At 39.3% G+C, this 72089-nt stretch overlaps 3 protein-coding genes across 3 annotated transcripts in view; all 3 read right to left on the reverse strand.

Moving 5' to 3' along the window:
• Positions 1-2830: 2830 nt before the first annotated feature.
• On the reverse strand, positions 2831-20962 carry cavin1a (caveolae associated protein 1a). The gene is made up of 2 exons (XM_062984838.1): positions 20057-20962; positions 2831-3816 (listed from the first exon to the last, which is right to left on the reverse strand). Exons 1-2 carry the CDS (start codon positions 20609-20611, stop codon positions 3088-3090), a joined length of 1284 nt encoding a protein of 427 aa, XP_062840908.1. The 5' UTR covers positions 20612-20962; the 3' UTR covers positions 2831-3087.
• A 1231-nt stretch (positions 20963-22193) lies between these two features.
• On the reverse strand, positions 22194-48225 carry atp6v0a1a (ATPase H+ transporting V0 subunit a1a). The gene is made up of 21 exons (XM_062984839.1): positions 48146-48225; positions 44380-44536; positions 44013-44091; positions 43808-43905; positions 42713-42841; positions 41760-41839; positions 41489-41615; positions 41315-41397; positions 41129-41222; positions 38471-38683; positions 32600-32750; positions 31622-31761; positions 31258-31415; positions 30957-31047; positions 30718-30836; positions 29825-30041; positions 29510-29617; positions 29305-29412; positions 24557-24674; positions 24275-24446; positions 22194-24165 (listed from the first exon to the last, which is right to left on the reverse strand). The coding sequence occupies exons 2-21, from the start codon at positions 44494-44496 to the stop codon at positions 24072-24074; spliced, it is 2496 nt and encodes an 831-aa protein (XP_062840909.1). The 5' UTR covers positions 44497-44536; positions 48146-48225; the 3' UTR covers positions 22194-24071.
• Positions 48226-63671: 15446 nt separating this feature from the next.
• The window catches only part of stk17al (serine/threonine kinase 17a like), a 13984-nt gene continuing 5566 nt past the window's right edge, over positions 63672-72089 (reverse strand). Inside the window, exons 3-7 of the mRNA XM_063018549.1 lie at positions 68495-68639; positions 67479-67605; positions 67262-67310; positions 66509-66688; positions 63672-65305 (exon numbers count right to left, since the gene is read on the reverse strand). Of these exons, the coding sequence (XP_062874619.1) occupies positions 65038-65305; positions 66509-66688; positions 67262-67310; positions 67479-67605; positions 68495-68639 (769 nt within the window). The 3' untranslated portion in view covers positions 63672-65037. The remainder of the gene's footprint in view (positions 65306-66508; positions 66689-67261; positions 67311-67478; positions 67606-68494; positions 68640-72089) is intronic.

Raw genomic sequence — 72089 nt, forward strand, 5'->3', positions numbered from 1 at the left:
TTAGATTCAGGTAGATGGTCTGTAAGGCCTATAAAGACTGTGCTTGTTGGAAACATGTAAAATATCTGTCTCACATGATGAGCATATGCATCTATTATAATCTATTATATCTATTTATCTATATCATTAACTATGCATATACTATATACCAGTGCTTCTAAACCTTGGCCAAAATGATGTATTACACACCATACATCATACATGTCTGCATTATTGTATGTTAAAAACTGTCCTTGAACAAAGAAAACACATCAAAATGTCACCAGGCCTGAAGGTTGAGAGTCACAGCAATACATTATAGTATATAGTACTATAAATCTATAATGCTGTAATAATGTTTCTATTGGTAATGTAGACATGCATATAAAAATGTCACACACTGAATATTTACTTGTACAATTAAAAAACAGGCATTCCTCTTTTGTGAATGTAATGTAAGCTACTGTATATTGTATTATGACAAAAATGGTAACAAAAGTTTCTCTAAAGGCCCCCTATATTTTTCAGATTTCATATCAGTGTTTTATATGTACAGAACAATAAAGAACGTGATTAACAGAGCCCTAAACAGCTACATCATTTGTTTGTCTGTTTCCTTATTTAATATTTTTCACGATAATGAAAACATTATTTTTACTGATAATGTAATTAATTCCACATTTTAAAACAGCAAAATGTTGAGCTAAATGTTACTGAAGTAAAACACTGTTGGAAACACAGTGTTCAAAAGAAACAGAACATCACTTAAAATGTGTATACATTTGTAGATGTTTAAGGCTGCTGTAGCTTTTTCTCTGATCCAGAATGAATGTTTCTATGTACAGAACAGAACAGTTTTCTATTCATTAAAACAACTATGTAAAATCAGTAACAAACAGGAAAAACAGAAGTACAATGTACAGTAGCACGCCAATCATCCTCTGCTGAAGCCCTGAAGGTGCTGAACATTATAACAAAGTCACTGGGCCTCATTGATTACATGTGTGTACCTATTCAATATTAAAAGAGCACTCCAGTGTTTTTCAATCTCTGCACACCACATTTGTCGAGTACATAAATTACCAATGAGACCACTTCCAAAATCTTTCCCAGACAGGACAAAAACTGATAACCTGTTAATCCAAAACAAATAAATGATTATTAACTATTCTACAACTAACATAAAAGTTATTATTCACATAATGCTGTAAGCTGAAATAATTTAAAAATCATTTCTGTACGCAGAGCACCTACATGAACAATAATGGCTAGTCATAGGTATTCCTCACAACTGCTGCAATTACGATCTTTATTCGCTGGTCGATAGCACCTACACAATGAGACGGGGGATAATGGAGCTTGGTGCGTGACTCTCCATGCGCAATATGGATCTCCATATGAACGCACCTCTTGCAGGTGGAAAGAATGGATTGACTACAGCACACGTGTCGGAGGGAGTGTGTGTTAGTTACAGTCCTTCTAGGTCAGGAGTGCAGGTCTGCAGCAGTGGAGGCGGGAATACAGAATCGGGTCATTTGAATTCAGCAAAGCTAAACCCCCCGTGTGTGTCAGGTGTTATTATCCTAAGTCTGCACCCCTGTTGTCAGAAGCACTTCCTCTTAGAAGCACAAGTCCAATTGAAGAACTATTTTAAATATAAAACACAATGTACATGAAATTATTGTAACCGGGGGAAATATAATGCTTTTAAAGGGAAGACATTATTATGTATAGATGAAACTAATATGTATAGAGTGAACATAGACTGAGTTAAGCTGTTTATTTCATTTTATGATTTAGCCTGTTATTATTAGTGCTTGATTATTGAATGAATAGAATTTGGGGGTAAAATATAAGGACAGTTGTTACTTTCGTCAAACATTTGTGTTATAAAGTCACATATTTTAAATCAGTACAATTCTGGTTACTTTTTTTGTTCATGTACAAACAGATCTGCACGTCTGTATAGGTAACACAACCATTTAAAGCAGATTAAAAGAATAAACATTTCCTAAAACAGTTTTATTCATGTTTTTGGTTTAATTAGTTTTAAAACAGGGAATTTTAAAATTCATATTTGTTGTAAGCACACATACTGTGATGGTAGAAAGATTATAATGAAAAAATTTGAAGGGTCACATTCATTTGTGCATATGACAAATTATTAACTTTGAGACTAGTTATATCAACCATTTAAATGTTTTTAAACATCTTTATTGTGTCTCTAACTGCACTCCTGAATCATAAAAATATGTATTTTAACATGACAATCGTTTGTCTGGCTTCCAAGCTGCAATATACACTGACCATCTATGGATGAGAAATTCGTAAACCAATCCCCAACCAGTCAAGTTTAATTATATAATTAATTAACATACTTAATTATCCTCTGCCCCTCCTGCTCCATTTATGGTGCCTGTGCCAAAGGTCATAACAGTGTAAAACTGCCATTTGCCTTTTTCACCCACTTTCAAAAAGTCAAAAGAAACCAACAGACAGGTGTAATACTCAGTGTAACACTGGATGTTTGATATGTTAAATGAGTCAAAAGGTACATTTAACCTACAATAGAACTTTATGGACTATCTTTATATTTGATTGTGCTATTTGGCATTTAATACGCTGGTTAGTGTTGGGTTTTTATTTGTATTGCACAGAGCTTTCTTTGTTAGACATCTTAAAACTTCTTGTGAATTAAATGTGACAGGTGATTTACTAACATTTACCTAATTAAGAAAAACAAAAAGAATTAATTTAATTTAACTAAATAATGAAAATAACTATAAATAACTATATCCTTCATGATTTTAATGAGATTATTTAATTCCAAAAACTATAATCAGGTGAACAACAACAAAAAAAACCTGAGAAAAGCTGTAGGACTGTGTATTACAAGACAGAAACAACTGCTTTAAATCAGCGTTAGTGAACGAGCTGTTTGTTCCTCAATCCAACATACTTTAGCGTTATTAACACAGCTTATCATCATACTCCAATTCTACACTTCATGATCTCTTCTGCATTTACATTCGATTGGCCTTTATCTTTATCCTTCAAACCATCTCATGGTGCCTCTTTTTTCCCAGACCAGGGGCTCGTATGCTGGCTTCACTGACTTGCTCTTTCTCCCAGCTGCACAGAATCTCGGATGATGTGCCGTGATTGTTCCCCTGCTTCAGACTCTGGGTTGCTCAGATTAACCAGCTCAGGCTCCAGCACCACTACGTCCTTGTTCTCCACCTGCTGATCTTCGTCTTGACCTTCGTTTTCATGCTCGGCTTCAGCCTCCGGCTCGTCGTCTCCCTCACGGACTTTCTTCACATAGAAGGTGAACGGTGGTACTCTGTAAGTTGTGATCTTCATGCGGCCGTAGACCTTCTCCTCGTACCTTAGTGATTTCTTTATCTTTTCACGGGATGAGCGACTCTTTTCTTTGGATTCCTTTTTGGGCTTCATCTTGGTTCCCAGCTTGCCCATTTTATTTCTAAGGTTCACCCTGGTCTTCTGTAAGTTCTCACGGGTCCTCAGGCGAGTCTTCTCCAGGTTCTCCTTGGTTCTTTGACGGGTTTTCTCTAGGTTCTCTTTGGTTCGTTGCTTGGTCTTCTCCATTTGCTCCTTGCTGAAGACTTTCTTAATCCCGTCCACACGCTGCATGCCGCTGCGTTTTATGCGAGCCACTCGGGATTCTTCCACAATCTCTTCGATCTCAACAACCTCATCTGTGCCTCGCTCTTCTCCCTCTACTCCCTCTACTCCCTCTGCTGCCTGAGTAGGTACTACCTGCTCTCCTGCTGCTGCTTCAAGCGGCTGAGGGGTCTTCACTGGCTTTTCTTTGTCCTAAGGACAAGAGAGACAAAAAGACAGAGAGAGACAAAAAGACAGGGATCAGAAATCCAGTTAAGAGCACTTTGACCTTAAACAGCACTAGTCACCTAGTTTATTAGGTACACCTTTAATAAATAATAATAAACTTAAGAAATTAATAAAACAAATCAAACCAATGCCTCAGCCAGAAGTGGGACACTTAGTCCAACAAAACATTAGACACAGAAAGAAAAAAAAAAGATTGTTTTTATTCAGTGAAGGACAAAGGCTATGTTAATTGTAATTGCCCCCTTAGCTGCTAAATCAACTTCATCTGACAATTGAGTTCAGTTCCATTAGCCACACCCCGATTACTGCCAGACCTGAATATAAACATTAACAGAAATAAATAGAACCTGTCTGACAATGTAAAGCAGGCTAAAAGGTCTCAAAAAGCAGCACATCATTGAAAACTACCAGTCTGGATCGGGTTAACAAAGCCATTTCAAAAGCTCTGGGGCTCCAGCAAACCACAGTTGTTTACAAGCAATGATGGGTTGTAGGTTCAACACTTTGCACAACCTTAACGTCTACAATCCATAACATTATAAATATCCTGACTGCCTTTATCACAAAGTTTAAAAGACTTTTTGTCATGGTATGAAGGTGTATAAGCACCAGTTGCCCCCACATGTCTAACTCCAAAATAATGCCCACAGTTATCTGATGTGATGTGATGTTGGATTTGTCACTTAGTTGATATTTTTTTTACCATAAAGTGCCAGTTACTGGTCTGTTTTTGCAGGTAGACACCCCACTTTCTAAACAGCTTCTGCAGTATTTTGGATTGAACTGAAAAGTTGATTTGGATAAAAGTGTCTGCCATGTTAGTAAACGTAAAGAATGCTCTCACCACTTCTTCTTCCCAGCTTTCACCCCAACCACAATGTAAATTTACCCTGAAACTAGAGCTATCTGATTCAAACTGAAAGAAAACCTACACACTACACGCAGGTTACGTTTCCAAGTACAGGCACAAACACTGAGTACATGAAGCAAGAAACCATCAACAAACTTCCTCAAATTTAATAATGGAAACCATGTTTAAAGATGAAGTATGCATGGATTACTTAATGCTGATATTACTGTCACTTATGAAAATTCATAAAAATAAATGTGTGTGTGTATATAGTGTTTGTGTGTAGGCAGTTGTAGCCTAGTGGTTAAGGTGCTGGACTAGTAATCAGAAGGCCGCTGGTTTAAGCCCCACCACTGCCAGGTTGCTGCCCTTGAGCAAGGCCCTAACACTCAATTGCTCGGACTGTATACTGTCACAGTGCTGTAAGTCGCCTTGGATAAAGGTGTTTGCTAAATGCTGAAAATGTTCTTAATGCACTGCTAGATAATTTTCCTTTTTTTCTGAATAAATCTGCCACTGCAGTGAAATCATTTTTATAAAGCTTTTCAAAAGAATCCTAGAATGAGAAATACAGGTTATTTTTTATTAAAGACGTTTTTTTGCTAAGAGTTTAGTTTAGTTTACACAGCTGAATGTGAACAGCTCCACCTGGTGGTCAAGAGCTGGAAGTTTCTCTGAAACGGAACTATGAACGAGTCCATATGGTCCAATAAAACCACCCCTGTTACCTAATGTGGACTTTTGAGACCTAGGTGTGTATGTGGGTTTATTTTGGGTTCGCCTTTCCCACTCCCTGTATTCCATCTGTCCAGTTCCCTCATACTCTGGACCCTGGCCATCAATCCAAACCTCCAGTGCGGGCAGACCTTTATCCCTGTCTTCTGCTGAACGATAACTAATATATACCAAAGCTATCAGCACAGTAACAGCTGGCACTGCTATACCCGCTACAAAAAATGCCAGCCTTGAATACATGCCAAGGGAACACCACTGACAAACAGAAAAAGCTTGTCAGCCTTGTTCAACAGTAACTTACACGCGTGAAGGGTGGCAACACAGCTTTCATATATTAAACATTTGCAACTTAAGGACCACCCAACCTATGACTAAAACTTTTTAATTGTATTTTTCAAATCTAGTCATATCTCATTACTCCAGCAGCTGCAGGCCTCCACTCCTGATCAAGTGTCCCCTCTGACACGCGTGCAGTAGCCCATTGGTTCTCAACCGGGAAATTGGGGGGTGGCAAATGGGGTTCTGTGTCGCTCAAAGAGAGCCACACATCAATTCCCATCATTCCCATCTCTGTGCAGGAGCCATCAATCAACCAATCAACTGCAGCAGTAATGAGGTGTTTCCTCTTGCATTCCCACTAGTGGAAGAGCCAATCTTTGTCTGTATAAGTGCCCCACCTGCCAGTGGCACAGCTGAGATTCGAACTTGTGATTTTGAGATGTCAGCATTGGTGTGCTAGAGTGTTTTATTCTACTAATCTATCACTAAATCTTCTGTAGCCCACAAGAGAAACCGAACAAAAAACAGAAACTGATCATTTTAAATGCAATAACAAATCTAACATCACAATCAGTGCTGTTTCTATTCAACGGTCTTGGCTGTTGAGCTACCAAGTGGTCGATGTCAGGGTGAGAAAAAAACAAATGAAGCCTTGGCTTATCAGTAAACATATTTTTGCATTTGACCTTAAGGACCTAGTGCATTGTGTGAAATGGCAATCAAATCGTTCCTGCTTTGTCTGCAAGGTCAGGATAATCTGACCAGGCACGCAGGAAGATGTTTTATGAAGGGGGGCTGCCAACAGACAGACAGACAGACAGACAGACAGACAGACAGACACACACACACACACACACACACACTAAAATAAACAGCCTAAACTGGCAATAACTGCTCAGCTGCAATGATACCAACAAAACTATGATTTTTATCCTAGCTGCTTCTGTCCTGTCCTTAAAGATGCTGAATAAAAGAACCCACAGTGCACCAGTAACCTCCTGTCCAACTGCATTTTGACACTTCTGCTGTGATGAAGCTTCCGAAAAGTTATAGTCAATTAGTGCAGAATATTTCTAGTGCAAATACATTACAGCTAGGTGTGATGTTTTGGATCATAGCGCTTTAAAGTCACAGTCTGACCTCTGTAAACAGTGCAACTAAGTGCCAAAGCTGTCAGATATCTGGCAACCTCAGTTGTTATAAGTTAAATGCTCTAGATTGGCTAATAGAATACTGGCCATAGTTTAATATTACACAAACCCTGTAATGCACTACTCAAATTTTTTTTTATAATCATCAAACAATTAATCTTGCTTTCTAGCTGGCTATATTGGAGCTGTGGTAGCCTAGTGAATAAATCTCTGGGCTGTCAAAGCTTTATAGGGGTGACAAAGTGTACATAGTGTACATAATTGTACATAAGTGTCAGTAATTGTATACCCACAATGCTCATATGTATTGTAGTATGGTAGGTGTGGCTTAGAAAATGACAGATGCATGTACCTAATAAAGTGCTTGTTTTATTCATCATGGGCACATTGATGTTTATATCATTCTAAGATTATTATTATTATTATTAATGCTTTGAAAAACTTGTTCATGTGGATCAACAGGAAATTTTAGGGAGTGCTTGGTGCCTCATTTATTCAACCATCAGCCCATCCCAGAACCTCTGGTAGCGTGAGACCAAAACTACAAGCATTCTCCCCGACTAGGAAAAAACTCTTGAAGTCTGATTTTCTCAGGAGCTCTGAAGCTTCATGGGTGTTGTACGGATAAGAACAGTCTTGCTTATTAACAGTCTAATTGCTCAAGGCGCCAGGGACACAATGACGTGATCTTCCTCATGCAGTTCATAATAATTTGATGGCATATTAAAACCACCAATTGGCCGCGCAGCTATTAAAGGAAATAGAGCTCACTGCATATTTTGCATTAGAGACACTCTAGCTGGGCAGTGACACCCATCAACAGGTGCCCATGAGGTGCCATGACAACCGTCACCTAAACAGTACACATGTACTGAATCATCTCAGCATAACTGCATGTAGTACCGCTACGGACAAATTAAAGTAATTTAACTTCTGCACGGGTGTGTGTGTGTGTGTGGGAGTGGGGGTAAAGCTGGGGGTCCAGTGGTCTCTCTCTCTCCTGGGCCAGGGATGAAAGGCATACTGAGCATTAGTGAGCCGGCAGCTGCTAAGAGGCATCCAGCACTTCTGTACCACAGGAAACTTTTCCAGAGCAGAAGCTACTTTAATCATGGTCAACCTTCCACCGCACTATATCAATGCCATCATTTCAGTCACGCAGCATGCAACCGTAAAGAAGCAGAGCAGCCAAAAATAACGATATCCTCTTACCCTGTATGCAGCTGATTAGCCAATAAAGCAATTTATCTTATTTATACTAGCTAATGTAAGAAACGCTGATAGTCTGTTGTTTAGCATTGCGCAATTCATTAAAGATGACCTAAATGGTGAAATGTGTTAGGATGCACCTTCCAGTTATTAAGGTGAGGTGTTTTAACCACACCCACTGCTAACAGGTGTATAAAATCAGTTATATATGACATAAAGTTTCCGCACTTTTATATTTTGGTCCGAAACGGTGAGGGTGGGAGGAGTCTGAGAGACTAAGAGAGAGCTTATAGGCCGGATTTAGCTCCATCTGATTTCCACCTTTCTGGACACTCAAAGAAGCTTTAAGGGGAAGAACATTTTCATGTGATGATGATGTGAAAGCAGTGCTGCATCAGTGGCTACGTGCTCAACCAAAAAAAATTTTTGCTGATGGCATTATAAAGTTGGTACGACGCTGGAAAAATTTATCGGAAGGTGACGATATAGAAATGTGATGTCACTTGTTTTTGAAATTCTCAATAAATAGAGTTTAAAAAAGTGCGGAAACTTTTTGAGGAACCCTTATATTTCACTTCTGTTCCAATATTTTGAAATTTTGAAGTGTTTAAGTGTGAGTTAAAGATACTGTGTATTTTCTCTCCTCTCTCTACCACTTACAATCAAGCAGACGATTCTCTACTCGGCTCGTCTGAAATAAACCCCCAGAATAAATTGGACAAATCCGACTTGACACCCAAGCAGCAGATATCCCGGCTGTTCTTGTCACTACGGCCAACACCAACACCACAGAGCATCCAATCATACAGTGGGCCAAGCATCACTGTGACTGTTCCAATAATCTGTCAGATGATCTGATCGTACTGTATGACCTCATTAGCAACACGGAGGCTATTGCTGTTAAAGCCAAACCGTGGACTACATTGCAGAAACACACCTAGGCACACCCATTGCATTTTAATGCAATTTTCCTGTATCTTTGTCCCAATTTAGTCATATCCAATTACTTGATCGCATTTTGCTTCCTCTGCTGATGCTTCACTCCTGATTGAAAGGAGCTGTGTGAAGTAGCCCGACTGTGTCTTTTCAACTTTTAATGCAGCAGGTTCACACAGAGATCCGTATTGCACATGGAGAGTCACACACTGATCTCTATTATCCCTTGTATCTGTGCAGGTGCCTTTAAACAGCCAGCTAGGTCAGAATTACAGCAATGATGAGGAATCCCACTGGCATTCCCACCTTCAGAATGTATAGGCACCCGGCCTGCCGGTAACAGAGCTGAGATTCAAACTTTAAGTTCAAGATGTCACCGAAAGCTGTATAAAATTGATCATATAAGATAAATAAATTGTTTTTAACTTTGTGGCAACTGTTTGGGGACAGTTACACACCCAAAAAATATTAATGTGAGGCTCCCTGCACTCGTAAGGCCCAAGGCTGGTGTCATTTGTACTGGTTTAATGGTTGACCATATAAATATACTGTCTGAAATTATCCATCATCCATCAAGTTCTTTAGCTTCTTTAAATCAGCAACAGACTTACTGTTTGTGGCTTCATACAAATGTGAACACAAAAAAATACACAGGTGTAGAAAACAGCACACACAATCTACACTGTATCATGTTCAATAAGTAAATCAGAAGTCTTTAATCCTTTGCGTGTTTAATTATTTCATATTTCTGAGGTTAAATTTAGCTGACACATGTCTCTCACTGTCTGGCTCTGTGTACTCAGGACTGAGTTTAACCACAGTAGATCCTGCTTAAATTTTAAAGCATCCGTTACAGATCACGCCCCAGCTGCAAGCAATCTGAAACAAATCATCTATTCAAGGACCAGAAAGAGAACAGTGCAAGAGCACCTGCGACACACTGTCAGCTCTTTACACGCAAGTCTCTGCCACCCTCATGCAGTGTGCCACACAGACACATTCTGTAGGCTGATCATTGGAAATAGCACTTACTACCATGTAATGCAGTGAAATCGGACACCCTGAACCGACGCAGAAAATAGTACTGAACAATATCACAACACCCTACACAAGTTTTAAATTCACCCTACTCTGTCAGGGAACCTGATCAGCTAGAAGACACCAGTCTGGGAGGTACAGATTAGCATGTGCTTCCTATAAGAAATGTCCAGCCAGCAAACCACATTAATATGAGCCACAGTTCACACCATCAGTGACCAATTGCACATGCTTACTTTAGACAAATGAAAGTATGTGACCAGTGCACATTGTGTATAAAATTTATTATACTGTATAACATAAATGATGCTTCCGAATTTGTGGGAACAGTTTGGGCAAAGCTGTTTCTTGTTCCAGCATGTTCGCCTGTGCACAAAGTAAGGTCCATACGGAAGGCAGTTGTAGCCTAGCAGTTAAGGACTACTGGACTAGTAGTAGCTGGTTTAAGCCCCACCACTACCAGGTTGTCACTGTTGGGCCCTTGAGCAAGGCCCTTAACCCTCAATCGTTTAGACAATATGCTGTTACATTTACATTTACATTACATTTACATTTTCAGCATTTAGCAGACACTTTTATCCAAAGCGACTTACAGTTAGGTAAGTAACACCATTTTTTTTGAGCAGTTGAGGATTAAGGGCCTTGCCCAACAGTGGCAGCTTGGTGGTGGTGGGGCTTGAAGCCCTAGATTACAAGTCCAGTACCTTAACCACTGAGCTATCACTGCGTTGCCACTGTTACAGTACTGTAAGTTACTTTAGATAAAAGCGCCTTCTAAAAATCTAAATAAAGACATTGTTTGACCAGTTTGGTGTAGAGGCCCCCTGATCTTAACTCATTAAAAACTTTAAGCATTAATTGGGACACTGATTGTGAGCCAGGCCACTGTTTGTGACCTCACAAATGCTTTCCCAGACATACTGCAAAATTTTAAAAACCCTCCCAGAAAAGTGAAGGCTCTTGGAATAGGCTGTCCAACAGGTCAGATGTCCACATACTCAAACCCAGGTCCCAAGATGATAAAGTTATGATGCACCCACATTGGGCTAAATGCTTTTTCATTCCAGTTGTTTAAGTTATTCAGAAATGTAGTGCAGGTCGTAATCTGAAACCTTAAACCACTAATGTATGTGACTTTTCAGAAGGATCCCCAAAGGTACAATAAAATTAAGGTCAGCGTTAAAATTAGTACCAAATTCTCACTCAGAACACAACAAGCAAGCAGAGATCCGGTAATGTCATTTAAAATCATACTTGTATCCTTTATCTCACCACTAATCACACTAGTGAATCACACTATAACTGATACGATCCCACAAATACACTTTGAAATAGTCTCTCCCTCTCCCCTAAATGTCTCACATGGGCCCCATCCCCAGCAGGGGTGTAATTGGTCAGGAACTGGTACTGTACTAGTAATCAGAACACACATCACTGGAACTGATACTGTACCAGTGATCAGAAAACACATCACTGGAACTGGTATTGTGCCAGTAATCAGAAAACACATTTAAATACATAAGTACATACATGTATCAAGAGAGAGTAACAGAGCTGGGGGGATGAGGGATCAATTTTAAAAACAAGGCTAATGCTTTGCATGATTGATGGCTGTGGATTCATTGGTCTACAATGGCCTTAATCAGTGTAATTAGTCTAATCAGAGCGCTGCCTAATCAGTGTCTTTCATATATAAACAAATAAACAGTTACCTAAACAAACCCATACACAAGCTTCTCCTGTTACTCAGCAGCTTGTGTAATAATGAAGTTACGCAATTCTTCCCCAGTCCACTTTCCACCACTGCACACCCCTTTACAGAGGCGTTACGGTGCTAAATGGAGCAATAAGTAAACAACAACAACGTTATAAAACAAGCTGTCCTGTACAAAACCTCTTACTGCTTAATGTGTTTTAAACTTCAGCTGTCTTATAGTGCTCACACTCCAACCCTTAACATGGGTCTGTATCAGAGAGAAAATTGACAAATAGAATGAAATTAAATTCATTGATTCTTAAAATGAAACACTTTTAACAAGAACAAAAAACCCTAAAATGTACACTGTATGGCCAAAAGTATGTGGACACCTAATCATGCATTTGTTGGACGTTCTATCCCATTAATACGAAGCTGACCCCTGTAAAAGCCATCGCTCTTCCTCCCATGATTCTGTGTGAATTTTCAGGTCAGACATTAACGTTAAACAAAAAGATCTGGCTTGCACTGGACATTCCAATTCATCCCAAATGGGTTTAATGTTATTAGGGGAGGACTATGTGCTCACCACTGGAGTTCCACCACACCAAACGTGTTTATGGAGCTTGATTTATCATTTATATGATTGATTTTATACATTGGTGAGGCAAAAACAACCAAACTCAATAATTAGCACTACAACTTAAGGACATGTTAGGGACCGTCTTTAAATACACACACTGGTTATTTACTTTTTCTGTAGCCTTTAAACTGTCTTCTTTTGTGACCAGGTTGCATGTTTAAAGACGGCCCCCAGCACATGTCCACCTTCAAGAAAAAGAGTAAGGCTTCAAAGAGTAAGATTTTTTTGTCAGTTGTTAGCCCTTTAAAATAGGCTGTCCTGTTTTACATGCAACCTGGTCATAAAAGAAGAGTTTAAAGGCTACAGAAAGAGTAAATAGCCTGTGTGTGTATTTAAAGACGGCCCCTAACATGTCTCTAAGTTGTAGCTCTAATTATTAAATTTGGGTGTTTTGCCTCACAAATATCATACAAATGTATAAAACCAATAATATAAATGATAAAGTGAGCTTCATAAAGGTATTATTTGACAGAAAGTTTGGTGTGGTAAAAGCTGCTCAACCAAATTAGGATTTACTTATATTTATTTGCTTGCCCGGACACTAGAAGCATTAGGCTGCATTGCAGGCATTACCATCACATTCTGAACTATACTTAGTCCATCCATAAAGGAAGAACAGCAAAAGGAGGGGTGTTGCTGGGTGTCTACCAGTCTGGGTGTCATCCTACACCTTCGACCAGTTTATTTGACTCCAATTCAAATTTAATCCAATTTACTCATTGATATTTAGTACTACTCCACATCTGACTTGCTAAACAATTTGATTCATCGAGTTCTGCACTGACAGTATAGGGCTTAAATAGTTAACAAGAGACAGGAGGCCGTTTTAGCAAAAGATTTCATGCACTTGCCTCAATTTGTTGACTCCTGGTCAATGGGCATGGTTTTGGTTTTGGAATAGTGTATAACAAGCTCATGGTCAGGTGTCCTCATGCTTTTGGGCATGTAGCATTTTTACCCCTATTCTTCTTCTTTCAAAGTAACTTGAAATCATATGTAAATCTACAGCTCTTCCACACTGTCCAGAAAGAACAACGGCTTCTTTTACATCCTTTTTTTTTTTAAATCAAAGACCCGAGTTACAAATGCCAAGCAACTTAGTATCCTCACAAAACTGGCTAAAGCATCCACAAATGTTTTAAAAGACACTGCAAATTTTGTCCTTTTTGCCAACATAATAGATGTTATAGTGTTTAATTAATGAAACAGGCAAACCCAACCAACCAAATAACCCCCCCCCCCCCGCCTCAGATCACATAGTGATTTGAAATAGTCACACAGACATGCTGAGATGGTTTAAAACGAAGCATGACCTCATTCATTCATGAAATGAACTTCAGTAACGGCTAGTAAAAGCGGGTGTAAGGCTAAAATACATCCAGGACAGGGTGCCAGTCCACTGGGAGGCATCACACTCTCAAGTTCACAAAAATAATCTATTAATTGGACTGCTACATTATGTGGATAAGTTGCATTTACTCATTCGGCACTAATAAAAAGCGAACAAACACAGCAAAATGTTAAATAAAGAAAAGGCCAAATAAACATCCATGCTCCTTGACATGATACTTAACAAATATATAGACAATACAATAAAAATGTAATAAGACCACGTATTTAACAATACAAAGGACACAAAGTCATTAATGTAAAGCACCGGTGAGATGGGTCTCAACACATGCACAAACACACACACACACAGAAACTACTACAGCTTCTTTCCCCCAAACTTTAATCATCTATTAATTACTGGTCAAGGTGGCTCCGGCACCACCCAGAAACCCTGAAACCCAGGGAGCAAAGTAAGAAGTAAGAATACACTTGATGGCTGTGGTTATGGTTACACTAATGTGCTATATTCAGCAAATCTAAATCCACATGGCTGCAGGATTATGACTTTTCAAGACGCTAGATGGCAGAAAAAAATAGAAGTGTTATCATCCTACACCGGCTAACCTGAGCCAACTATGTGCCAAACTGAGCAATTACGTTCCCACTTTAGCACAGGCGGCTACACCGAGGAGGGAGAACAACATAGTGAATGATAGCAGTTGCGTGAGAAAGAGAATGTATTACTATTTGAATATGGAAGGGCCACAACTACTTTGTTTAACTAGAGATGTAGAGATGATCACCCTGCAAAAGCAAACAAACTAGCACCATGCAATATGTTGTGTCCAAATAACATATATGGACTTAAGCCATATATATGGACCATATTTCAGAATGGGTCCCTATCGGGTCTGGTTTCTCTTAAGGTTTCTTTCTCATAATACTTCAAGCGTTCTTTTCTACCACAAATGTCCTCGGCTTGCTCATTATGGGGCTATGAGACAATGTCAGCTGTAAAAAGCGCTATACTGTACAAATCAATTGAACCTGACCCACAACTTATGACCTGATAATTTGCTAAAGTACATCACATGTCAAAAAGTGTGTGTAAATCCCTTCTAATTACTGAATGAAAATCAATTACATGCTTCCAATTTATGGGCACAGATTAGCGAAGGTGTTTTTTATTCCAGCATTACTGTGCACAAAGCGAGATCTATAAACATATGGTGTGATAGGTTTAATGTGAAGGATTTTTAATGTGCACTGAGCTTTGATCTCAACCTCAGTTTTTGCATGAACTGGAACACTGATTGAGAGCCAGGCCTTTTTGTCCAGCATAGACTAACCTTACAAATATTTTTGGACATACTTAATAATTTTGTAAATATGGGAGGGTATACAATACACAACTCCATATAAATGCATATAATAATAAGGGTAATAACACCCTTATGACACATGCAGTGACAAGGAAGCAAAGAGGAAATGACAGTTAACCAAGAGAATATTTAGCATGAAATACAAATTTTAAATTTGATCCCTGCAAGATACTCAATTAAAGTTGAGAGAGGGGAAGAGGTACAAAAACTGTACAGTTTTAATGCATGAGTGTTCGTGACTAATGCACCAGCAGGTCAGACACCCACTATTTGGTTCATGTTGCTTTAAACCTAGTCAACATATGTATACAGTTTAGAGGTTGTTGTGTGACACTTATAAAACTTTGGATATATATTTTGGCAGAGTGCTGAGACTTTCTGATGCTGAATGTGGAATGCAAGGCCAAACCCTGCTGAGGAATCCCTGACTGCTTTAAAAAAATGGGGTCAGAAATATCACATACATGGTCACGCGCATGTTACATCCCAACAGAGAGGAACGGTCAGAGGGCCTCTAAAATAATGTACAAATGACATTTTAAAAAGTGAGCAGTTCTAATCAACATTTTAAAATTGAAATCTAAGCTAATAAATCCTTCATACCTGCCTATTTAATCTGTGTTTCAATGTGAAGGGTTAAATTAAAGAAGCCTCTTCACCTTTCTATCTAACTGTTGGTGTTTGGTGGTACAGCTGAGAAATAGTAATTCAGTGAGAGATCAATTTCAAATGACAGTGAAATTGACCAGTCATATCTTGGGCTTTGTTTTTAACATAAGGGTTTATTTGGAAAAGGGCCATGCAGAATTTTTGCTTGGCTATGTGCACATTGTCATGATGTGAAGGTTTATAATGAAATTTTGATGGTTTTGTGTGGTGGGAGGGCGTGACTGTCATGTATTTGAACCTTGATTTGAACCAGGATTTGCATTTTGGCTAAGAAGGTAATAACCATCTCTGTCCTGTTTGCTTGCATCATTTCTAAGGTTGAACTATCATCTTTATTTCTGTTTCTTAACTCTTGCAGTACTTTAGGAGGTTGGGTTTTTTTTCCCGATGAGGGTCAGAGGGCCAAGGTTTAAGAGTCATGGGTTGCTACTGTGCACTGTAAAAAATAAACATTTTTTTACAGGTTTTCCCAGTACATTTTTACAGTTTTTCCCTGTATTTATAAAAGACAGAATTTTTTTGTAAAATTACAAGAATAAACTGTATATTGAAAAGTGTCATGTGATTTACCATAAAAAATCTGTATAAATGAAATACATAAAAAATCTGTTTTTTAACAGTTTTTAGATGACACTTTTAACAAAACTAACTGTAAAAATAAAGTAATCTTCATTGACAAAAATAGCAGAATCTTCTGTAATTTTCAAAAAAAAAAACTTTTGTTATACCGATATATCACTGTCAAATAAATAAAAATACTGTTAATAATGCATTTAAAAATGTACAATTGCAAAAAAAATATGTGATCAAAGAAAGAAATATTTAGTAATTTTGCATTTCTTAACCACTACTTTACATACATAAATTGGAAAAACAAAGGTATTGCCTACCTTATTAGACAGGCAACAATACAATTTAAACAGATTTTAACTTTTACTTTATTTATGCATTTGTATTAATTTAAAGATTGAATTGTTAAATAAGTGCATTTATACAAACTGTGTAAAACCATAGTCAAATTTAAAACGTTATTAACTGTGATTTATTCTCACATTTATAATATTTAAATCAAGCATAATTTACCCATCCCCACATTCACAGGAAAAATGTATTACAGTTCATCTGTGCAACATGTTGGGTGCACATTCCAACCAGAGCACCACAGATATAAAATGATGCTCTAATTTACCAGTTACACACTTTTGAGTGCCTGTTGGTTTTGCATAAAGAATATATGCTGGTGTGACACAAATCAATTACATTTTAGATTTAAACATGACTGCATTGTGTTTATTAGTTAACTTAACTTAGTTGCTTTATTTCCCTGGAACTACTTAATGCAATGAGTTTATCAGGTGAAACCGGATATGACGCACCGGGGATTACGCAATACATCGTGAAGGCACATTGTGTTTCAATGGCATCTCAGGTAATGTGAAGCTTTACAAAATCTTTTTCCATATGTCTAATTGCATGCTAATCATGATGTTTATCTTATTATATTGTTTAATATAGCTCTTTAGTTGAATAATATTCAAGTTTTATTGCTGTACATGCTTTATTTGTTTAAAAATGCTAACGCTAATTCGCGCGTGCTAATGCTAACGGCGGACCTGCTTATATTGATTTATTTATTAACATCTTTCCAGGGATTCTGTGAATAATATTGAAGTCTTGAGGCAGATTTTAATAGATTGCCGTTGGCTGACTGTATATTAAGTCCGGCTGCGCTGTGTGTGATAACGTTGCATTGCCGTGGTGCTAGCTAGTGCTAAGCTAGTCAAGTTCAACAGCCAGTATTCTCAACTTGTGGCAGCAACTTCTGAAGTCTCTACACAAGAAAGCCCGCAAACAGTTTGTTGAAGACATGTCAACAAAGGACATGGATTACTGGAACCATGTCCTATGGTCTGATGAGTCCAAGATTAATTTGTTTGGTTCAGATGGTCTCAAGCATGTGTGGCGGCAATCAGGTGAGGAGTACAAAGATAAGTGTGTCATGCCTACAGTCAAGCATGGTGGTGGGAATGCCATGGTCTGGGGCTGCATGAGTGCAGCAGGTGTTGGGGAGTTACATTTCATTGAGGGACACATGAACTCCAATATGTACTGTGAAATACTGAAGCAGAGCATGATCCCCTCCCTCCGGAAACTGGGTCGCAGGGCAGTGTTCCAGCATGATAATGACCCCAAACACACCTCTAAGACGACCACTGCTTTATTGAAGAGGCTGAGGGTAAAGGTGATGGACTGGCCAAGCATGTCTCCAGACCTAAACCCAATAGAACATCTTTGGGGCATCCTCAAGCGGAAGGTGGAGGAGCGCAAAGTCTCGAATATGCACCAGCTCCGTGATGTCGTCATGGAGGAGTGGAAAAGCATTCCAGTGGCAACCTGTGAAGCTCTGGTAAACTCCATGCCCAGGAGAGTTAAGGCAGTTCTGGGAAATAATGGTGGCCACACAAAATATTGACACTTCAGGAACTTTCACTAAGGGGTGTACTCACTTTTGTTGCCGGTGGTTTAGACATTAATGGCTGTATATTGAGTTATTTTGAGGGAAGAATAAATTTACACTGTTATATAAGCTGCACACAGACTACTTTTCATTGTGTCAAAGTGTCATTTTGTCAGTGTTGTCCCATGAAAAGATATAATTAAATATCTGCAGAAATGTGAGGGGTGTACTCACTTTTGTGATACACTGTATATTTATAACCTTATGATTTAGAACTTGAGTTACCCTCCTACATTCAGATACACTTTTGATGTACTCCAAAACTGTTTGTTTCTGGAACTAGATGCTAACAAACTGTCATGAAGCTCAATTACTAAATACCAAGCTGTTCAGTGAGATGTAGTCCATACTGAGTATTACACTTGTGATGTACTGTTTATCGAATCCCACTGTGGTTGCACTTTCTGAAAACTTCAATGTTGGTACTGTGTTTTGTACATAATTCAGATTTATACGTGTTTCATGTTTTGTAGACATTTCACTTAACTGTATGGTGCTTTGTTAAACATTTTCCATTTAAATGAATTCTGATTGCACTTATTGTATTGTATTGTATGCTGTATTGTGTTAAAGACGTCTGATTCTTACACTGATCAGCCATAACATTAAATATATAACATTACCTCGTTTCTACACTTACTGTTCATTTGTGTGAAAATTATTTGGGTCAAAAATAGCTGAACTGTGGTGGATTTTGATCCATTTTGATGCTGAATTTAACAAAAGTTATTTATATACTGCATTTTCATACTGCAAGTTCTGTATATGTTCTAAAGTTCTATATAACATGTAAGAGCTGCAAAATTTCACAGTAATTTAAAGTGTTATGCAGACAAATCTTAACCTACTTCTAATTTTTTTGAGCTTATATTTTTAAATGAAGAAAAACAATTTAAAACTACAGGTAACATGTTTTAGGGAAAAATGCTTTTATTTTGACAGTTTATTAATGTATTTCAATAATAAAAAAAAGACAATTTAACAGATAATTTTTGCAATACCTCTGACAGTTAATTTAAAATTGGGCTTTTGCTAAGTAAAATTACATGTTTTTTTTTGTTTTATATGCTAATTTCTTGTGATAACAGTAGAATATATCTGTACTTAAACTTTTCTTTATCATTTATAAAGAGAATTATTCTGTTTTTTAGAGGTGTATGACACTGTTCTAACAATTAATATATGTTAAAAATAGAAGATTTCATGAAAATATAGGACAATTTCCTGTAAAATTAGTGATAGATGTTAATTATGGTAAATATAATTACCGTTTTTTTACAGTTTATCTCCGTTTTAAATTTTACAGTATTTTTCAATTTTTTTACAGGCATTCTCTGGCGCCCCTGCTGCCAGAAAAATACCGTTTTTTTACGCTATTTTTTTTTACAGTGTGTCCCAATAGCCTCATTCAGCATTCAATACAACAGCAAGCCATAAAGTATACAAAAAATAGATCATCCCAAAGGTGTTAAGGTCAGGGTCTTTTGCAGGCCACTGAAGTTCCTTCACATTACACTTTTTGGAACTCAATTTGTGCACAGGGGCAGTCATACTGGGAAAAGCACCCTCCCTAAAGTTACAACAAGTTGGAGGCATATAATTACTGTTACAGCAGTTAGCAATGAGGGTTGTTTAAAAAATTTGCAGGGTGTCCACAAACTTTTGACCACACTGGCAAAATACTAAACAAGTCTGTAAAGCATAGCTCCAAAGTGGATGACCAAAGGCTGTCAACAGCAAGACCACCCAAGCCAGTTCAAGCTTACCTGGTAGATGAGCACTTTGAAGTTCTTCCTCTTTAACAGTTCGTGCTCGTTGTTCTCCAGCTTTTTGATCTGACCCACTTGCTTCTCCAGGTCATTGCGCACACTCTTCACGTTGGCGTTCACCTTGCGCACCTTCTCCAAGAGTTTGGTGACCGTCCCTGTTGTGTCATCATGATTCTTGGTCAGTTTGTTCAGCTCACTCTGGATGCTCGTCATGCTCTTTTCCATCTTCTCCTGCCGGGACTCCAGGCCATTTTGTGTCAGCTGAATCTGGTCCACCACGCCGATGATTTTGTCAAGGAGAGCAAGGACCATCATTCCCGTCACCTGATCATCAGATTTTTGGGAGTCGCTGTTGTCCATCCCGGATCCGATCTTCAGGTCCATTTCTTTGGATGGTTTATCTTCATCATCATCAGAGGCCTGGTGTTTGCGGTTAGAGGCTGGAGTAGTTACCGAAGGTTTGATCGCTGCAGTGACCAACACCACCTCTTCGTCATCATCAGAGATCTCACCAAGAGGTACTCGATCCATTTTGAGCTTTGTCTCAGCCATGGCCAGTATTCAAGCGTAAAACGTCCAGGCACAAACAAGTGGACTTAGATATGGAAGCCTAACTTCACACACACAAGCTGAGGTGTAGGAACGCAGTGCTGGGGGTAAAAATAAAGCACTAAAAAAAGCCCAATGACAGCAGACACTCAGAGAGCAAACAGAAAACAGCCAGCACTTTCCTTTAAACTTCTCTTGACTTTTCCTCACGTGCCCGGTGTTTTTTTCTGCACATAAATACAGAACCTTCTACTCTTCAAAACCAAAAATCCTGTGATCTTTTTCTCCTCTCTCTCTCTCCAGGTCAATCTGTCCTGGGACGTGGCTGGTCAGCCAGCAGGTGCAGCCTCTCTCTCAGCTCTAGGGTGTGTGTGTGAGACCTGATCTCAAAAATCCAGTGCTGGCTGTGGACCCCTTGTATCAAACACCCCCTCTGCTACGTCCCTCCCTCAAAAACGCTGTCAAAGATACACCCACACCATTTTGAGCTAGACTCTTGTTCCTGATCCTGGTACAGACACTTGGAGAGAAGCAAACCAACTAATCTAACTACTATGACCAAAATATGTTGGCAATCCAATGTCCACTCCAAACCAATGGGCATTAATAAGGAACACGGCTATTGTTTGTAAAAGACTCCACGTTTCTGGGAGGAGAGGCTTTTCACAAAATTTCACAAGTGTGTGTCTGTGGGAATTGTGCACCCAGTGAATCAGAAGAACATTTGTGAAGTCAGGTCATGATCACAATCACCGTTCCAATTTATTCCTAATATGGTCTGTTAGCCAGGGCTCCAACTTACTGAATTATGTCTTTTTTGGTATTCTGGGGCCCATATGGTTATATTCATTACAGAAACAGCAGTGTTTGTTTGTTTGTTTATTAGGATTTTAACGTCATGTTTTTCACTTTGGTTACATTCATGACAGGAACGGTAGTTACTCATTACACAAAACTCATCAGTTCACTCAAAATTATATTTAACACAGTCATGGACAATTTTGTATCTCCAATTCACCTCACTTGCATGTCTTTGGACTGTGGGAGGAAACCGGAGCACCCGGAGTAAACCCACTCAAACATGGGGAGAACATACAAACTCCACACAAAAGACTCAGACCACCTCACCTGGGGATCGAACCGAGGACCTTCTTGCTGTGAGGCGACAGTGCTACCCACTTAGCCACCGTGCTGCCCCAGAAATGGCAGTGAGCATTAGAGCTGAGGGGAGAGTTTGTCTGTGCTTGGTGGTGAGTACAGAATAAAAAAAAAAAGTACCTCTGTTTACACCTGGGGAAAATTAAAGCTTCATTTCATTCACTTAATCATTCATTCACATGAAATGTTTAAAACATTTAGGTTTAGTACAGTGTATTTATTATGTGATGTGTGAACCCACAGTGAGTAGATGTTGCCCCACATGCCTATTCAGCCAAAAATATCAGTGTCTACTTTGGATCTACAACAAATCACCTCATCCTCAAAGTTGTCATTAGATCATATATTATATTCCAAGCAAGTGGGAACAACCCCTAAAAAAAAAAAAAAAAAAAAAAAAAAAAAACACTAAATAAAAACTTGACACTTGTTAACCAGCCTGGTCATTTATTGAAAACCACCACTTTCAACAGTAGTCACGTACTGCTTGTTACTTGGTAAATCTAGACATTGCAAAGTCCTGCTGCAGGTGGCAGGTCAATGAAACCCACACAAACATAACACAAAGGACACCTCAAACCTGGATTCATCATTTTACACTGTTTACATTTAAACGAAGGAATATTGAACGCTTTCCAACAGTTTTCCTGGCATTTCTACAACACCACAAAGAAAAAATAAACAATAGAAGTTTAACAACGAGGTAATACAGCAACTCTGGATCGTTTGATAATTAAGCTAATAAAAGTAGTAATGGGGTTTAGATTGTGATGTTTAGCTTGAACTTAGCTGCTATTAAATCAGTAATTTAGTAGCAGCATTAAATCCAGCTAAACGATTTATCTTCCTGGGGTACTGTCTTCATATATGTTACCCAAATATAAATCTCAGAATGTGTTTACTTTTAAATGAGGAAAATAAACTTAAACACGACACTGTAAACAGATTACTTAAGGTCAGAACAAAACTTAAAATGTCAGTAATATACAAGGATGAATAAAGAAGTATACAACCAGCTTATTTATGCAACGTAGTGATCTTTCATACAAAGAACATTAAATCCAGTTAACAATGTAAATATATCATTCATGTGCATTTATAGTCGTTGGAATTTAAGAGCTGTATGATTTCGATATTTGAGAATATTTAAATCTATTCAACAGAAATCTAAAATACACCCAAAACCCACGACACGAACTACCACAATCAGAAAGCAATTATTAAGACTCCTGGCTTTAATATCTGTTATATTTAGCAATCCAACCAGTGCATCTGGCATAATAGACACTTATTAGCCACAAGTTGTGCCATGAAGAAACTTATTCAATAGACAGTGAAAGTGTACCAACTTCAGTGCATTTCTCCTGCTTAGAATTAACTTAACAATAATTTCTTCTACTATTTTTAGCTGTGTGAGTCTTTGAGACATCAAAAGTGTATCTCAGTATCGAGCTAAATACTGGCATAATGTGCAGGAATGGTATCACATTGTATCGTATATGTGATGTTTTCTAATCCATTTACTAGTAGCTTTTAAGGTGGTGGGAAGAAACTGGAGTACCTGGAGAAAACCCATGTGGATAGATACAGGAAGAACATGCTGAATTCTGTACATACAGTGACCAGAGTCGAATTTTAAACCTAGGAACAATGCAGCTTTGTGCTACTCACTCCACTGGCTGCACAGCTGTCCTGCTCCATTATGTAATTAATCATGCTGATTATGATAAGCTGTTAACACTAAGAAACAATGTAAGGACAAATAAGGCTGAGATCCAGCCTGCAGAGCAATAAGTAAATCATCCTAGTGTACTATGTTGTAAGGAGGACAAAATTGAATCAAAATTTGGTATTGGTTGATATTTTACGTTTGATATCTGCATGATAAAAAATAATTAGTAGTGATGGGCATAATTATTATTATTATGATATGATAGAATCTGTAGTGCTATTTTATAGGCTGCTTGGGTGAATACATTCAGTGTTTCCTCATTAAAATATTGAAATGACACAACTGTGGCAGTTCCTGCAACAAACCGTATCCAGCCATCAGGGTTTGGGTGTATTTAAAATGATAAGCATTTTTCTTTCACTCATCAGTGTTTTCCTGCCAGTCTGTTAGAAATTTGGACAGTGGTAACTAGTAATCGAGCTCCACCACCTCCTGTTGAGCCTCTGAGCAAGGCCCCTAACCCTTCATTGCTCAAACTTGAAACTGTACTCGGTCACAACTGTAAGCCGCTTTGGATAAAAGTGTCTGCATAATGCCACATTGGGGTTTGGTGGTAGCAGGGCTGAGAACATATCAATCATCAAACTTTCCCTCCAGGATGCTGTCGAAGGTGAAGGGCATGAACTTAAAGCCCTGACCAGTGTAGAATTTATTCTGAAACTCCACCCTGCAAACACAGAGAAACACACAGACAGAGTTTATTAGAAGAACTGTGTCTGAAAACAAAACAATGTATTATACACAGTGTATTAGTTTTTATATCTGAGTGTACTTACCAGTGTAATCTGAGAGCATGCAGGAAGGCAGACAGCCCCTCCATTATAAGTAAGATACACACTGTTAGTGTGGCGAAGACAGAAAAAATAAAAAACACACCCAGGAAGCCAGCAAAAGAGCTGGAGAAAAGACCGATGTGCATCACCATCGACCACAAGACCTCTGACAGCTCTGTGAAACAGACAAAAGAGCATAAAAAACATATACATGTAGGTTTCTCATGTTTATTGATGTGATGGTGGGATAAAAAAAAAGAGTGTGTGTGTATGTGTGTTACTCACGTGCATGAGCGAGGCTCAGGGCCCAGAGACGTAAATATGAGGCCGTGTTTGAAATGCAGCCTAAGCAGAACTCTATAGTGTGGATGGCCTGATGCACTGCTACATCTGAGAAATCAAACTAGAGAAAGAGAAAGAAAAGAAGAGAAAAAAGAAAATCATATAAAAGAGGGAAAGAAGAGAGTGAAAAAGTAAGAAAAGAAAGTAAAAAAAGGGAAAAAAATAAAACTCAGTAATAAGGAAAAAGTATTTAATAAAGATATTTAGATGAATGAATAAAATAAATAAAAGAAAAAAAGAGGACACAGCAGATGTGATCTGAGCCATTCCCCAAAACCCGATCAGAACACAAAACTAACACCAGGAGCCACATGTTCCACACTGTACAGAGAATTTGCTCATTTTATCCACTAACCTCCTGTATTTACACACTGCAAATGCCCAGCTAGTCCAAACTGATTTAACAGTGCACTTTTGCCCCCACTACGCATATTTAAACGTGTTATGTATGTTATTTAATTAGATTTTTACTTATCCCAAACACAACTCAGTCCAGTTACTTAATGATGATTTAATTAGTGGTAAAAATGCACGTTGAACTTCAGTTATGGATGTAACTATGTGCTATGTATTTTTACAGAATTTGGTCACACATTTCACATTCTGTTATGATTGTCCCTCTGCATATTTTGGAGGCTTTGGATGTACAAACACGTTTCTACGTTTCCTTGTGTAGCTAGCTGTTTAGTGTGAGTTTTCCTGCACACTGTTTATTACACATGACTCCTGGTATCTGCATGGGTATTCTGTAATACTGGCACATGATCACTTGGCACATAGCAATCTAAATCTCAATATAAACAATAATTAGCAGGCTGTTATGGCACACTTGATTGGTTTCATTTCGATGCCCACAAGCCCAGTGGAGAAGCACTGCCCATCACCGAAGCACTACCACCTCTACAACCAGATACACTCAAACCCAAAACCTTAGAGATCAATGGATTTGGGAAAAGGGATAATTTGTGCTTTCAGGCACAAATCAAACTTTTTACATGTATACACAGCGAAAAGGCGGTCTGCTCTTACCACGTCTCCGTCTGACTGCTTGAAGGGTAATCAGGGAAACACACAGGATTAAAGTTAGTAACAATGCTCAAGCATTTAAATACTAGTCCCTACAAAGGTTATTAGGTTTATAACTAAAGGAAGAAAGAGAAAGAAAAGGTTATTAATGGGAACATGAGCGTGGCTGCTTTAGCCACAACCATTATTAACATGTGCATACAACTTTGTTGCAACAGTTTGGGAAGGACTCTTTCCAGTTTTAGCCAGGCTGTGCCCCTCCTCTGTGCACAAAGTGAGGTCCAAAAGCCATAGTTTAATAAATATTTGGGACCTGCAGAGGCCTGCACTGAGCTCTAACCTCAACCCCACTAAACACCTTTCAAAAAAGCAGTGTATACATTTATCGTTTGGTTTGGGAAATATTAAATGTTGGGCTGATGGTAGATTTGATCAGCATGAAGGCCGGGGGCCAATCTAACAGCCAAACATTATGGCCAGATGACTGGGTTAAAGGATGGCTGGGCACCTGTGCATTATTTACTTGTAGAAGTGATAGCACCATGATGCCCTTTAGGAAGAATTGCCTGGGAACGTACAGAAAGTGAAGGACCTGCCACAAGACTCTTTTAGAAGTCTAGTGGAGTCCATGTCTCAGTGTGTCAGAGCTGTTTTGACAGCATGACAGACAGATGTTATGGCGTATACGGTATATACGTATATATATATATATACAGTGTATCACAAAAGTGAGTACACCCCTCACATTTCTGCAAATATTTCATTATATCTTTTTATGGGACAACACTATAGACATGAAACTTGGATATAATTTAGAGTAGTCAGTGTACAGCTTGTATAGCAGTGTAGATTTACTGTCTTCTGAAAATAACTCAACACACAGCCATTAATGTCTAAATAGCTGGCAACATAAGTGAGTACACCCCACAGTGAACATGTCCAAATTGTGCCCAAATGTGTCGTTGTCCCTCCCTGGTGTCATGTGTCAAGGTCCCAGGTGTAAATGGGGAGCAGGGCTGTTAAATTTGGTGTTTTGGGTACAATTCTCTCATACTGGCCACTGGATATTCAACATGGCACCTCATGGCAAAGAACTGTCTGAGGATGTGAGAAATAGAATTGTTGCTCTCCACAAAGATGGCCTGGGCTATAAGAAGATTGCTAACACCCTGAAACTGAGCTACAGCATGGTGGCCAAGGTCATACAGCGGTTTTCCAGGACAGGTTCCACTCGGAACAGGCTTCGCCAGGGTCGACCAAAGAAGTTGAGTCCACGTGTTCGGCGTCATATCCAGAGGTTGGCTTTAAAAAATAGACACATGAGTGCTGCCAGCATTGCTGCAGAGGTTGAAGACGTGGGAGGTCAGCCTGTCAGTGCTCAGACCATACGCCGCACACTGCATCAACTCGGTCTGCATGGTCGTCATCCCAGAAGGAAGCTGACGCACAAGAAAGCCCGCAAACAGTTTGCTGAAGACAAGCAGTCCAAGAACATGGATTACTGGAATGCCCTGTGGTCTGACGAGACCAAGATAAACTTGTTTGGCTCAGATGGTGTCCAGCATGTGTGGCGGCGCCCTGGTGAGAAGTACCAAGACAACTGTATCTTGCCTACAGTCAAGCATGGTGGTGGTAGCATCATGGTCTTGGGCTGCATGAGTGTTGCTGGCACTGGGGAGCTGCAGTTCATTGAGGGAAACATGAATTCCAACATGTACTGTGACATTCTGAAACAGAGCATGATCCCCTCCCTTCGAAAACTGGGCCTCATGGCAGTTTTCCAACAGGATAACGACCCCAAACACAACCTCCAAGATGACAACTGCCTTGCTGAGGAAGCTGAAGGTAAAGGTGATGGACTAAACCCAATTGAGCACCTGTGGCGCATCCTCAAGTGGAAGGTGGAGGAGTTCAAGGTGTCTAACATCCACCAGCTCCGTGATGTCATCATGGAGGAGTGGAAGAGGATTCCAGTAGCAACCTGTGCAGCTCTGGTGAACTCCATGCCCAGGAGGGTTAAGGCAGTGCTGGATAATAATGGTGGTCACACAAAATATTGACACTTTGGGCACAATTTGGACATGTTCACTGTGGGGTGTACTCACTTATGTTGCCAGCCATTTAGACATTAATGGCTGTGTGTTGAATTATTTTCAGAAGACAGTAAATCTACACTGCTATACAAGTTGTACACTGACTACTCTAAGTTATATCCAAGTTTTATTTCTATAGTGTTGTCCCATGAAAAGATATAATAAAATATTTGCAGAAATGTGAGGGGTGTACTCACTTTTGTGATACACTGTATATATATATATATATATATATATATATATATATATATATATTAATCTGTGTATATGTAATTGCTTTTGATATTAAGAATAGTTTGTCCAAAACGATATGCTTAATATTCTCTCGATCAATCAAGTAGAAAAAGTCATACATTTCTTTAAGTAATTCATCAACTTTCTTATAAGTAAATAAACGCTGCGTTTTTATTTCTTTTTTAATATACTGTTTACCCAATAACTTTTTTGAGTACCTACTGTATTTAATTAGATCCTAAAATATCTACTTGTGTAAACCTAAAGCCTGAGTGGGTGTTTTGTTTGCTAGCTGTTGCTGTGGTACACAGGAGCTACCAGGCAGACCCCCACTTTAGCACAAGGCTGGTATGCAGGGCAGACATGCCCAATGACTCACTGACTGGAATGTATACCAGAGAGCCACTGCTGACTGCAGAGACATCGTCCACTGAATTACTTGCCTAGTCCGGGGTGTAGTCTTTACTGGAAATTAGTGTTTATTTGGCATCAGTTAATACATAATGAAGAAATAGCGCAGTGGTTAAGGTATCACGACTCCTGAACAAGGTTACTTAATTAAGAACGTCAAGCTAGGATTACCCCAAAAATGTGCAAGGCAATGTCTATGTTATAATATATACATGTTATACAGCTATTTGCTTAATGTTGTGGTGGTGGTGGTAGTAGTTACTCATATTATGTCTTAAACACAGCAGATATGGAGAGCATAAAGACCCGAGTAACTTTAATAAGAGTTAAATCGGCCAGCGTGACGCACACAGAAACTAAAAGACTTTTTTCAAAGGGTCCATGACTAGACACTCACTGGTCACTTTATTAGGAACACCGGTATACTCGTTAATCATGTATTTATCTAATTAGCCAGCTGTAATAAAAAAAAAAAAACATACAGACATGGGCTAAGAGCCTGTTAACATTTAACAATTAACATGGTCATTCAACATCAGAATTGAGAAAAATGGGTAATTTGGAAGAATGTGATGAGGATTCTCATGTTGAGCAAAAACAAACGAACAAAAAAAATGTCCAGTAAGCATCAGTTCTACTTTGTTAATAAGTAAGGGGAATGAGGAGGAGGAACAGTCAGACTGGTTCAAGCAGACAGGAACCTCTGTACAACTGTAGTGAGCATAAAAGTTGAACTCTGACAGCAGCAGACCTTATCTGACTCCAGTTCTTATCTCCAATAAGAAATAAAAGGGCTACAACACTACCATGGTCTGACCCTTACGCTGACTGACTAGTTTATTGTGTATGGCACACTGTGACCTTCCTCTAGTTAAAAAAACCTCTGAAAATCTGTCTGAAACAAAAGAAAGTGTGTTTGTCTCTCACCTCGGGCTCTTCCTCTTCGTGCTGGGAGAGCTGATCATGCTGGATGATCTCGGCTTCATCCTCTGTGGGGCCGTTCCCAACCCGGATTCCTCCAAAGTTATGTGCGCCCTAGAGACAGATCCCACCACAGAATAAAGTCTGTGCATACGTGCCTATGCATGTGCAAGTGTAACAGACATTTAAGTGCAATAATGTAAGGCTTTACAAGGTGCTTTTTCCAGAGGTAATCTCTGCGAAGAACCAGGGTCTTCACGATGAGCATGCACGGCACGCATAGAGCAGCGATGACCACGAGAAGACACTGGATCACCATCTACAACCAAACACAAGAGTGGATTAACAGGATGCTTTTGAAATACATAATAAAGTTAACAGAGTTACGATGCTAGATCGGGGTTTTACAAACTTTTTTTTAAGTGACCAACGTTTTGTCCAAGATTTTTACCACGACCCAGACAACAAACAATGCATCAATACAATACATCACCCAGAAGGAAATGTCTGTATGTGCTTAACTCACCTGTCCTCTGTAGAGCTGTTTAAAGGTGTTGTCATTGTAGTTGAAGAGAAACATGTTGATGAAGGCTATGAGGATGCTTGGAGCTTCCATAGAGGTCTTGGCATCATATGCCGTCCACTTGTAGAAGATGAGAAGCACCAGGTAGCCAAACAGGCTGCTCATAAAGATGATTTCAGGGATGAAGCCAAGATAGATGTTCAGAGGCTTCTTAAAGTAGCTGCAGACATAAACAGACATTTTCTTAGACTATTTATGAATAAAAACATGAATTCACACATTTTACCCTATTTGCAGTTGATCAGCCGAATGACTATATTGGAACACAGTACAGTAAATTTAACTTTATTACACACTATATGCTATATGGTCAAGCATACATTTTGTACATACAACAGCATCCGCAAGATCTAAGTGTGACACTTTGTGGCTTATAATCAATGTTAGAATTCATCCTATCGGTGTGGGGTTGAGGTCCTCCACACTTTGTGCACAGTGTCAAAATCATGCCGGAATAAACAAGGGCTTTCTCTCCACTGCTGCTACAGAGTTGGAAGCATATCATTTATATTATAGAACTTATTTAATACATCTGTTAGCAATGGGTGTGGCTGAAACATCTAAACATTGTAATTATGAGGGGTGGTAGCTCAGTATTTAAGGTACTGGACTAGTAACGTACAGGACTAGTAATGAGAAGGTTGCCAGTTCAAGCCCCACGGCAGCTGGGTTGCCACCATTGAGCCCCTGAGCAAGGCCCTTAATCCTCTTGCTCAAATTGTATCGTCATAATTATAAGTCGCTTGGGACAAAAACATCTGCTAAAGGCTGCAAATGCAAATGTGTTTAAATGTTCAGCCATGTGGTGTATTTAAGAAGAATGACCGTAAACTTACACATGATTAAACAGGCTTAGACAAACTCCGAAAAGCATTTGCGTAACCCCCAAAATTACAGACATCTTCATCTTATAGGAGTTCAGAAAAGTCAGCTTGTTGGTGGCCATGTTCCAGACCTGAAATAAGAAGATGTGTTTCCATGTTTACCTTTATAGCATTAAAAACAACAAACAAACAAACAGTGGTTCAGCTAGAAATAGACTGAGCTCCAACACAGCAGAAAAGCCAGTAGTTACAGGGTCAATGCCGATCGGGTAGGGTCCTGCAAACACTCCTGGTTCGGCAGGGTCCAACTGCAGCAACCGGTTGTCCTCCAGAGTCTGAAACCTGCAGAGTAGCAACAGCCATGAACTTAAGAACTGTGTAATCCCTGGCAGTCACACTTAGCCATACAGTTCATATAAAATACTTGGTTAAACAGACATCTCACAAATACTGTGAAAGCAACAAAAGAAGTGGTTCGCGAATAAAATCAGAACTGAAATACGTTCAGTAGGGCAATCAAGGATGGTTAAAGAGTATGATTTGAATACTCACGTCCAGTTAGCATGTGTAAACATGGGTTTCACACTCCAGCTGGAGCCAAAGACATTGAGTGACTTAGAAAAGCAGTCATTATAAATGATCCCTGTGTAGATGGAAAAGACCCCCATCAGCAGAATAATGTAACGTCCTAAAAAGACCATGTTGAACATCTGTGACAGAAAGAAAGTGGAGAAACCACCAGTAAGACAGTGTGACACTATACGCAACCAAAGTAACTATTCTGTACAAATACAGGCTCTTTAGTAAGAATGTGTTATGGTAGGTGCATGAGGTAGAATCTGAGCTTAGCATGGCTCTCCGTGATTGAGAGAAGAGGATGAATAAAAATGAAATGATGGGGATGGGTGTGAAATACCTCGCTGTCATTTTTCTGTGCGCTGAGGCGGTTCTCTCTGATCACAAGGTAAAGTGCAGCACAGGTCATGAGAATGCCATGGCCCAGATCACCAAACATGACAGCAAACAGAAACGGGAATGTGATGATGGTGTAGGGAGCTGAACACAAACCAGAATAAAGAGTCTACAAGCAGATTTGATTAATGATATGATTTATAAGCACTTATCTAGAGATGAGGTCACAGTGCTGAATCTGAAACTGTTATAGGCTGTTCATGGTACAAGAACCTGCTCTTGGACAACTGATAACTTTCAGTTTCAATGCACACTTGTGGGGGTGTTTTTTTTTTTTTTTTACCCCTTTTTCTCCCCTTTTTAGCGCATCCAATTGTTCAATTAGCATCGTGCTTCCTCTCTGTCTATGCCGAACCCTGCCCTGACGGAGGTGATTGAAGCTAACCCGTATCCCCTCCGAAACACGAGCAGCAGCCAGATGCATCTTTGCCACCCACACATTGACGAGTTTGGCGCCACCTAGCGTTGCATGCGGAGAGACACACCCTAAGGGCACCCTCTCCCATCTCTGTGTAAGCGCCTCCAATCAGCCGGCAGAAAACGCAATCGCATTCTGACAGAGAGAGACCCACATCCGGTTCTTTGTCCCACCCCCCACATGAGCAACCGGCCAATCGTTGCTCATATAGCCACTCAGCTTCGAACCGGTAAAGCAAGGCTGGATTCGATACGACGCTTCTCAGAATCCAGCCCTGGTTGCAGCGCGTTTCTTTTTACCGCTGCGCCACCTGAGCGGCTTTGTGGGGGTGGTTTTAATGTTTTTGCTCATTAGTGTACACAGTCATAAGCAAAACCTCTGCATTAGATTTTAACTTATTCTAAGACAGGAGGTCTTGAACAACAACAAGCAGAAGTTTTGAAAACTAATGGAAATTCAGGTGTAAGTTCAGCTCTGCATTTCATAAAAACGCTGCTGGGGTACCTGGGTTGATCTCTCGGTAGCTGCCGATACCATAGGCATCCACAATGCTCTGGAAGCCAGAGGTGAACTTGTTGGTCTTGTTGTAGGTGGGCGGGGTCTGTTTGGACTGCATTGTGTTCAGGATGGAGGGAACAGTGGAACCACTTTTCTCCTGCAGGAGAAGAAAAGGAAGATAAAATCATTACCAAGACTTAGCTCACAATGCAGAAATTTATAAATAAATAGGAATAAGAAACTATTCTGTGTGATGCTCAGGTGGCACAGGGTTCGAATCCCCAGCTGTGCTTTTGGCTGGTCTCATACAAACATGATTGGTGTACTGGCTCGGCTGTGCTACTGCATTGCGCCCAGTGGTTATGGATAAGCTAAAACCCAGAGACCCTAATCAGAATAAAGCTTCTTTAGAGTTAAATCCATTCCTTTAAATCTAAAGTGTGTGACAACTGGCATGGCAAATAACAGCATTAAGGGAGAGGAGCTGTTTACAGCATTATCATAGCGGGTTACAATGTAGTTAGCTCATTGAGATTATTTTCCATTTATGTCTAAGAAAAGATGCATTGTTATATATAACTCCTTCTTCTATTAAAAATACATGCTTAGTTTCTCATGTTGAATTTATATATATATATATATATATATACATACAGTGTATCACAAAAGTGAGTACACCCCTCACATTTCTGCAGATATTTAAGTATATCTTTTCATGGGACAACACTGACAAAATGACACTTTGACACAATGAAAAGTAGTCTGTGTGCAGCTTATATAACAGTGTAAATTTATTCTTCCCTCAAAATAACTCAATATACAGCCATTAATGTCTAAACCACCGGCAACAAAAGTGAGTACACCCCTTAGTGAAAGTTCCTGAAGTGTCAATATTTTGTGTGGCCACCATTATTTCCCAGAACTGCCTTAACTCTCCTGGGCATGGAGTTTACCAGAGCTTCACAGGTTGCCACTGGAATGCTTTTCCACTCCTCCATGACGACATCACGGAGGTGGCGGATATTCGAGACTTTGCGCTCCTTCACCTTCCGCTTGAGGATGCCCCAAAGATGTTCTATTGGGTTTAGGTCTGGAGACATGCTTGGCCAGTCCATCACCTTTACCCTCAGCCTCTTCAATAAAGCAGTGGTCGTCTTAGAGGTGTGTTTGGGGTCATTATCATGCTGGAACACTGCCCTGCGACCCAGTTTCCGGAGGGAGGGGATCATGCTCTGCTTCAGTATTTCACAGTACATATTGGAGTTCATGTGTCCCTCAATGAAATGTAACTCCCCAACACCTGCTGCACTCATGCAGCCCCAGACCATGGCATTCCCACCACCATGCTTGACTGTAGGCATGACACACTTATCTTTGTACTCCTCACCTGATTGCCGCCACACATGCTTGAGACCATCTGAACCAAACAAATTAATCTTGGTCTCATCAGACCATAGGACATGGTTCCAGTAATCCATGTCCTTTGTTGACATGTCTTCAGCAAACTGTTTGCGGGCTTTCTTGTGTAGAGACTTCAGAAGAGGCTTCCTTCTGGGGTGACAGCCATGCAGACCAATTTGATGTAGTGTGCGGCGTATGGTCTGAGCACTGACAGGCTGACCCCCCACCTTTTCAATCTCTGCAGCAATGCTGACAGCACTCCTGCGCCTATCTTTCAAAGACAGCAGTTGGATGTGACGCTGAGCACGTGCACTCAGCTTCTTTGGACGACCAACGCGAGGTCTGTTCTGAGTGGACCCTGCTCTTTTAAAACGCTGGATGATCTTGGCCACTGTGCTGCAGCTCAGTTTCAGGGTGTTGGCAATCTTCTTGTAGCCTTGGCCATCTTCATGTAGCGCAACAATTCGTCTTTTAAGATCCTCAGAGAGTTCTTTGCCATGAGGTGCCATGTTGGAACTTTCAGTGACCAGTATGAGAGAGTGTGAGAGCTGTACTACTAAATTGAACACACCTGCTCCCTATGCACACCTGAGACCTAGTAACACTAACAAATCACATGACATTTTGGATGGAAAATGACAAGCAGTGCTCAATTTGGACATTTAGGGGTGTTGTCTCTTAGGGGTGTACTCACTTTTGTTGCCGGTGGTTTAGACATTAATGGCTGTATATGGAGTTATTTTGAGGGAAGAATACATTTACACTGTTATATAAGCTGCACACAGACTACTTTTCATTGTGTCAAAGTGTCATTTTGTCAGTGTTGTCCCATGAAAAGATATACTTAAATATCTGCAGAAATGTGAGGGGTGTACTCACTTTTGTGATACACTGTATATATAGACAGGCTGGGTATAGACAGACAGATTCTACAAGTGAATAGGTAATCCACTTAAAAACTGCATATCTAGAGGTTAATACAACAGAGAACTTTGAGCATTGTGGGTTGCAAAATAATGGAATCCTGCTGTCCCTGACCCACTGACAGTAATGTGTTATGGCCTGTATCACTGTTTTTACTAACTGCCATCTAGAAGGGTATTTAGAACTGCTTCTAAAACTGCTATTTAGAAGGGCTAAATGCGTTCAGCTTGTCCTTCATAAAAAGTGTGTTCGGGAATAACTGTTGCTTGCTGAAATGCTGAAGTTGAACAATTGAACGTCAAGCAGTCCGGCGGCTTCTGGTTAATTTGAACAGACTGTCTGAGATGAAGTGTACAGTTTTAACAGGAGCCACATTTAAATCCTGTTCAGTGTGACATCTGATGACAGTAGGAATGTACGTCTTGATTGCAAACAGCACCACATGTTTACAATATGGATTAGATTAAAGAAATGAATTAAAATGAAATGTCTTTGTAATATTATACTGTAGCTGGCAGGTTTAATAATTCATACATAATTCATACATCATTAAAATCATTTATTTGTTAAGTGTAAGGATTCCCATGAAACACAATATTTAAAATTATGTAACAGTAAATACTGGAAAATAAAACACTTGTCATGTTTAGCAATTTGTTGCTGTTGTTAAACCTTGTTCTTGTACCAACATTTATACCAAAAGAACTTTGAACTTTTCTGCCATGTGCTTAGATTTATAAGTATAAAGAATTAATAACTAACAGTTCAGGCTCTGAAATGACTAGAATGTCAGTGGTGGGCAAATTTACCCAGTGGTCAGTGGTGTCTTGCAAATATACCCTAAATATAATTATTTTATATTTTCTATTCAGTCTGCCCGCTAATAAGCCTAAGTTCTGTCAAATCAACAGTATAAGCAATAATGTGTGAGAAATAAAAAATTGCTGTTTGAGATGTTTAAGAAAGGAAAACAAAGCTTTGCTCATTTTAAGTGGCAAACAGTAGATGCCGTGTGTGACCAGTTAAATATTTGTGTAATCCCAGGAAGAAAAAAAATCATGCCTTCATTTTTCTGTTCCTGCATAATTTTAAAATTCAGCAAACTGAGTCGTGTACAGTCAGCAGTGTGTGTGTGTGTGTGTGTGTGTGTGTGTCCAGACTGCTTTATTTGCGGTTTGTGTCTGTTAAAACGGTAAAGATGTGCCCTTGGCGTTCCTCTAAGTCTAAAGAGTGCTTGAATAGGAGCAAAATGAAACTTTCAGTGCATACAGTGTATCACAAAAGTGAGTACACCCCTCACATTTCTGCAAATATTTTATTATATCTTTTCATGGGACAACACTATAGACATGAAACTTGGATATAACTTAGAGTAGTCAGTGTACAACTTGTATAGCAGTGTAGATTTACTGTCTTCTGAAAATAACTCAACACACAGCCATTAATGTCTAAATAGCTGCAACATAAGTGAGTACACCCCACAGTGAACATGTCCAAATTGTGCCCAAAGTGTCAATATTTTGTGTGGCCACCATTATTATCCAGCACTGCCTTAACCCTCCTGGGCATGGAATTCACCAGAGCTGCACAGGTTGCTACTGGAATCCTCTTCCACTCCTCCATGATGACATCACGGAGCTGGTGGATGTTAGACACCTTGAACTCCTCCACCTTCCACTTGAGGATGCGCCACAGGTGCTCAATTGGGTTTAGTCCATCACCTTTACCTTCAGCTTCCTCAGCAAGGCAGTTGTCATCTTGGAGGTTGTGTTTGGGGTCGTTATCCTGTTGGAAAACTGCCATGAGGCCCAGTTTTCGAAGGGAGGGGATCATGCTCTGTTTCAGAATGTCACAGTACATGTTGGAATTCATGTTTCCCTCAATGAACTGCAGCTCCCCAGTGCCAGCAACACTCATGCAGCCCAAGACCATGATGCTACCACCACCATGCTTGACTGTAGGCAAGATACAGTTGTCTTGGTGCTTCTCACCAGGGCGCCGCCACACATGCTGGACACCATCTGAGCCAAACAAGTTTATCTTGGTCTCGTCAGACCACAGGGCATTCCAGTAATCCATGTTCTTGGACTGCTTGTCTTCAGCAAACTGTTTGCTGGCTTTCTTGTGCGTCAGCTTCCTTCTGGGATGACGACCATGCAGACCGAGTCGATGCAGTGTGCGGCGTATGGTCTGAGCACTGACAGGCTGACCTACCACGTCTTCAACCTCTGCAGCAATGCTGGCAGCACTCATGTGTCTATTTTTTAAAGCCAACCTCTGGATATGACGCCGAACACGTGGACTCAACTTCTTTGGTCGACCCTGGCGAAGCCTGTTCCGAGTGGAACCTGTCATGGAAAACCGCTGTATGACCTTGGCCACCATGCTGTAGCTCAGTTTCAGGGTATTGGCAATCTTCTTATAGCCCAGGCCATCTTTGTGGACAGCAACAATTCTATTTCTCACATCCTCAGAGAGTTCTTTGCCATGAGGTGCCATGTTGAATATCCAGTGGCCAGTATGAGAGAATTGTACCCAAAACACCAAATTTAACAGCCCTGCTCCCCATTTACACCTGGGACCTTGACACATGACACCAGGGAGGGATAACGACACATTTGGGCACAATTTGGACATGTTCACTGTGGGGTGTACTCACTTATGTTGCCAGCTATTTAGACATTAATGGCTGTGTGTTGAGTTATTTTCAGAAGACAGTAAATCTACACTGCTATACAAGCTGTACACTGACTACTCTAAGTTATATCCAAGTTTCATGTCTATAGTGTTGTCCCATGAAAAGATATAATGAAATATTTGCAGAAATGTGAGGGGTGTACTCACTTTTGTGATACACTGTATGTTGTTCTCAAATACTTTCTAATAAATTTAACACACAGGATTTTTCAGGGATCAAAGCACTTCCACACATAAGCAGCTGATCAGAATCATGTGTATTTTCATGCTACTTGCAAGAGATCAGACAACTGGCAAATAAACACTTTGATATCAGAGCGCTCGTGAGTCATCCTTCCAGCATGTGGGCATTCCAATCTAACGGTCAGTCCAGCGCCTGTGTGTGCAAGTGTGAGTGTGTTTATTAAGCAGGAGTCGCTCCATGTGTGTGTTTGAATATGTGCTCCCATGTGTAACCACACCCTGGATGCAATGTAAATGTCATTTCACTAATGACTGAATACAAGAAATCAAACAGTAACAAAGTTTAATGTGTCAACGAGCAGTTTAGTGCTTAAACTAAAAACCCAGTTTCTAAGATTTTGTAAAAATAGTCATTCAGAGGGCTAGATTAGATGGTTGAGATTAGATCTTTTACATTTGTGCTTTTTATAGTTCATATGTGTTCTGAATAACCGCAGCTCCTTACGTGCTGAACCGTTTTAACCTCAAATCTACCAAACCATTAAATCCCTGACCACACCCATTTATACAACTGACAGCTTAATGATTAGGTATAAGCCTGAATTCTAGAGGTTTTGTGTTATATATGAAGTATAACATAAGGTGTGTGTACGTTTGTGTGTGTGATCTTACCGTTCCCCTGCGCAGGGCAAGCTGAATTGAGTCTAGGTCTGATACGGGACACCAGATTTCGGCAATCAGACACTTCTGTGTGACATCAATATTGCAAAGATTTAGCGTGTGGTAAATGGCCTTCATCTTTCTCACTTTAATAAACCAGACACGAAGAGTCTTAGCGGCAGCTTGCAGCACACGCTGTCTGTGATCTTCCGTCTGATTTAGCACCTATAAAAACACAACAAAAGGGATTTGAATTATCTAGAGCAATCTATGCAAGACACAAAGTACCTTACTTTACCTTAATGTTACCTTTTTTGGTTCAGTGCAACATACTGAAACTATAAAACAGTACATATTGCATGTGTACATTTAAAAGAGGGTGCTCGGATGGCGCAGCAGTAAATTACACTAGCCCACTACCACTGGGATCCTTGGAGGACAGGGGAATGGCTGAGGCCCTGCTATTGAGTGGCATCATGTTCTGATTGTGCTGGTGCATTGTGCTCAGCAATTCTGGGGAAACCAGACCCACAGAGGCCTTGACCAGGTTAAAGAGATGGTATTAATAAATTTTAATGAGAACAAAAGACCACCTTAAAAGTGTAAAACAAGGTTTCAGTCAGCTATAGGTAGCTCCTCCATAACAAAAATACTATCCATGATTGCCTTGATCCTGTGCAACATTCAGGCCACTGTACGGCAGCTCACGCTCCATGTATGGCTGTATAAGACACTCCAACATGCTCATCTGGGCTGAGTCAGAATAAACAGTAGAGTGCAATGAGGTGCTATTTTAGGGAAAAGAATCTCCCTATAGACCCTGATGAGAACAAGGGATGGTGCCAGCAGATCGACATATGTTGGGCAGCTCCAATGCCAGTTTTAATGCAGCATGAGCAGTATGGTGAAGATATCATTTGGAAATTCTTAAACAAAGATATTGAACATAATATTTAGTTTTATATCAAACTAGTCCTACTTACATGAGCACAGGGAACTCACCAACTGTACAAGGGTATCTAAACCTTCAACTTTACAAAGTCGGATATATAAGATAAATAAATGGTTGTGGAAATACAGTATAGTTCTACAATATAATTTCAAACGAATATATAGCACTTGATATTAGCACGACACCATGCTACATTACTACTAAGCCTTTAGTAAGTTGACATTTACCCCCCCCAAAAAAATTATATATGACTAGCATTCAATCAGATTCGTCTATATTGCATTCTGTGGCATGTGGGGTGTGTTTAAGGCAAAATCTGTAGAGAGAGGCGGATATTGGGGTCTGAACGTAGGTGACAAGTGAGTGGGTTCACCTGGTATACATAATGAATCTGTCTATTTAACCTGTGTCTATGTCTCCTTGGGTCGCCTCCTTTTGTCTAAGTTTAGTGTGAAAAGAAACTGTTTACAATCATATTTCATGAAAGTAAATGAAGGAAGGTAAAATAATAAAACACAAAGAAGATCAATCTGACTGGGTCTATAAAAACTGTAAAAGAACTTCAGGTGGCATAAAGATGTGAGTACAAAAGACAGTGCTAGTGCCTCCCTCAGTACCACACACTCAGACGTAGTGTGTAGGCGGCATGTGTGAATGTGTGGGTAACATCATCTGTGTGTATGTATGCAGGATAGCAGGAGGACTGCTTGTGTAGGCATGTTCACTATGTGTATGGACTGCAGTATACAGTGCACACCCAAATACATTAACCTTTTACTTTCCAAAAAAGGCCCTCAGACAAACTCATACCCGGGACATTATTATCCCATTAAGACCGGTCCCAGGAGCTGGCATCTCTAACTCATAGAAGAATGTCCTGGTCACAACAGGGTACTAACTCTATTGTTACATGATATGGTAACACCTAAAAGGACCTAATTTAGTCCTGGCATCCCTGAAAAATTGATCCAGATTTAAAGATTGAGAATTAACTACGCCTCAGGCTGTAACCTTCCACAATCCAAAAAAATGCCAGTTTAAACCTATTTTCAATTTTCAGTTACAGCTTTACCTTGAAAAACTGATTGCAGATCTGTAAAACAGGCCAAACACTAAGCGTCCATGGTGATGTTTGCTAGTCTAATTAGAACACCAGGGGCAATTTTACAGGACAGATCGATCAAATTCGGTCTGATTATAGAGCACAGAAGCAGCTTCATTACGCCAATCAGGCTAAGCATTCTAGTAGGTCGAACTCTGACGTGTGTAATTAATGGTATTGATTTATTTTCATGGTCAGATCAGCATTTCACTCTATGAAGTCATTGGCCTAGACACTGATTTGCGCAAACACTACTAAACGTGTAATTGTTTTATTACAGAACTAATCTAGAGTGAAGTGAGAACAGTATGGTATGTTTCAATGGAAGGCACCACTTGCATAGGTAATATAGCTAGCTATTTATATACATATATACATATGCAGGGTTTAACCCTTGCCATTTCTCTATGTGTACTGAACATGATCCTCAGTATAGCTTTGTACAGAGACCCACCACAGACAGGTGATAAGAAGCAGCCAGCACCCGTAAGTTGGAGTGGGCACATGATAATCTCCTTGGCCAGAAATGGGTGGTGCAAACTGCAGCTAAACAACAGTGGGGAGTTTAAAACAACTCGATTTATTATGCCAACATGTGTGCTTTTGTCTTTCTCACCATCTGAAGGTCATCAATACGAGTGTTGACTCCTGCTGCCATTTCCTTTCTTTCTTGTGGGGTCTCTGGGCAGGGGTACAGTGAAGCCCGAAATCTACAGATAAACACACAAGTTTCAGAGAAGCCTGCAGGTTGCTGTATATTTACGTGATTAATGAAATGGGGTGCATATATGAGTCCAGCTACCCTTCACAGATCTTCTTCACCCTGTTCTTCAGCTGATCTCCCTGAAAGAAGATGATGAAGACTGACTTGTGCACCTGGTCTCCCTGAAACCAATCAAACCACAGAAAGGCAGCCATCAATAGCAATATGTTTACTCAACATAAAATCGACTGATTTGCTCTTTGGTGCACTCACGGTGACGGGGTCTTCCAGAGGTTCCTCGATGTCCGCTTGGCGCAAGAACACGTTACCACGACAAACTCTCCACAACATCCTTTCAAAGGTGGGAATCCTCTCTCTGCCGATCACGCCTGCCACAAAGCTGCAAATATACAGCAGTGTTTAATAATGTAATGCATGTGTTTTAGTATTTCCCCAAGCTGTAAATACATCAGTAGTGATTTTATGTCTCCTAAAGTAACAGTTTTTGCAATTGCATCCATCTCTGGATGGTTTATCAGCATACCCAAGCCGGAGAGGAGCCCGTCCAACCTCATTCGGGTCCAGCAGAGTGGATGACTCCTCCATTAGAGCAGGGTCCTCCATCTGCAAAAACAACTAAATTGGTATCCAGAAATCGTTGACGTTCAGGAATCTAAAAACAAATTGCTTTTGGGCCAGATTTTTTTTATATGCTTTATTTTCTAAGTGGTTCTAGATTTTCCTTCACACTGGTCGTAATTCTAAAGCATCGTTGCGCTCATATACTTATAAATATGAAGTAAATGTAAATATAAATTTAGTATTTTAACATTAAATGTAGTCGTTAAATGTAGTTGACCCCAGTCAGGAGTCACCTTGGCGGATAACTCGTCTCCACCTTGCCCTGTCCTCCTCTGTTACCCCAAACACCTGCATGTCCTCCCTAATGGCATCCATAAACCTCCTCCTTAACCTTCCTCTCCTCCTTCTGTCTGGCAGCTCCATCCTCAACACCCTTCTTCCGACAGAACTTTCATCCCTCCTCCACACATGCCCAAATCAAACACGCCTCCCTAACTTTATTTCCAAAACATCCTACCCGCATTGTCCAGAACTGTGTACTTTTTGAATGTGTACAACATACTTAAATAGAAACACCTGTACACATGATCACTTACAGTATCGTCAAATAGCGCACAACCATACTAACACTAATCAAGAGCTTCAGTTAATGTTTACATGTAAGAATGAAAAAACACACGTGATCTGAGTGGCCTTGTTTTTAAGCTTAAGGTAATGCTTATGTGTCTGTTATGTATGACTAGTAAATGATTCAAAGATATCAAACTAACTGACCGTTAAGAGAAGCAGCACTAGCCTATAAAAGAGACGATAACATCAAAGTTCACCTGAAACGAGTGGCAGGGAGGAGGGCGGGCATACATTTCTAACAATTTCTTCTAAAGGAAATCTAAAAAAAATGTAGAAGTGTAGAACCTCATTGAAGAATTGCTGTGTGCGCCGAAGGATGTGCTTGAGTTCACTCAATTCCAGAAAGTTTTTCTTTAGAGCTTCCTGATTGGTGTTGATCTCCTTCAACTCATTTTCCAGCTTCTCAAATGTAGCCTGCACAAAGAGGGTTCAAATAAAGATTTTTAATATCAGACAGTCGTTTTAGACATTGCAATAATTCACGTTTAACCAATCCTTGCAATGTTTGCCAGGGCTCAGAGTTTTATCTAATCGCTGAAACATCAGTTAAAATGAATTATGTGCACAGCTATGCTATTAATGTATGTAAAAATATTTTACATTTGGACATGATTCTTTTTGCTGAAGATACAGAAAACTGCTTAAGGGTTTACATAAAAGGCAGGGAAAGAAAAATCAGCATTTTAAAAACTTAATTCTTCAATTATGCTGCTTTATTTTAGAAGTTTAGTGAAGGCAGTTTTTTTACCTTAAGACAAAACAGTAAAACTGCACATAAGCGATCATAGCAAATCAGTAAGACAATTAGTTTTAGGTTCAGGTAATTTGACGAAGCATTTAATTAGAAAGCCTAACTTGCGCAGTTGAAATATATTTATTATGAACTTTATAGAGGTTTTTGTGTAGTGTTGCTGATAATTTTACATTCTGGGTTCTGATTGGAGTAGAATCAGATAGCACTATGACCAAACTAAGCTAATAAAAAAACAACCCAGGCTTTAATAAAAATTTAAAATAGCAAGAGATCTGAAGTATTGATCCAAAGAGGCACAATTATTTTTGAAGAATTGTAAAACAATAATTTGAATGATCTTGTAGGAGCAGCATGTAAACCCTGCTTAGATTGTGCATCAGTTGAGTGAGCAGCTACATGAGCAGATGAGCGTGGAGTCACATGAACTGAAAGTTCTCCTCTCAGTATGTTAAAGCACTTAACAGCACTATGTGGTATTTCAGTGAAGAGGTCAGCAGTACACTTCACACGAACAGTAGAACGTTTGTCACAGATATTGCTGAAAGTGCTTTAGAAAAAGTCTCAGGAAGTGGAAGTGAGTTCTACAAAATCTGACAGGCAAGCAAAAACATTAAACTGCTTTTTACCTCCAAGTCAATCATGTCCCGCGGAATGGGGACCTCTGGGTTTTCCCCCGTGTCCACAATGTGTATGTCGGCCTTCTTTATCTCCTTTTCCACAAACCCTAAGGAAAATAAAGAAAGATCAATATACATTGTCAAGAGAGATGGAGAGATCATCTCCATGTGTTTTGTGTTCTCCACATCTCGTATGATGCATGTTGTGACTCACTCAGTTTGCGGTCCATCTCTTCGCAGCGGCGCACTTCATTCACAAACTTTCTCTGGAAGACGTTGACATCAGGGTTCAGCTGTGTTTGAGATACAACAGACGGGATGAAACCAGTAAGATAAAATACATCGTATACAACTATCAAACCATCCCATGTAGGTGATTTATGTGTTTTAGACACTGTCATGGCTTGTTAGATTAAGAAACATTGCACATCTACAGGCATTCAAATTGCTGAATTAGTGTAACAGGGCTTCTCCTGTTGACCCATGAAATTAGAGACTGGATACATATTTATTTGCTATTTACTATTTTCCACAGAAATGTAGAATGTGCATGTTGTGCATGTGCTTTGTTAAGTACTCACATCTCTAAACTGCACCATACCGATCTCACCAAGCTCGCTAACACAGCAGTAGGCCGACTCAGACTGCAAAAAGAGCTGAGCTAGAGTCATCTCCTCGCTGCGGAACAGCTCCCCCATGGTGGGCTACTCTACAGCACAACAGAGCAGCCGAGAACACCTGAGACGCAAGAAGTGTGTTGGCAATCTTGATTAATTGGTCCAGAAACACATATAAAGCTTAAATATGTGACAGTAAAACCATTAAACAATGCTACACAGATTTAAGATTACTCCTGCCTAAATATTTTACAGCTATATAAAGAACTTATTTAATCTGATATAGGGATGTTAATGAACAACCGTCCAGACTACTGATTTAAGACAGGTTTGCGTATTGATTCATTTAGTGAAAGAGCGCTGTAATATAACTTTAACTCAAATTTACAGGAGTGATAAAAGTAATAATACACATTTTGAACACCTGTCTGCATGCTGCCTAAAATATTACATGAAATTCAAATGTCACATCCATAACAGTAGAACTAACCTGCCCTTCAAATGCCTCTAAAAAAATCCACCTTCCCCCTTGAAATGCACGGATTAGAGAGTAATCTGCATCATGTGATCCCCTCCCTCCAGAAACTCCCTTCCCTTAGTTTTACAACAACCGTGGGGCTTACATTTCACACTGATGCAAATTTGATGAGCTAGCTACAGTTGTAAGAGAAACCGCTTCTAGTCCCCTAATGGAAAACCGGTAGCTTGTTGCATAATTTAGTGAGCGCAGTGTGCTTTTCCCAAACTCTATTAATCAACTTAATGTAAGGTAAAACAGTCACTATACACATATCACAATACTATTTTAGGTTATCTAGTACTCAGTGTTGTGAAGCTGTGCAGTGCAAATATAGGGCTGATGTTAATATGTGCATATTATCTAAACTAAACTGTTAGGTGTTAAAAAGTAAAATAATCAGTATCAGTAAAGTTTTGTGTTTTGCCAGGGTCTGTGCCATGATGTGCTAGAAAACTTAAGCAAGAGTTAAAGATCTCTGTCATCAGAACATCTGTCAATTTCTATTACTAAGCAGAGTGACACCACAAAACAGGAATTCAAATATGCTGACCTATGCTATCTGAATAAAACACATAAGCATTTATCTGTCCTCATCAGTGACTATTCTCTGCGCTGTAATAACTAGTATGTTGTACTGGTAAGGGTGTATCAGACACAGCACTATCAACTAACAAGCAAAAACGACCCAGTACAACAAATACAACCACGTCATTTCCAAGCAGGTGCCATTAAAGTGCTGAAACTGATCAGGAAATTACCAGGTACTCCTTTTTAGTGATGCACATCAGTATACATGTTATTACAGTTATTGACTGATAGTCAGGAAACACGACTGAGCAGATGCTATCTGGAGCATCTAAGTGGGGCATTCTGAGAACAGCAGTGACAATAACATGGTGAAACTGTGTATGTGGCACTGTTAGAAATGTATCGTGGCAGCTGTGTTGCGAGGGCTTTAGAAACCGCAGTCATGCAACGGGCTGAGAATCGTCTGTAATATTCTCAAGATAAATAAACAAATGAAATGTAAGATCACATACAGTACATATGTCCATACAGTTGGCCGTCTAATCTTTGAATGATAAAAAAAGATATTTACATGTCATGACAGCCAAAAAATTGTTAGTAGTTCTTGTCTGTTCTCTACCCCTAAACCATAAATTCCTGTTACAGACAATGCTGTTGTGCTGTTTTACTTCTCAACCATAGGACCAGTCTGCTTTTTGGCTTCGATTATTAATTAATTCAAATATTTCCTTAGTGTATAACTTATAAGCACAATAATTACAATGTTAAATGTTTTAACTTTTAAAAGTGCTTAGCTGGCACAGCAGTAAAGTATGCTGGCCCACTACAGCTGAGATCAGGGATCAAGGAATCGAATCTCAGTGGTGCTACATACATATCACTAGGGCCAGTGATAGCTCAGTGGTTAAGGTACTGGACTAGTAAACAGAAGGTTGCCAGTTCAAGCCCCGCCACCACCAAGTTGCCACTGTTGGGTCCCTGAGCAAGGCCCTTAACCCTCAATTGCTCATCGTGTTCAGCTCATTGTGTAAGTCGCTTTGGATAAAAGCGTCTGCTAAATGCTGAAAATGTAAATGTAAATGTACATAAATTGGCCACCATGTCTGCTGGGTGCGGAAATGACTGGACCAAGTAGGTGGGGTCAGGGGCGTAGCACCAAATTCTGGGCCCTATGCACAAGCAGTGCCCATGAACATTCCCCCCCCCCCCCCCCCCCCCCCCCCCCAGTACAGACTCATGACATTGCGAGATTTTTTTACTTCTAAAACTAAAGCAATTCATTTTTCACCCACGGGAGACAGATTGAATTATTCTCACTGACCACGCTCACACGCACGTTTAATGTTATTCAGTTCCGTTTGACAAAAAAACCCCTTAAAATAGAGCTAACAGCGAAGATAACCGGTTACAAAAGCAGCGACCGCTGTTATAGGACGTGTTTGTGTTCAATACTCTGTTCACAGTGTCGATACAAGTGATTCAGGAGTCGACTCATTTTAAGCTTCTTTTCTCAGTCATCTCTCCGTGTTTACTGTTATAATAAATGATGCGGTTGTAAATAAACACCAAATACTACAGAACATTCTGTGTGACTCGCTTACATTATAAAGCTCGGGCTTAATTATACTGGTTATTACCACAGAGCGGGAGCCGACTCAGAGTCGTTTACGATGTACAGTATGTGCTGATAGAATCGGCTCAGATGGGATCGGACTGTATTATCTTTTTAAAGTAAATATTTCAATCAGCAGAATCGCATCGCATGTATGATGTGCACAACGTTAATGACGTGCGTTTATTAATGAACGTTAACGTTAGCTTGTCAGAAGCTTTCTCAATGATGTCTGTGCGGTGTTTTTTTTTTTTTTTACAATTAGTGATGGCAACCCAAGCAACTGTTCCACTGCACTATTTTACACTAAAAACTACACTATCCCATAATGCTCCAGATTGCATCATTCTAAATAGGTATCGGTATCGGCGAGTACAAAAATACATGTACTTGTACTCGTACTCGGTTGGGAAAAAATGGTATCGATGCATCCCTAATCGTGAGTGAATATCGTTATCGCAAAAAGATCCCAAAATATCGTGATATTATTTAAAGGCCATATCGCCCTCCCCTACTGCCAAGTATACTACATTAATTCAATTATTTTAATGCTTACAAGTAACTCATTATTCGGAGACCAATATATGTGGTGAATGTATGTATATGTATACATACGAAGCAAAATAAGATAATTTAACTAATAATAAAAACAATAATAAAAGAGTAGAACTGTGATAAAGCAGGAGAGCTGTATAATTTTACCTGGAGGCTAACATGCTAATTGAATGAGCTTGCTTCCTGTCAACTCAACGCAACAAGTTGGTTTGAACAAGCTTCCCGCAAAAGTAACAAAAACTTTATTGAACAAATATTATAACTAATAAAGTAACACAGAACATCTAAATTAGAACAATTTAATGCAGATAAATGTGTTGTGGCTGGCAGTACCAGGTTAGTTAAGTGAGCTAATGCTAATACATCACTGCGAATAAGTTGCTGCTGTCTCCTCGAGCTCATTTCAAAGCTCCGTTGAAACACAAACAGGCGCTTCAGCAGCCAGAATAATGTATAATAATGAAATCATTTACTGTTAACATGAGTTTAAAACTATAAAACATGTTGTAACTCACAGTGCGAGGCGATAATAGGTGAATTAATCCTCTATCTCTGCTCCCACACACCGCAGCGCTCCCTGTATCAGCTGATCTGCACCGGACTAGCCCGTGGTGACGTCACTGCTGGACTCATCACGTGATCTAGGCGAGGGTTTAAACCTGCAACATCTACTAACTACAACACAGTCAAAAAGTTACTTATTAAAAAGTCAAATAATCAGTATGGTGAAGTTTTGTGTTTTGCCAGGGTCTGTGCCATAAAAAACTTAAGCAAGAGTTAAAGATCTCTGTCGTCAGAACAGATTTCTGTCATTTAAAAAACATATTTCAAGTCAATAATTCATACATTTATTTGATATCACTGCACATTAAAGGGTTTGTAAACAGATCCTCAAATTTGAATATACAAAACAGACATGTCTATTTAAAGAGGAACAGGGGAACTTTTGAACAATTGTCTCTGTGGAGCTTTTCTTTTGGTTTTACAATTTCTATTACTAAGCAGAGTGACACCACAAAACAGGAATTCGAATATGCTGGCCTATGTTCTCTAAATAAAACACTTAGATTCTATTATAAGCATTTATCTGTCCTCATCAGTGACCATTCTCTGTGCTGTAATAACTAGTCTGTTGTACTGGTAAGGGAGTATCAGATACAGCACTATCAACTAACAAGCAAAAACGACCCAGTACAACAAACACAACCATGTCATTTCCAAGCAGGTGCCATTAAAGTGCTGAAACTGATCAGGAAATTACCAGGTACTTCTTCTTAATGATGCACATCAGTATATAGTATACAACACAATAAAAAAGTTATTTATTACATTTTAGCATACAGTGTACAGGCTTTGGAACTATACGGAGGGATAAGAACCTTTCCTCTATAAGACATTCCCTCATTTTGTGTTTTAATGGTGGTAATTTACATTTACATTTTCAGCATTTAGCAGACGCTTTTATCCAAAGCAATTCAGGGTTAAGGGCCTTGCTTAAGGGCCCAACAGTGGCAACCTAGCAGTGGTGGGGTTTGAACCAGCAACCGTTTGCTTTCTAGTCCAGAACCTTAACCGCTAGGCTACAATGAGGAGCACTTTTGATGTTTTTAACCATTCCCTGTGGACGTGTGCAGTCACATTCACCCCATTGTATCGAGTGCAGTTTATTTCCACTCACCTAAACAACAATTGCTCTTACATAATGGCTGAGCATCACGAAATCAAATATGCACCAACACAACCAGTGAAGTGATGCAGAGAGCACAGTATAATCCATGTGTCATGTTCTTGAACATCTGTGCCAAAATCTGCCTTGTGAATGTGCTTGACAGAAAGATACTACACAAGCAACCTCTGTACTATTGTTTTATAAATAAAAATGACTATATCTTGACATGCACAGATACCATGATAACAAAAACACTGGTTGCTACTGATTGCTACACAAAAACACTGGGTATTTGGCAAGCATACAAACTGGTCCAAGCCAGTGCAAGGCAACACACAGTGATCAATTCATTCACTAGAACAATTTAGAACAGCTAATCTACCTTCTGTGAGTTTTGGAGGAAACCAGGGTACTGTGAGAAAACCTGTGCATATATGGCTGTGCTCTCCTTAGGTTTGCTAGTTCGAATTTAGTCATGAGGGTTTTCGTGAGGCGGTTCAATAAGACAACATTATAAGAGACAATAGAATGAATTCTGTGCACTTAACATGACATTTACTTTAATTCTTTTCTTCCATTTGATTGTAAGCTGTGATTATTTCTAGTATTTCTCCAGATGGCCTTTGTTAGTCTTCTTCTGTTTTTTTCTATTCATTTACATTTTTGGCATTTAGCAGACGCTCTTATCCAGAGTGACTTACAATCCTTCCTTTCCCCTACCTCACTTGGTGGTTTGTGTGTGGGTATGTTTTAGGTCATTTCACCCCAACCGCATCCTTGGGAAGCCACATCACAGTGATTTTTAGGCCTTGGTACACCATTATAAATGTCTTTACTTATTATGTCTTATTTAATGCTAAAACACCGTTATAGATTTATGTTTTGCTATGTACAGCACTAATAGGTTGTTTTTTTCTTAAGAAACTCTTGTGAAAAAATAGCTTTGACATTAATCTGTATTAAGACCATGCAATAAAAGGCTTAAGCCTGAGTTTGTTAGGGCTTCAAGGTACCACTTTAAGTAAGCAAAATAAACAGGTAACTGAGCGGGATATTGGCAAAGCAAGTAGTGCTGGTGCTACACACCTCCAAAGACTTGTGTTCTACAGCAACAACAGTCTTATAGTTCTGTCGTTAAGGTAAAGAAACATACATTGCTGTAAACTATTTACCCCTTACTTTTATTGAAGGAAACTATTTTTGCAACACTAGCTGGCACTGTTTTAAAAAGCAACTGCTCGTCGACTGGATGTGCCAACTTTAGCAGCAACTAAATCTGCAACTAAATGCTTCCAATAACAGGAGGTCACTCACATTGCTGTGTAGTAAATTTAACCCAGTTCTCTTTGTAAAATTATTATAATTCAGTCACACTGGAGGGTTTTTATGCATGTCTGTTTAAGGTACTGTTAAGGATGTGTACCTTACTGTATGGCAGGTAAATACATTTTTAAATGTGGTGCAGTTTGCAAAGGGAGTGGTAAGGAGGGAAGGAGTCTGTCCCTGCATGAATATTAAAATAAATGAAAAGCAGGTTTAAGAAGAGAGATGTCAGTTGAAGAACACTGAGTAGTTGAAAAGGTCAGTTGAAGTCAATTGGTAAGGACTTATGGTTAGGTGGACTGAAATCTATACGTTTTTACTTTATTGCACTAGGCTGCAAATTAGGTTTTCGGAAAGCAGTGGTAGTTGGTAGCTATAAGCTTTTTAATTAAAACTTACATATGAGGCAGATTTGGAAAATGTATTTTAATGCTTCTCTATGGATTAATATTCACAATATATTATCATCTTAGCTAAAAGAACGGTAAATGCTTACAAGAGTCAGTAGCCACAGTGCTAGTCAACATGTGGTAAGTGATGCTGCCATCTGCTGGTGGATACAGGGTACAAGTCATCACAGAAATACATTCAGTAGAATTTGAGAAAAATTTTTCTGGTATGACAGTGGTTGAAGTTCTTCCTTTTTTAAATAAATGAACCATTTATCTTTTATGTCGTGGGTTTATGGCTGAAGCCATAAGCCACATTTTTCTCAACTTAAAATAAACAGCATAAAAAAGTAGATGAATATGGCTTTATGAATATCTTATGATGTAGTATTCAGCCACTGTAGAATCACTACACATGTTATTATTAAATGTCTGGTTTCAATTAAAGGTGAAACAAAAAAAGGTGAAACAATGGACTATAGGAAAAACATTCACTGAATGTTTGGGGTCTTTTGTTGTCTGTAAGATTTTATGCAGTGCTGCTGCCCCATGACTGTCATTGGTAATAATAAATAAGTGTTTATGTTTCTAATATACCTGAATATAATTATGCAATAAGAGAAATCTTGATTCTGCCTTTTCCAAATACGTTGTGCCCACTTTACCACCCGGGGGCGCTATTGGACAGTCATGGTAATATAGACCCGCATCCAGCATGGACCAGTAATCAGGGCAGAGCGGCTGATCGAAGCTGAGAACTTCTACTAACTTGCAGTGTTGTACTAAATTACTTTCCTCAGTACATTTCCTCAGGATTCATTCATTTTATCCAAAGCAGTGATTCTTTATTCTTACTATTATTATGATAATAATTAACTAGAAGGACAAAAGTATTGGGACACCCTCCTAAGTCTGAATTTAATATCCCTCTTTGGGCAGATATTACACTTTGCAAATTCTATCCTTGTTTTAGTTCTATTTATTTTTAGCCACTCTTTCCTTGCAGAATGCTATTTCAGTGAACACACAACATGTTTGAAATCTACCTACAGAGTTTTGATGATGTTTAATGGGGACTGTGGGAACAGGAATGTGAGTCAGTGAGATCTACAAACAATATTGGTGAAACTACAAATAAAATAACAAGTTAAACAAGCTTAATCACAATTTACTCTTATGCGACATACATAACCGCAAAAAACAGGTCGTCAATCACATTAACAGGTAAGAACACACCCTGATATAAATGTACTCATCCACACCAGCTTAGAGGAAACATACGTTGGTATCAGTATTTAAAGGCTCTCATGGTGTTTTTCCACAAAACTGATGTGTAAAAAAAGATGCTTAGATGAATGAGTCAAAATGATACTAATGAGGAAAAAGTAATATTTCCATATGTTAGATTTTTTAAACCTATTTATGTTTATAAAAACAGACTTTTTGTTTAGATTTAAAAGCACTGCCATAAATTAAATGTCAGTGTGTTTGTTAATGTGATTAAACCACTGAACATAATTTAAGTAACAAAATAAAAAGTGCTTGAATACTTGTTTTCACTCTCTGTGAATGAACACAAACCTTAAAATAATAATTAACAAAACGACTTAATTTACTTGACAGTAATACAGGTGTACTACAGCTTATTAAATCAGCCTGAGTTTCCCTGCTTCACTGGGATTTATTTTAAAACTCACAGTATGACAGGCTGGTACAGTCGTCTGTGACAACTCAGTTCTCAGAAAAAAGGAAAGATAAGGAACCCTCAGAACCAGCCAGGACTGGCAATGCAAGAGCAACACCCCAACCCCACCTAATGTGTATTTCCCACAATAAACACAATGATACAATTCAGCCTATAGAGAAAGTGTTTAAGGTGACTTGAACTACCATCACTGCACTATTGGAGAATAGAAAGTTATGAAATTATTATAACAACACTAACATGTTTACCAGGTAATATCTGACAGGTTTTATCATATCATGGACAGAACGCGCTCCCAACAAATCAATATTAGTCATATTTTGTGGCAGTTGGTAGAAGTTTCATAACATGTTTGCGTAACCGCTACTTACCATCATATGTTTTCTTACCTCACCACACTGGTGTGACTTCATTCCTCACAAACACACCGCAGAACTATTTAGGACTTTTAATCAGTGACATTGCAAAACAGGATGTCAAAACAACAGGACACATGAGAAGGGAATGTTTTGGCAACACAAACAATTGAGGTGGTGAGAATTTGGGGTTACAGTAAATAAACCCACCCAACACATTGCCATTGCTCTTACTATGTTTTATAATTATCAATCTGTCTATAATGTATTTAAAATATATATTTAATTATCTTAATTAGCTTTCTAGTGTTCGGGTGGCACAGAGATCTATTACACTACATCAGCTGCTGAGCTCCAGGTTTGAATTCGGGGGGAAAGGGAAGGTGGACGGCTGAAGCCCTGCTATGGATTGGTGTCTTGTTCAGGATAATCCTGCCTTGCGCTCAGTATTTCCAGGTGGAACTGGACCCACCACGGAACCATGGGCATGGGACCATGGGTTGTGCAGCCGTCTAATGCGCTACCTCATCACTTCATCATTGAGCTCTCAAGTTGGAATTTCACATAGGCACAAAAAACAGTTATTCAACATACCGGTCGATGTCAAATTAAAACTATGTGCAACAGAGAAACTAAACTGGTAAGATGTTAATTTCAGGTGGGAATAAAGAAATGCTGGTGTTACTGAAACTTCACCCTGATTATGTGAGTGAGTGAGTGAGTGAGTGTGTGAGTGAGTGAGTGAGTGAGTGACTTCTAAGCCAATTTCATACAGCTATAAATCCCAGGGCTTCCAGTACTGTGGGTAAACCCCAAGAGATCAGTGCACTCATCTGTGTCTGAGTAGAGGCGGTCATGTCCTAATGTGATTGCACCTACTTCAAATCCCTTTAATATTTTTGCAGGCACTTTGATCTAAAGTGATCATTCTCGTGGGAGATGGTTGGCATGAGAACTTTTCTTTTTGGTTGCTCATATTTAGCTCTTCACACACATGCACACACAAATTATATGGATGACTGCAGTGCAGGAACGGACTGTATTTTCTAGAAACAGAAGTCTGTAATCATACCAGAGCTTTGGGAAAGTGCACTGTACATGTACACAGACTAAAACATGCACTGTTTAGCTGATTATTTAGGATTATGAGTGTTTTGCACATGTGTAAAGTGTATATAAAGTCACAGACATGACTGGCTATGGCTGAAGGGATTCCTTGTTGATGCTGCAACTGCGACCTCTGCTGGCTGGTTGAAAGCGATTGCACAGAGACGGGGAATAATGGAGATCAGTGCATGATTCTTTGTATGCAATACAGATCACAGTGTGATCCTGATGTCTGCAGGTGAAAAGAAGTAGTCGGCTACTGCACATGTGTCCGGGGGTGTATTAGGGTTGGGGTATACAGCAGTACAGGAGAGATACAACTGGATAAATTAATATGACTGTTGCCACTGTTATAGAAACACATAATTCCATTTATAATGGTGATTTATACACCTGTCAGCAATGGGTGTGGCTGAAGCACCTGAAGCCAATATTTAGGATGTAGAATATAGTGTATAGTATAGACCATAAAACCAGAAAAAAACTTCTCAAAAAGGTTCTCAAGACCACACATTCATAGTAAACCGCTGGTATTTAAATAGACATTATTACAAAATGCTTTACAGAGATCCAGGTCTACAGCTGTCATATTTAATCATCATGAGATTAGTAGTAAAGTAATTCACACCCAAGATTTACGTTAATGTGTATCATAGCAGCTGTTACAAACAAATATAACATCATGGCTTTTCTTAACATTATGTCATAAAAATCATTACAGCCGCACCTTCAGCACAAAACAGGACATGTTTCTTAAGCTTTCACTCATTATTAACAAATAATAGTACAAATTTAAGTCCTTTCTGTAATTGTCACCATAATAAGTGTAATACTTTTTCTTTTGCTGCCAAGTCTATATTACAAAACTAAAGTGGGGGGTTTGTACATCTGTACATGATTTATTTCTCACCTAATTTATGGCTGTATAAATATATGTAGAAACAAAAACTGAGGTGCATTGACTTAAGTGTCGAGGACTGTTTCGAACATGTAAATAATGTGTAGTGGTTACTGCTTGTGTTTGTGTATATGTTCATGTTTTATAATATGAAAAATTAATAAACATACTTTAAAAAATAGATTCAAGTCCTTTCATGAATGTACCGTGTGTTTTTTTTTTATATAACAAAATCTGCTGGGTCATAAATGTTGATCTGCTTGTAATAAAGAGTTTTTGACTGTTTGTAGCTAAACATAAATATTACCTTTTAAAGTTCCTTTAAAATACTGATTTGGTTATTTAAGGTTTACTATGTGACAAAGTTTTTACTCAAGTTGGCTTTGTGTACAATCAGGTTTTGCTTAACGATCTGCCATTTAGTGTAATAAATACGCAACAAAGGCAGGAAATCAAAAAGATCAATAACTTTTTGACAGCAGTGTATTCAGGATTATAAGAATAGAACATTTATAGTCACCAGAGGTTATTGGAATACAGTTTAATTAGTCACGTCTGGTTTCGTTATATGGTTCCTGACTATCTTGACTGTCATAGCAATGGGTTTGAACAAATGCCCTAAGGTTTTCAAGAAACGAACTCACAATAAGAATCACAGCCACACCTTAACAGTATTCTCATCCACATACATTTCTTCTCAATCATAAGATCATATCACATTTGAAATCATGAGCCTAGTAATTTACTGGCAAAACAAAAACAGGTCAATGTCTGTATGTGTAACGTGGAGTTTAGAGTATTTTACAGTATACGTATAATCTAGGTCAGATGGAACATCTTTATTTGTACTGTATACAGTATATACTTGTGTACAGTACAATGAAATGCTTTTTCCACATATCTAAGCTTGTTTGGTCAGAGCGCAGGTTCAGGGATTGTACGGCACTCCTGGGGCAGAGAGAGTCAAGGGCCTTGCTCCAACAGTCTAACCCACTAGGCTACCACTGTCCCATAGTACTCTATATTAATTCCAGGGTGGTGACTCTTGAACATCTTCTTTAGACTTTTTCTGTCTTGGATATAAAACATTTAGAAAATAAAGCTGAGAATTATTCTCATTTCAAACGTTTTTTGTCAGCCTGTGACTGTCTTAATTACCTTCTTTAAAAGTGGCTTTTGTGCCGTGTTAACATCACTGTTCAGACCCAACTGAACCTACTGTTCCTTCACACCCAAGTTCTCGTTTTAATAAAACACATCGCATTCCCATTTCCGAAGTCATTCACCCAGCTGAAAGCCCTTTTCTTTTTCACTTCCTCATGACTGAAAGGGTTTACAGAAACAAAGTACTGCCTAAGAAAATCCATTGTTTCCGAAACACATTATTCGAACAGATGCTTTAAATTCCACTGATCGATTTTTCTAAGCTGGTAATGATTTAGTTCTACCAAAGAAACGTTTATTCTGGGCCTGTGTTATTATTTAAAGCAGGCCGATCAAAATTCTACATGATAACCACAAGGATATGTCAAAGATGCTATTTTGGCAGAGAAATGTAAAACATGTTTCACTACCACATCCTCTGTATTGCTAAAAGTAGATGGAAAGCTTATTAATCATTATTAGTGAGTTCAGATGTTTCAGCCACATCAACTGCAAACATCTAAAATCTTTTGTGTTTTAATTTAATTTTCAACTGTTTTATGAAACTATGTGCAAGGCAGAATTGTCCTGAACAGGTGACTTTGTCCCTGTACACAAACCGAGATCCTTAAAGACATGGTTTCATTAGTTTTAAACCCATAGCTCTACCCACTTGGCTTGGAATTGTTTAGTAAAACAAGCACATCCATGTTAAAAAACATCATCTAGCATATCTCCCTCCAGAATGTATCCCTCATTATAAATGGTGCTTTCACAGAAGTGTAAGTTACCCATGCCTTTAGCACAAACATACCCACATACCATGACAAATGCTAGCTTTTAAAATTTGCATTGGTCGCTTTTGGGGGTCCTTTTCTCTCTTCGGCATGAAAAACATGAAATGTAATATTTCCAAAAACAATCTGAAAGGTGGACTCGTCAGACCACAACACATGTTTCTACTTTAAATGCAGAAAAGGCAGCTGCGTTTCTGGATGAAGCTGATCTTTAACTTCCGCTTCGTGTAATAGTTTTCATCTGTATTTGTAGATGCAAAGAGAGACGTGTTTACTGAGCACATGTGGTTATGTTTTTATTACAGGAGCATGTCGGTTTTTAATGCAGAGCTGCCAGAGGGATTAAAAGTCAGGCATTGTATATTGGTTTTTAATCTTGCTTTTTATGCATTGATATTCCTGAAGATTCAGCATTTTCCAGGATTGTCCCGTTTCCTTTGACACTGGGATGCAAATTTTGCCAATTTGTTTTTACCAATAACCGACTGTCATTAGTTGACTGTAACAGACAAGCTTATGGCGTCTCATTACAATAAAAATGATCCTTTAATATTAATTTTCATATTAAAAAGTCTTCACACCAGCGCCGAGGTCGTCTGGGCACCATAATTGGCAGTGCCTGCAGCAGACACGGTTCTGCTAGGCGGGATGACCGGACTAGGTGGGTGGGGTCTTCAAACGCTGTGTAAGGACCCTGATTGGCAGATAGAGAGGCACGGGTCAGAGGAGGCGTGAGCAGCAATATACCCACCTCGACTGCAGGTTTACAGTATTAGTAAATGTGTAGTTGTAAGTCAGTCGATCAGTCGTAAGAAAATTTAACGACGTGGTGAGAGAGACTGCATTTCCATCCCAATTTAGTCGGATCCGATTCCCCGATGGTATTTCGCATAGAGAGTCATGTGTCGATCTCTATTATCCCTTGTCTCTGTGCAGCGCCATCGATGAGCCAGCAGACCCTCCGTCGTAGATTCTCATAACTGCTGCAATTATGCCCTCTGCTGGCTGATCGATGGCACTGCACAGAGACCCTCTATTTCTCTTCACTTAATTTAACTGTGTAAAATGTGTGAAATATTCAAGACAACAACGTTAACAAATCATACTGTTATTAAATAATCATTGTTTATCATCATCATTTTAACCAGTAGATTAAAATCCCTCAACACTGATGTGAAAGACGACAGTTATCGAAAGCATTCGGTTGCTGTCGTTCCTGCTGAAAGTTGCAGAACCGGTAAACTTTACAGTGCAATAACTTTACTGTAATAATTAATTAGCCAAACCCAAAAATGTGAACAGCAACATGCTTTTACTGCTATACCGCATTATCATACCTGTCTGTCAGCTCTGGCACCGGTTTCTGTGAAAAGAAAAGAGAAACAAACAAGTCATTATCATGAAACTTTGGCTGGGATTAATCATTCCATTGTGTTTAACACATGACTTTCCTAATAATCCATCATTATTCTCCAGATTACAGATTATTTTATATACAGTTTGGACAGCTGATTGTCTGGTTTTATACAGCCAGTTCCTGAGTTGTAGCTATGCAGGATATAAATTTTCTTAATATTGTTGAAGTTTCTTTTCCCTGTAAACACTCAAAATCTGTTTGTATTATGTTCATGAGATAGTTTCATTTTTTGTATTACTACACCCAGTAGTAAACCTACCTACAGTGGTGTTTGTCAATTCATTAAAATCAAAAGTTAACGCCTGCTTCTTATCATCTGTCAGTGGCGGGATTCCACACAGAGCTGCATCACATAAGGAGAGTCGCTCTGTGCTCCATGTGACGACCCACTAACTTGTGCCAGCGCCCAGACTAGAACCAGAAATTGCATATTGCAGCAGAACTGAGAAAAAATCTTCGACCCTCCCTTCCTCAGACAGAGCCAACTATGCCTGTTGGATGCCCAGCCAGGTTGGTAACACTGGCTGGAACTAATGAGTTTAAACACTCTACAGTGGTAATATTTTAATGTGACACTATATACGAGGGATCTTCAAAAAATTTCCGCACTTTTATATTTTAGTTATAAACAGTGAGGGTGCAGTAGGAGGAGTAATTGGTCGTGTCTGAGAGACTGAGAGACGCTTATAGTCCAGATTTAGAGCCATTAAAAAGTTGGTACGATGCTGGAAAAAATGCATCGGAGGGTGATTATGTGGAAAAGTGATGTGATTTGTTTTTGAAATTCTTAATAAATAAAGTGCGGAAACATTTTGAAGAACCCTCGTAATATTAAGTTATATTTAATTATTTAATTAGCAAAGAAAGCAAAGTATTTTTCCACAACACTGAATAACCTCAGTATTCAAAATAAAATTGTGAGGGTTGTTGGGCTCAGACGTTATGAGGACCAGATAAAGGATTCAATTGTGTTAAAAATGACACGTTTCTATAGATTTAAGGAAATGTGACATTTCTTCACTCACAAAGACTCACAAACACACTATCACATACAGTTCCCTACACAGAAACCCTTCCCTACACCTCATTGGTTTGGTCAGCTTACCAAATATATTTATAAAAATAACACCTATAATTTGAAACCAGAGAGGAAAACAGCGTAAGAAAAGTACCGTGTTCTCTTCTGTCATCTATGTGATTTTGTTCCCACTCACAGCTTTGTGTTTGTAGCCAGATGAGAAAATAATTATGTGCAACCAAAAGCTTTTGTGTATTATTTAGAAGAATGCAGTCGTGCCCCAAGGAAAACTCTCCGGTCCACACAGCGAGAACGTCTGTATGTTTTGGAGGGGTAAAGAATGTATTTTAGCCACATGAGGAACACATTAGTGTCTGACACACTCATTGACCTGTTCAGCACTTCTGCATTCTTTTCTCTTCAAAGCTTGGCTAGGACACACAGTAGCACAGTCAATAACAACTTAAGAGATTAAGTTTAAAAAAAAATAAGAATGAGAAAAATGTAAGAGAACAACGAACGCACCTCCGCGACAGTGAAAAATTTCAGTTCCTCCATGACTTTGCATCTGCACATTTGACCAATAATTAACAAATATATGCAGGGCTCACAGTTTAGTCCAATTCCAGCACTATTTCTAGGCCTAACGTGTACGTCGACTGGAAATTAAGCTAAGCCATACATAAAAAACACACTCTTCCACACAATTACTTCAAATAACAACAGTAAAAAGCAATTTTATAACATGTTCCATGAAAGCAGGAGGAAATTGTGTAGGTTTGCAATATTGTCCCCCAGGTGGGGCGGCCCCGGTCCTTTCTGTGCAGAGTTTGCACGTTCTCCCCATGTCTGCGTGGGTTTCCTGCGGGAGCTCCGGTTTCCTCCCACAGTCCAAAAACATGCAGTCAAGTTAATTGGAGACACTGAATTGCCCTATAGGTGAATGGGTGTGTGTATGTGTGTGTGCCCTGCAATGGACTGGTGCCCTGTCCAGGGTGTTACTGTGTGCCTTGCGCCCATTGAAAAGCTGGGACAGGCTCCAGCACCCCCCCCCCCCCCCCTGCGTGACCCTAAATGGATAAGCGGTTAAGACAGTGAGTGAGCCATGCAGCAAAGGAGTCTCATGTTTTCAGTTGTGAGCAGTTACGATTACGTGAAAGTTAAGAGCTCTTGGAGCAATGTCTATGTGTTGGAATGTAAATATTTAAAGCAAATATCATTTTGTCTTGTCCTGCTAAGTTGCCGTGTTAATTAACCTGTAGCAAATGTTCACTTCACCCTCCTTCTTATTCCTGGGAAATGACTGCTAAATTCCTGGGTTAAAGTGCATTTGTGAAATGAGCCAATTTTCTGCCTCTGTGATAATCACTGTTTCCTGACTCGCAACAGAAGCATTTGGATTGAGCAGCATTCAAACAGCTGAAGGGATCAAAGTCGTGCCAAGACATAAAATGCTTTGATATCTGCATCTGTGCTAAATAACTGAATAGCATTAAGGCAATTCCTGCCACACTTTGTTTTTTCCTGGATAAGTGTCTGATCCACCCTGAGTAACATTAAAACCCAGCTGGTCAACTGCACACAATATTCAGCTCAGACTCTTCAGCTGTCTGGACCAAATATGGTTTTGAGTACAGGGTCAGTTATGACAACAGCAGATTTAAACCGATACATTAAAGGGATATAAAGCAACAGAAACCTGGTCTAAATTACCCGAATGCAACCAAACAAATGTGAGTATTTGAGTAAGATTAATTTCAGTGCAGAAATGGCAAAAGTTGTGCTCACACTTTTAAACTTGTGACCAGATAGGTGTATTAGACTTAAGCATTATGACATGTAAGTTTAACTTTTAGATATTTTAAGTGTGTGTGCAGGCTGCGTTTAGAAATATTTTTAAATACACATTCCTAATTCCGAATGATTTCCTCTTCACAAAAAACTACGTTTTTATTTATACAAATGTACATGAAACAATGACATAGCCTTGTGTTGCTGGAGGGAAGGTTGTATGGGGTTTCTCATCCCTGCAGCTATGATACACGTTCTCCAGGTCTGGTCGAGGCACCCACACAAGTGGTGGGGGATTCACATGGAGCATAGCGTGACTCTCCGTACGCTTAATGGGTCTGTGGGGGAACTGCTAACTGGTCAAAATAAGCAGAGGGGGCACGTGTGAGTATGCAGATCTCCCCATCCAGAACAAGAGTGGTAATAGCAACAAAGGAATTACAAGAGAAAACTGGAAATGACTAGATTGGGAGTAAAAGGGGGGTAAGGATTGTGTTTTTGTACATGAACAAAATAAGCCATCTTTCTTTCAATGGTGGTTTGTGGGCCAGATGAAAGTTTGGGTCAGCACTGGGGCATCGTCTATTTACTACCTCAGGGGTAAATATCCCTGTCCAACCACAACTCTGTTAAATAAATCATAAAGCCCTCCACAGTCTTTTAGTTGTGTTTGTGCTGGTTTGAGTCAGGACAGATGATTGACTTAATGCCAGTGCTTTCAGCAACAAAGTAAGCAGACCAGTCTGTTGTTGTTCGTTCTGATTGTTCCTAATAACCAGAAGTTCAGATTTCTTGTATTTGAACAGAGCGTTCTTACTTTGTCATCATAAAACACAATGGACACCAAATTAAAGAGTGGCTGCTCATGAAGATGGAATCTAATGGGTAAAGAGCTAAACCTAAAAATATTTTTCCTTAAGGTGCAGTTTGTATCATTTTACATACTAATTTATAAAACAGGGCTTGGATGGCACAGCGGTAAATTACACTAGCCTGCTACTGCTGGGATCCAGGGTTCAAATTCCCAGTGGGGCTATTAACCAGTCAGGGGGGATGGCCGAGGCCCTGCAATAGATTGGCACCCTGTTTGGGCTGTGTTAAATGCACTGACCACGATAAAGTGATAAATATACCCATATGATACCTAACTTGGGGGATAATGAACACTCTTAACAGACCAGGCTCAAACACAGGAACCCACATTACCTGCTACACCACCATGCCAAACCAGAAATAGACTCATTTATCTGATTTATCTTAATTTAAAAGTATTTGCCTGCGGCGATAAATCATTTCCTTAAATGCAAAGAATTTTCACAACAACAAAAAGCACTAACCTCCAGAGATTCCTCTTTTATTTAAATGTTCTGAACTCCAAACCCTTTTTCCAGGAATTTTTCTGTTATTGTGGCTCCTGGGATGGGCCTTCTATCAAGCGGGCAAAATAACACCTCCAGTGTACATATGAAAAGCATGTGGTTCCAATGTTCTCAAATTCATGCTCCGGGTGTTGATGTAGCACTGAAGAATCAACTCGTACCACATCAAACACTTCAGAATAGATGGAAAAAATGGATCAAAAGCTTTTTTCCCCAAACACACACACACATAATATGCTCAATGCCATTTAGATGGCCTGTTTTTTTAAACGCTTTTAACCAGTCAAACAAAAAAGCCAGTATTAGCAGCCTGACTTGTATGATGTACCAGCAGTAACCAATACAGTACCGAGTAATCATTTCTCTACAGGAAACTTCCTCAAATACCCTCCTTTAGTATATGCTCAGGGTCAGAGGTTTTACATATGCTTACAGGCAACATGTAATTTATGTCAGCCTTGATTATCTGATAATTACTTACTTTCTGTGCCCAATTGTCCCCATTTGTAAAAGTAACTCATATTAATAGGGTTGGTTTGACAAGCTTATCAAACATGTGTCTTTTCGTCAAGGTAGAAAAGAAAATCCTGAACCCCTGGATAGTCAGATTTAATCCCAGAAACAAGTTAGGTCTTCCATAAATCAGAGGCTTCAGGAACACAGGTGACACTGCCCACAGACAAGCCCTACATTGCCATGGGCTTAGAGGTTAAAGCTGACCTCACTGTAGACATTATTACCCATGTTTCAGCAGCTTCTAGTTCTGGCCAGGGTCACAACGGGTCTGGTTCCACAGGGTGACAATCCATTGCAGTGCTTCTAAAGGTCACTCTATATTAATAATATTATTTGTTTTTGAAAAGTCATGTCCAACAAGCTCAAGGGTCCAAATGCTTTTGGCCATATAGTGTATATTTGAAAGAAGGTGGCATGTCCAGGATGTATACTGTACCTTGTGTGTGTGTGTGTGTGTGTGTGTGTGTGTGTGTGTGTGTGTGTGTGTGTGTATATATAAATAGAATACTCCAAATAAAGACCAAAAACACAAGTTTCAATACAAAATGTACATTTATTATTTTTAATACTCTGCTAGCAATGCCAATATTATTGAACTCATCCACTGATGGTCCACTTGGACACAAGTGCAAACCTGCCTTAAGCACAAACAAGTATAAAAGTTTAATATTAAAGACATCTATATTCTTTTTCATGTTCAATATTTTAACACAATGGACAACAGAAAAATACTTATTATACACAACATTCGCTCTTAAAAACAAAATTACATTTTCTTTAATATATTTTTCTTTCTTAATGAAAACCTCTCAAAACGTGTCTCCCAAAGTTCCAGTCACTTTCTCAATAAGCCCAAGATTGACTCAAGTAAATGGCAGCTAACGTGGCTAAACCAAACCAAGCTCACAGCCTTGTCAACACTTTCCCATTCAATTTTGTTTTGTCATTAGGAAGGTGTGTCTGTACTGGTGAGGATTTTCTTCTCGCTTTATCTGTGAGACTCTGAAGGACATGAAAATGTTACTAACAAAAAAACAGATGAAAGGAAAAAAATGGCACTAATTTCTTAAACATAAGTACTATACAAAAGTTGTGCAACCAAAGCAAAACATTTTGAATAAGTTGGAACAAAAACGCCGGGTGGCCCTTGGTGGTGGCGGTGAGGGAACGTGTTACAGTAATGGGGTGTGTTTAGGTACGTGTCTGAACATCTTTAACTTCATAACTGTGCTTATCTGAACCATGTTAACAAGTCTTCAGCACATATGCCCCCGTCAACACACATTTAAGGCTAAACTGTCATTTTTTTTAAATAACAAAAGTGCTTAAAAAAAGATTTGTTATAGTCAGTTCAAACTCCTTAAACGTTTTACTGGAGATTCAGTCCCAAGAGTTTGATCATCCTAATATAGGGACCCGATGAAAAGAACAGTACGAACAGATCTGCTGGCAGAGGAGAAAGCAGACGAGGGAGCTCCCGGGCTCACAGCTTGGTTTTCTAAACAAGTGTCCATCCGTCATCCTTGACCTCATTAACATTCGCCATACGGATTATTCACAATTCATTTCTGACCAGCAGACTGACTGCAGAGAAGCTCCAACATTATTTACAATGTACAGTGTGTGTGGATGCAAAGAAGTTCAGACCCCTTAAAGTTCAGGGTGGCCTGATTAAAAGAACATTATATTAATAACTTACAAATGCTTTATTGTGGGCTTCTTAAGGGCTAGATAAATGGCACTTACTCCAGTCACAAGTGCACACAGTTACACACACACGCATACAAAACACCTGAGTGAATCAACGCCGTCAGATCCAGCTCACACCAGCACGAGCGAAGACTCTCGCTGTCCGACAGGATGATCGAGCCCTCGTCTGATCAGCAGTCACGTCTTTCACTAACAGATCAACTCCTGCTGCATTTCAGGCCGTGACGGGAATGATTCGGAAAACGTGAAAGTGTCCCAACCAGTCTTGAGGTCCCCTTGCCCAGGGTATGTAGGATATGACAAAATGATAGACACCTCAGGAGAAGGGGTAGGAGACTCTGGCTCTGATTCTGATTGGCTGGCCTCTTGCTCGTCAAGCGAGGTGGACGGAGAGTGGTTGGTGGAGTCTGTGTTTAACCAAGGATGGTTCAGGCACTCATCAGCTGTGGAGCGTTTTCTACAGAGAAAGAAAGAAAACGTTAGCAGGTCAGGTGTAGTCAGGTGTTCAACAACCACCAGATCAGCCTACAGCTAATTTCTCCATCCCCATCATTTCAAATGAGCACAGGATTTTTAAAGGGGGCGTGGTAGGCCAATCAGAATATGAATTTGCCTTAAAGGTCCAATAACCAAACAGACCAAGAGTAAAATCTGTTGAAAAATTTCAAGGTTTGAGTGTTGTACGTCAACTTTAGAAAAAGGAAAAGAAAATTTTTGAAGAAACAAAGGCCTGGAATGCTTCTCAGGAAGCGCACACACTTCTACCATAGTAACTCTGTTTTACTCTTGGTCCGTTTGGTTATTGAGCCTTTAAGGCAGATTCATATTATGATTGGACTACCACACCTCCTTTAAAAATCCTGTGCTCAGTTAAAATGTGACTGGGAGGAAGAACTAGACACTAGACAACAATTAGCCAAGTATGACAAACTACATTCACTAGATTATTAGCCAAGCATTCATTCATTTCAGGCTTTAAAATATCTTTGGATCATCATGTCAGGGTTTTTCATTTTTATACAGATGCCATCAGGACCCTGTGAGACTGAATGGGTGATGAAAATGTGCATAAAACATTTCATCTATTGCAGAAAAAACAGATTAAAAAAGGCACCCAGCTAAAACACACCCTTAAATTCAAACTTTAGGGAAAACCCACTGATGCTTATTTTCTTCCCACATCAGTATTTCCTTCTCGTTGGAATTGCTTGCGCACACAAGAATTTTTCCAAAATGTCTCTTCAACCTCTTGTTTTCCTGCCTCGTTCTCATATCACTGATGATCTGCATCTTTTGCTGTAATTTTAATGGGTCTGCAGTATTTAATTTAGTCTTTTCTTATAGAGATGAGATTGCAATCGATCTGGCCTGCAATAAATCACACCGAGAGAAGAAATAGCCGCTGTTGTTCGTCAGCAGGGCACCATGGGAACGTGGGAAAGTGGCAGCTGTTCACTGAACTGTACATGAGCATGTTTATATGTACGGACTGGATGTATTTTTTGGCCGGGTTTCCATGCTGATGACGGAAATCACTCTTTTTTTGCTGAAACCTCAGCAGGTTGATGTTTTTAGTGAAGCATCTTTCTGAACGATCTGAGGTGGTTCGACTGGTTCTGACAACGAAACGAATTTTTCAGTAGCAGCTTTATGAACATACCTGGGGTTTTTGTGGAGCAAGGACTTGATAAAATCTACAGCGAGTGAGGAGATTCCGTGGAAGACGTTTTGCGAGTAGTCAACGTTGACCTGGGAGATGTTGAGAAAGGTTTCCTGTTTGTCGTCTCCCAGAAATGGAGACTCGCCGGTCAACATCACATACGTCAGCACGCCGATGCTCCTGAACAGACCAAAAAAATATATGATTTAAGTGCTGAACATTGTTCTCAGTCATATTTTAGCAGTAATGCAATAGAAATGCCATTTTATAACCTAGCAGTAATAAAGGATGTGTGGTAAAGGTGATGGATTAACTGCAGTATTCTGAGAAAAGTCATATCACTTTAGTTATCAGTTAAATTACCTCAGATATGACGTAAACACACCGAGTATTCACACAGGCTGGGCAATATAATAAACCATATATTGATGTATTATATTAACATCATGCTGCTTAAGTATCACGGCCATCATTGTGTGTAGGTGATAAATTATGTTACCCACAGCAACAGGTTATAGACTGGGCATTGAAATGTATGTGTACTCATTTTATTCATCAGTCATCTCTAGTAATAGTCGTAGTAGATATGGTAGAAGAAAACTGGACTACACACAGTTCTACCCAGACACCAGGGCAATGTTTTTGGGTAACTTGTGCCACCGTGTTTGTGCCATTTTGTGTTCCTTCTATTTTAACAACTGTTTTAATTTGCACCAGCTTTCTATTATACATGTAAAACATCATCTTACTCACCACATGTCTGTAGCTGTGGTGATTGGCTCGTAGTTTAGTATTTCAGGAGCTGTAAGCAAAAATATGGTAAACTTTATAATGGCATTAAAAAATAAAAACAAATATGACCAAAGTAATAATACACATTCTGATTTAAACAACTCAACATGATTAACTTGCAGTTTGTCCTGACTACATTCCCATTCTAGTGTCCTTCAGATAAGCAAAAGCAACTCACCTACATACTCTGGAGTGCCCAGAATCTCCCGAACTTCTGAGGTGCTGTCCACACGACGTGACAGGCCAAAGTCTACGATCCTTATATCACCCAGCGGCTGAGCGCTGGTCAGCAGAATGTTCTGAGGCTGGAGGAAAGAAACACAAATGACCTTTAATCCACAATGATTTTAGCATAGCAGGAACAACACAACACAGTTTCACGAAATCTCACCACATCCCCATATACCCATCAACCTGTTTCTCCTCTTTTTATTTTATAGACTTATTATTGTCGATGCTGGCTATGGAACAATGGGTTTGTGATATGTGTAAAAAAATTCAACTATTTAGCTATTACAGTCACTGTCATTACACAACATGTGCTGTCATCTGACTCAGAACGGCGTGGGTTAAATCCTCCAGGGTGTGCGCAAACACACCTAGATGGAACTTATTTGGAAAGTAAATGCTTCTAACCACAATTTGCATGAGAATGAAGATCCTAACGAGCGTCAAATAAAAGACTGCTCATTAAAAGTGTACAATCTTGCATAATACATTTCCCGAGCCATTTCAATGTGCACTTTTACTTGTCTGTTTTCCAGCCAGCTGTGGTCCGGCTGCTCCTACTAAAGCCAGCTGATGCATAATTTTAAAATAAGTCTGTTATTCTAATACCTGCTGACTGGTCAAAATGTGTGTCTAAAGCACCAATGTTCACAGATAATCATATCAGATCAGCGAGACCTTTAAAATCCACGTGTAAATCAATACCTGCCACACGTCCACACAGCCACAATGTTTTATCAGAACTACAGCTGGATTTGGAGCTGATGGACACTTCATGTCTGTTTTAAGTGTCATATTTTTGTATCGAAAGCCCTCACACACACGGTCATTGCCCACGAGTAAAGTAAAGGTTTACTGCATCAGGAAATCAAACAGCAGACATCTGGAGTCGTGTTACGTAACTTGGTGCTTTACAGCAGTGAATAGCACGATATCAGAGCCATCAGTCTTACAAGAAACGCTCACCTTCAGGTCCAAATGGACAATGTTGTTGCGATGAAGGAAGGCAACTCCTGTGAGAATCTGCCGAGCCAATCGGATGACATCTTTCTCTGTAAAGGCTTCATCGTTATCCGCCACACACTGGTTGAAGATTTCCCCTCCAGCGGCACTGCAAGCAGAAAAAGAGATATAATAAATGTCAGATAGCAAAGATTTAATGAAATGAATTTGTTCACTTTCTATTCAGTAAAATATACCAACTGAAAAACTGACAAAGCTGGGAAGACCAACAATTCAGTAAAAACATGTAACATGGACATTTACTAGCCCATCAATCATAATAACACTGATAATGCAGATAAAAAAAATGCCAGGACACAATCAGGACTGAATGTATGGCTCTACGTTTATGATTTTGATTGCTATATTAACAATACTCTGACACAATCTAAGTGCAAAGTATGGTTATAACTATGCGTGTTGTAACTATGGTCATATCTCGCTCCCAGATGTAGGAAGTTCAGTTATTCAGGAAAGTCGTGTTGATCTTGGCGTGCAGCCTCGTAAAACGTACCAATTCACTCTGACAAAGAGTGTGAAGAACATTACAATGTTGTGACTGTCTGGCAGATAAAACCGTTCCACACCTTTCTGCGGAAAAACTATTTGAAATTGCATAACACTCGACTCTAGGAAATTATAAGCAAGCTTAGACAAAAATAGGAATTCAGGCCAAGAGCCAAAAATCTCACAGCCATTAATTATTAACCCGCACCCAGCTGCGATTCCTATGAACGCACTGCAGACCACAGAGATAACCAGGTGGTCAAAGATTCAGGGACTCTGATAATCTGACACATTTACCCAACCTACTACTTACCAAAGCTCTAAGGAAAACTCAGTTTAAAATTCGTGATTAAGGTGGCTATAAAATAAGTTGTGTTATAATAATTTTACATCAGCTATACAATGGCACCAAAGACGTTTTATATTCTGATTGATCAGACAATAATGATCTAATTCTGACTACACAGTACATACCACACTGACACTTTGCTGTACTGTACTGTAGTCTACTGTAGTCCATTTCATTTTGTATTGACCAACTCTTGGCTGATAATGCCCCTTTTTTCCTGCAATGGACTGCATATCACCACCAGGTATATTGATCTGTTACCAATCATCACATAATCCATCTTGCTACAACAATACAGTTAAATCTTGAAATTTGAAAACTAATTTACCACTGATCCAAAAGAAATCCTACAATTTAACAACCTACACACTTAGTTCACAAATTAATCCAACCTAACAGCGAGTGACCAGCTTCACAAGCACTAAAACCAGATTATTCTACTCAGATCTTATAGAACTGCATGGAATTGTAGCGTATGCTCTAGCCAACAAGGAAACAGGAGCGTTGTTGCGTGTGAGATTTTCAATTTAGATTTTATGCTTGCATGTACATGCACAGAATCTTGGTTACATAATTCTACAAGAGTGGCCTCATGGTCTCATTAGCATGCACATAAAATTAAGTCTAAATAAGAGCTCATGGCATGGAGATAGAACACATAGGTGTTTATATACACAAATAATTTACTATTTTATAAATCTTGATTACTTGGAGAAGCCAGAAACATTCATGTTCAGTGAGTGGGTTCAAATTACAGGTTCCCCTGATGGCATCTCAAACACAGAGAACAATGTCCTCATCAGAAAGTATATGAGCGTGAGGAGCAGAGATTTGCATAAGAGGATAATGGCATAATCCCAGGTATTAATCATTTTCTTTATACCAAAACATGACTGGATTGACTAGCCCTACAGCTTTAGAGTGAGAAGTGCTTTGTATGCCTGTCTTAGTCTGATAATGGTCTAAAAATCCTGGATAAAACTGGATTACATTTAATTAAATAATAATTCTGATCTGAGTCACTGATTTTCCTAAACTGTGAATGTGTTTAATGCACGTAAACACACGCTGTAAAACATCATAAAGGTGTGATGTGATGTCTCGATTGTCTAAATGGTTTCCTTCAGGTACTCCCAGATCCTGATAGCATGCTGGTAGCTAAACTGGCTACTCTTAATTGCGCTCTTAATAATACGATGCCCTGAAATGGACTAGCACACTATCCAGTGTGTATTCCTACCTTGGGGGCTTGGAGGGGACAGAACATTATATTGATACTGCAATAAATAACTGTAAGTCAACATACTTTTTAAGAATATTTTGGATGCTGTTCTTAATTGTAACATATTAAAAATACTGCTCAACTCTTTTACTTTGTTTTATTTGATTGTCTTTCCTGGGTAAATGTGACTATCATTTTAAACTTTAAAGAGAACTATAGTAAAGGTGTCACTTCACTTCGTTTTGCACTCAGCACTGAGGATGTGGTTGTGGGTGCTGGCTTGTGTGCGTTTTCTTCTGCACCGTTTTTAGAAGCCAGCGAGAGCCGAGCAGAAAAGCCACAGGAAATGGAAAAAAATCTTTTTTCTCTGTCTCTTGATTTTTTTCTGGATGCTCTCATTTTCTCTCCCTGTTTAAAGGTTTGCAGTAAACCAGAGAGGTGAAAGTGTGACCTACATAAATTAAAATGTTTTATTTCTTTTGTGGGCTACAAATCATATAAAACAAAGCAGTATCATCAGGTTAAATACTCAGGGTAACAAATCAATAAGAAAGCTGTAACGATTACTAGACAATGCTAAATACTTTAGGCCATCAGTGCCTGCAGACAGACAGACTGGCACTTTGAACGGGTGGAGCTGATCCATTGTTGAAGAGTCACTCTGAACCAGAAGTGCTTTAAACCTCTCCTCAGATTCAAAGTGATTGGTGAGTAAAGATGTGCAGGTTCTGAGCTGAGCAGAGCTTTTACATAAACGTGTTTTGTTTGGCTAAGATACTGTGTCCCTAATCACATACAAAACATGATAAACCCAGACCTAATGATGTCACGGTAATGATAAACTCCAACTAAACTATTGGTTATTTCCTGGCCACTCCAATATTGATAAGAAAGGTTATAACCTCTCATTGTATTTATGAGCCACCCTCAAACACATTGAGTTAACTCATTTAGAAAGTAAAAAAGGACACTGGGTAGAGCCAACACTCCCTTATAAGGTAAAGACACTTATTGCGCATCATGATACCACAAGTGTGAATAAAGTTGTTAATTACTGCACAGCTGATCTTAAACAGAATCTGGTAAACTGTGCACAGGAAGTGGCTTTTTTCTGTCAAACAGAGATGCAATCTGACATTTCTCAAAAACCTGCGGACAAGCATCCGGTGCGTACACGCATACACGTCAGAAAAATGCAGAGTTTGTAAAATCGTTTCTAATGAATGGAGATAAATACGACAAATCAAAAAACCCCAACAAAAGTACATTAAGACCACATTTCAGTAATAAGAAAGACAAATGACAGGGCTTTATAAAAATAAAAATTCTACTTGGGTTCGATTTGTTTGCTGCTTTATTTTGGCCTACATACTTCATACGAGAAACCCAGACACTGAGGGAACATGCAAACTCCACACAGAGAGGACTCAAACTGCTCCACCTAGGAATCGAACCCAGGACATTCTTGCTGTGAGACAACA

This window comes from Trichomycterus rosablanca, chromosome 22, assembly GCF_030014385.1.
Source record: "Trichomycterus rosablanca isolate fTriRos1 chromosome 22, fTriRos1.hap1, whole genome shotgun sequence".
Taxonomy (NCBI): Eukaryota; Metazoa; Chordata; class Actinopteri; order Siluriformes; family Trichomycteridae; genus Trichomycterus; species Trichomycterus rosablanca.

What these genes read in the sequence shown, in the direction of transcription:
- cavin1a (XM_062984838.1), bottom strand. Translation starts at nt 20,611, where the DNA reads ATGGCTGAGACAAAGCTCAAAATGGATCGAGTACCTCTTGGTGAGATC. An exon ending in TCAAAGTGCTCATCTACCAG is followed by an intron (nt 3,817 to 20,056) that starts GTAAGCTTGAAC and finishes TCTTGTCCTTAG; the next exon opens with GACAAAGAAAAGCCAGTGAA.
- atp6v0a1a (XM_062984839.1), bottom strand. Translation starts at nt 44,496, where the DNA reads ATGGGGGAGCTGTTCCGCAGCGAGGAGATGACTCTAGCTCAGCTCTTT. An exon ending in GGGACATGATTGACTTGGAG is followed by an intron (nt 42,842 to 43,807) that starts GTAAAAAGCAGT and finishes CTCTTTGTGCAG; the next exon opens with GCTACATTTGAGAAGCTGGA. An exon ending in CTCTGGAAGACCCCGTCACC is followed by an intron (nt 41,398 to 41,488) that starts GTGAGTGCACCA and finishes GATTGGTTTCAG; the next exon opens with GGAGACCAGGTGCACAAGTC.